Below are 72,089 nucleotides of genomic sequence, written 5' to 3'. Positions count from 1 at the left end.
CATAGGTCGATTGCCTTCTGATACTGCATCGAGGATACTTAACAACCGACTTGGAACCATACCACTTAAGCTTCAGCTGTTTCCATAATATGAGTAAGATTCATAAGAGCAGTGTAAATATAACAAGTTAAGAAGCATATATGAATTGGGGAAGAAAGATACCTCAACTCTATCAAACATGTCATCAACAATCAAAGGCTCTCCTCTGTAATATGCATCTCTTGCCTATTACCAAAGAGCACCATGTTCAAAAAGGAGAAGCAGTGTTATAGAAAAAGTGAAGACTGAAATTACCTGAGGAATCAAAAGAAGGAAATGCGGAGACAACCAAGTGTCAGAAAGAAATCACACAGGAAAGAAAATGGAGGATTCTGGAAAATCCATCAACAACATCGTGAGTAAAAGTAGTAGCAAGCTATTGAATCCATGGATGCTTCACTATCAGAAACTCGCTCTCGAACTCAAATGCCCTCTCTGCCTGAGCTGGTTCAAGCAACCTGTTTTGTCTCCTTGCAACAACTTGGTTTGCAGTTCCTGCATGTCAGATAGTTCGACGATTAGTTCTGAGTATGCTCTCGGTAACACCAAATACGCTCAAATAGATTTAAGGCATGTGATAAATTCAAAGCTTTATGGTGCAAATATATCCTTGTTATATAGACTTGATTGAAGTTGCAGTTGTTCTGCCAAAACAACAACAAATAATGTCAAATTGTTACAAAATCATACACAATGTAGCATTGGAGATTGACATTTCGCCAGATACATTAACTGCAAACATCAATTTGCAGGAAGGTTATATGGCCCCTAATGTGCAACACGAAATAGTCAATTGGCTAAAATCCCATGTGTATACTGGGGCATTTCACAAAGGTTTAAAAGCCAAAATCAAACCAGCCAATGTATCTCTGGATGGAAGTGGAGCTTCAGACGGTTCTGATACTTCACTGTTATCTGATTCAGGCTTGCCGAATCCGGTTGCTGTTAATGTTGAGTCTGTACCACCAAGGAGAAGAACTATCAGTAACATTAGCATTTTGAAGGATAATAAAGTGATATGTTTATCAGAGGGGTTTACTACTAGTGAGAAGGGCGTATCAATTGATAAGTTCCTACACACAACCTACAATAACAGTTCAAACCGTCAAACGCATCAAATCTTCCATTGCCGAACCTATCAAATAAAAAAAGAATACAACAACAACACAAAAATCAGTATGAATTTCGAAGAAAGAAAAAAGAAGAGATAAGTCCTATTTTCGCCTAAACAGGTTCACAATGGTGAAACCTTTCTCACCGGCGGTAAAAATTCCTCAAACAACCCAAAAGAGAATCAAGACGAATTCAAGGAAGAAAGTGTAGGATTCATATTACCGTTTCCAGATCAAACATCAAATAAGGCAGACGAAACTGGAACACCGAAAAGCACTCCCAAGAGCATACCCTTTTGATTACCGTAAGCCAGCTCAAAACCCTAGCAAGCTGAGTATAAAAAGAGGAGCGACCACGATTCAGAGGGAGGTTAGACGACGGAAAAACCCTATAAGAGAATAAGGAGCGGCGACGAAAAAACCCTAAGAATTTGGACGGCCACTGTAGCAAAACCTAGTAATCTTCCACCGAAATATTCGTCTCCTCCTTCCACCGGCGATTGACGAAGCGGAGAGGTGAAGAACAAGTGACAAAGGTGAGTGCTTTTTGTTAATTTGTTTAAAGCCATGATTTTTTTCATTTAGAGTGAGAGTATAGTGCGAGAGTTTGGTTTGGTGTGAGAGATTGAATGAGGTCGAGAGATTGAGAGAATGGAGGATGTCTTCGTGAGGAAGACGAACATATTTTGGAATCTGTTTCACGTTCCTCCGTTTCTTTTTCTTTTTTTTTATTTTAAAGGCATTTAAAACCTGTTTAGAAGTTAATACCGTTTGGGTTTTTCTTGCATTTTTTATTAAATATTGTCTGCTGGTATTAATGGTATTAATGTGTTGTTATTCCCACCCAACAGCCAGGCGGCTAGGGTTGATCTTTGGGATCCCTCTCACCATTTTTGTAGGCTTTGATTAGTCCAACAGACCATCTCGTTTTAGTTTTTTATTTTAATTTTTTATTTTAATCTATTCTTGTTTATATATTCAAGTTGTTATTAAGGTAACAAATGATCATAAGTGGCCGAGTGGAGAGAGAGCGATTTCACTTTCTTTAGTGGGATGGGTTCAATACTTGGGAATTGCATATCTTCATATTTTTATTTTTTATGCTTACTATTTCATTTAATTTTTTTTATAACTTCTTACTATTTATTTTACTTTTATATTTTTATTTGATTAATTTAATTTAATCGTTAATTAGTTGTTTAGATTTTAAATGTTTAGTTTTTTTTAGATTTTCTTAATTATTGACCTTTTTTTTTATATGAGATTTTGTACGGTTAATTGATTTCCATGTGTTAGTTAATTTAATTAGGTTATTGGTATCTATGTTCATACATTTACACATGTAAATAATCACATTCAAATTCACTAAATTTTCGAGTTAAATTTCACTAACTTTCCATAGTTTCAACATTTAATTTCATTTCCTCCCATTGGAATCTAGCATTCTGGTGGGAACTCTCGAATGATTGATTCCGAGCCAGGCGTTTTGGGTTAACCATTCATTCTTTTCTTTCGTCCATAAAACACTTTAATTAACGTGGACAAAATAAGGGCCGTTGGGATCAAGCATTCTGGCGTAACTCTTTGAACAATTGATTCTTATCAAGTGTTTGTTGTCCATTAAATAATTTTCTTAAATAATTCGAATAGGACCATTGAAATCTAGCATTCCGGTGGAACCCTGAATTATTGATCTCGGGGCTTATGTCTCGTTCTTATAAATATTCGTCTTTCAAACTCAAAAAATACTTGATTCCTACCTTAACACTTTTTCAATAAAGATGGAAATGGAACATGGTGTATACCGTGCACTCCTGAGATTAAGATTCAGGGTGGATGCCTTGCCTATCTTAGCTCTCGCCATCGTCTAAAATTATCAATGCGGTTTCTTCAAACCCCTTTCTCAGTCAAACCTAAAAATACTTAATTTTTACTAAACACTTTTGTCAATAAGATGGAAATGGACCATGGTGTATACTGTGCACTCCTGAGACTAGGATTCAAGATGGATATCTCGCTCATCCAAGTTCTCGCCATTACTCAAAATAAATTCAACCAATCAAACTCTTTTTCGTCGTCGTGCGATTAACCTTTAAAACCTTTTCATAAATGAAAGATATATTGTCTTAAGGTGATGCAAAACAATGTTTCGGCCATGATTGTTGAGTCGAGATAAGTGACGTTTTTCCGAATGTTGATTTGTAAATCCATTCGATGTGTGGTATACGTCTGCTCCTCATCTATTTTGGGTAAAACAATATTTTCGTCGGTTAATACAATATAGCTTTCGCTAAAATCGACCAACAAACAAACATTTTCTACCCAGAACTACGTAAGCCTTGATTTCTCTATTGAGATACGTAGGAGCGGGATTTGTAAATCTTGTCAGGCCCATTAATAAAAAACTTAGGTTTAGTCCCCTTTATCGCAAAAATCCAAAAACATCTTCTCTTTTCTTTTGATCCTATTATTCTTTCCCTCATAATAACTTGAGAAGACTAACATAAGCTAACATTCAAAACGAAACTAACTAAACGGTTCCCGTTGAATACAACGAACGTGAGGGGTGCTAATACCTTCCCCTTGCGTAACCGACTCCCGAACCCTGATATTGGTTGCGACGACCATAATCATTGTCGTTCTTTCTTGGGTTTTATCGATATTTCCCCTTTCCTTTTTAGGAATAAATAAAGTTCGGTGGCGACTCTGTTCAGTCCATCATTGCGAGCGTGCGATCGCGCTTCGCTTAGGTCGTGTTCTCATTTTTCGAAGGTGCGACACAACCATTGATGACTTCACATGAAAATAACCCAGTTTCGCCTTGTTAGTTCACAAGACGAGGTTTATGAGCCGTCAATCCAAACTGAAACTCATCCGAACCAGTTCCCAACTGAACTTCACCTTTAATAACGTTTGAGCTAACATGAAATCTTGGAGAGCTTCTCCCTACTTTAGACTGGTTGTTTACTGTGGAAATTGGTAAATAACCGCTGGTCCTCCCTGGTCTTAAAACGAAGGGTTACTTGCAGGATCGGCCAGTTGATCCTAGGACATGTGCTAGTGCAAGTGAGACTTGTTCGAACTTCGACGAAATAACTTTGTGAGGAACGGCTCCCAACGAAGTGTCGAACAAGTGTAGGGTTTTTCCACACGAACGGCTTCAGACAATGTTATCGCTTATAGGTGACTCGTGACCGACAGTGCTATAACATTCAAAAGATGTATACTACGAGCACGCTTTTGGTAAACTCTATGATCGTGATAGAGTCAGTGTCGACAGCGTAAACGATAACGTAAAATGATAACTCAAAAACAAAAGAAATTAAAATAAAATGTTCAACGGGAACAATGGAAAAGTAGGGAAGTTGCATTGAAATAAATGTGGTGATTCACGTACATAGCACTCTCAGAGAAACTCTTGCTTCCTCGCGCTAGGAATGGGAAGTTTTCTTACAAGTGATTTTGTAGTACAAAGTGAACACCCCTAACCCCTTGTGGGATACTCCTATTTATACTAAACTAGAACAAGCTAACTTCTTAGAAACTATCAGATGTTATGACCCACGATCTGTATAACCGTCGCACCCATGTCTTGCTAACTGTTCCACGTTATGGCGCTCTTATTTCTTTTGGAACTGCTATTTTGTTTTTAAATTTCAAATTTCTCCCTGTCATACCCCGATTTTGGTCCTGAAATTTTTTCATCCACTATGCATCATGCATTCATTTTAATATAAACCCTAATTCACGTCTGAGGTCAATCGTTGACTTTCTAGTCATTTAGTTGACCAAAGTCAACCGTCCATTCCCAAATCCATATTGTCTCGATTTTGATAAACATTGGTCATTATCTAAGCCTTTTCGATCATGGTGCTTTTAATTACAAAATGGATTCTAATTTAAGTTATTTGACTTTTTAATTTTCAATTTGATTTTAATTTCAAATTAAGTCTAATTTCAAATTTCAATTTAATATTAATTGTTTTTTTACTAATGATTCAAACTCTAATTGATTTTAATTTTCAAATAAATGTTACAATTGATATCAAAGTAATTTTAACAAATTATAGATTAATTTGATTTTAATTGGTTTTATTGGTTTTTTTTATTTTAAATTGACATTTAGATTAGTCTTGGATTATTTCTAAAATCCATATCCATTTTTATAACCAAATATCCATTTCCATAAACCAAGTTACAACCATTCTTATTCTTTACAATCACTTCAATCAAGTTCAAACTACAACCATAACCATACAATTCATTCAAACTTTCATTCAATATATCCAATTCCATGCAATACAATTCAATAAACATTCATTACATGATCCCATTCATTCAATTAACTTTCAATACACAATCTAACAATTCAATACATTTCCAACCCAATCCCATGAGAATTCCAAAACAGCCCCGCCATCCAATGCGCTTCGTAGCCGCATCCAAGCCGAAATTCCCAAGCTAACCAATAACCTTCAGACTTTCTATTCATTCCTGAAGCAAATATGTCCAAAATTCTGCAGTAATTAACCAATTATGCATCACACCTGCAAGTGCAAACCAAAGGATCCTGCACAAACATCAACGGCCAATGACCTATATCAGTCCCAGGCATATTCACATTAATCCAAGCTGCAGCAGCCAACAAATAATAAGACATCAAGTAATCCCATCCTAAACTTATAACAACTCCAAAACAGTTCTCCAATAAGCTATGACGGCGACGCCTTTCGTTCTATAACAGGAATTGAATGATGAAGCTTCAGAGTTGCCATCATCAAAAGCTACCCCACCATCACGTTCTTCATCAAAGATAAGCAGAGCTGCAGAGTTTCATAATTTATCTGAAAAGAGAAGGAGGAGTAAGATTAATGAGAAATTGAAAGCTTTGCAGAATTTAATTCTGAATTCTAATAAGACAGACAAAGCTTCAATGCTTGATGAGGCTATAGAATATTTAAAGCAGCTTCAACTTCAAGTGCAATGTTTGTAATCATTTCTGCAGATGTTAATGATAAGAAATGGTTATAGCCTGCATCCGGTGTCTCTATCAGGAGGATCGCGACCTACGACGTTTTCTCAAACCGATTTATTCAATCTTGATGAGGGTAATATTGGATTTCACAATTCTGTCAACGCAATTGCCTCATCTGCAAATGATGAATGTTTTGCGCCGCCTAGTTTTAGTTTTCCAGAACAAGGCAGCATCTCGAATCAAACTGTCACGGCAAATATAGCTAATTTCGACCCCTCATCAAGTTTTCAACCCTCTATTAAGGCTTAACTCCTGCAACAGCACACCACAGGGAATTAACAAGCTTCAAAACAATCAATACGACTACACCATAGCGGATAACAACTTCTAACTTACGGTAACTAACCTCTAACCTTTTTCAGAACCAAGGCAACCTGTTTTCTCTTTTTCATTCACTGCTACGGATTTGGCTTCACCATAATGGCCAAAGAGAACCCAACCTGCACTGCCATAACAGTAACATAACGAATTCATCTGCAACGAATTCATAATGGAGTCGCACCATCAAGGCCATGAAAACAGAAGCTACCCATGAATGTTCCAATTTTCACTGCAGTGAAAGCAAGGTAAATCAGCAAGGCAGTAAAATTTCAAGAAATATCCCAAAACGGAATTGAGACAAAGTTACAGCGAGAAAGGCTAAGTTCATATTACCGTTTCCAGATTTAAGTATCAAGCGAGACAGGCAAAGCTGAGCACCTAAAAGTACTTCCAAGAGGTTTCCCATTTTAATCTCCATAGCTAGCTCGAAAACCCTAACGGATTGGGTATAAAAAGAGGCGGATGCTGTAGAAAAAAGGAGAGTTTTTAGGAGCGGCGACGAAAAACCTAATTTCAGTCGGCCACAAAAAAAAACCCTAAAGTTTTCAGAGAGCGAAAACCCTAGAGCTAGAAGAGTTGAGCGGCGACAGGAGGAAGATCCAAGCATCGTCATTACCGCCGGACCACCGCCGAAGGTGAGCTTTACTGCTTGAATCTCTTTAAAGCATTTGTTTTTTGGCATGTAGAGTGAAAGTTTGTGAATGAGGTTGAGATTGAGAGATGACATGAGCGAGAGAGGTGTGAGATAGAGCGATCGAGAGTGACGAGATGGTAAGAGATCGTAATTGAGAGAGAGAAGGATGATTGAGCGTGAAAGAAGAAAGGAAGTGAATGGTGATAGGTACTGATTTTAATTCTCATTGTTTACATTTATTCTATTTTCAATATTATTTAATGCACTTTTCTTCTTCTTCCAAGAATCACGCGAAGATTTACTGTTCATTTGGTCTTTTGAAATCACTAAATATTCAGTTGTCTGTTCATAGGAAAGAATAACATTTATGACTTGATTTTTATTTATTTTATTATTTGGTTTATTTTTTTAGTTAAAAGAGAAAGTAAAAAATAAAAACAAAAACAATTTTATATTATATCTATTTTTAATTATTGGATGCTTAGAAATTTTCTTATTTCCTTCTTTATTTTAAAATATAACCGTTGGTAAAAATATATTAAAATCAGAATAATAAAGGGATTTTTTCATTTTCTTTTTTTTTAATAATTTAGTTACTTGGTCATCATTAATTAATTGTTACTATTATTAATTGGATTATTTAATTAGTTTTGATTTCTAAATTATTTTTATCATTCATTCTATGATTTAATTAAAATATCTACTTTTTTATTTATTTATGGCTTGCTATTTAAATAAATAATTGTATGATGATATTGATCTAATAGATAGAATAAGAGTTTTGGCCCAATAACATGTTTTTTAAAATTCGATTAAATATTTTTTTCCCGATTAAATCATCTTATCATTTAAGTTAAAATATTAAATCTTTTCAAAAATTACTAGAAAGAAGAAGACCATTGGAATCTAGCATTCCGGTGGGAACCCTCGAATACTCGGTCATAAGCCTTGCATTTTCGATTAACTGTTTATTTTATTTTCTTTGTTTCTTAAAACATTTAAATTAACTTTTTCTTTTGTTATTTTTTTAAAAATAAAAATAAATAGATAAATACATATAAGTCATATTAACAAAAATTACAAAAAGAGTTTTCTATTTATTATTTTGTATTTTAGATTATGTTATAAAATATTTAAAAAGTTAATTTAGTTATTTTCATTATTATTATTAGATTATGTCATAAAAATAAAAAATAAATCAAATTTAACATTTATTTTCTTTTAATTTTAGATTATATCATAAAATTTCCAAAAAAGAGTTTACCATTTATTTTATTTTTAATTTTAGATTATGTCATAAAAATATTCCAAAAAGAGCTTACCATTTATTTTCTTTTAATTTTAGATCATCTCGTAGAAACTCCAAAAAAAACCTACCATTTATTTCTCTTTAATTTTAGATCATGTCATAAAATTCCAAAAATAATAAGTTTACCATTTATTTTATTTTAGTTTGAGATCATGTTATAAAAATCATTAAAAATTAATTTAATTATTTTCATCATTAGTTTTAGATCATGTTATAAAAATTATTAAAAAGATTAATTTAGTTGTTTTCATCATTATTTTAGATTGTTATAAGAAATATAAAAAAATTAATTTAGTTATTTTGATTATTATTTTTAGATTGTGTTATAAATTTTTTTTAAAAAAAAAAATAGTTAATTTATTTATTTTCATTATAATTTAAAATTATGTTATAAGAAATATTAAAAAAGGTTAATTTAGTTATGTTTATGTTTAGATTATGTTAGAAAAAAATAAAATAAAAAAGTTATGTTTAATTTATTTTCTTTGGCTATTATTTTAGTTAAATTTTAAAGAGAACAAAAAGCGGTAATAGCAATGCAAACCTTAAATTTTCTTTGGCTATTATTTTAGTTAAATTTTAAAGAAAAGTCGGTGGCGACTCTTGCTATCCGCGACTCTTGCTATCCGAGAATCACACCACAAAAGAAATCACAGCAGTAATAGGATCAGATAAACCATGCATGGCCATGATAAAACATGTCAGATGAGCAAAAAAATCAGAATAGAAAAGTCAGCTACTGTTACGTTCGCTCCTGCTTCGCCTAGCGAAGGCTTAGCGAATACTCGCTGCATGCTCGCTTAGCGATGTGCTAGCGAGCGGCTGCGGATTCCGGTTTTGATAACAGTACAATTTCAGCCAATTTTATGCTTTATGGCTTTCATTACAGCAATTACATGGTTAATCATTTGAGGTATTCAGATACGTACTAAAAATTCACATGCCAGACTTAAGATATTTTCATAAATTTAATCATAATGCCACATGCAAATTAAGAACATAAGGCGGTAATAGCAATGCAAACCTGTTTGCAAATTGAATTGCGACCTGGGATTGACAAATCGGATTGAATTGGGCAGAGGTAACCTTGATGCCGTTGGGTTCCTTTAGGGTTTGCCTCCAGGGTTTGCCGTCTGGGAGCGTTAGGGTTTGCTTGCTAGGGTTCTCCTTTCTCCGTTTTCGTTTTCGTCCATTTTCGTGACTGAAGTGTCGGTATTTATAGTGATTGTGGTGACCTAATGGGCTTAGAATGAAGCCCGAAAATTCTGATATATCGCAAGCTTCGCTAGGCGAAGGAGTTGCTCGCCTAGCGAGCAAGCTAGTTTGGGCCTTTTTCTGGATTGGGTCTGTTGTGAGCTGGGCTTTTGTTCCTTTAAGGTCAGTGCCTTGCAAAATAAGTTGGAGTGCTTCGAGAAATGTTTTGCAAGATTAATGGGCAAATTTTGGGGTATGATAGCTGCCCCTGTTCAATATTCTTGAACCGAGAGAGTTAGGATGGCAAGTATGCCATTCGTGGTCTGGAGGTGGAAGATTATTGAACACTAGAATGCCCCAAAAATTTGCACTTGTCAATTAGTCTTGATGGAGATGGGCTTAAAGATGCCATCCAGGAAGTTTGATGATGAGAGCTTCAGATTATGTCGTACGTTAGACGATATCTGAAGACATGGGTGTCATACCGGGTCATACGCTAGACCGTATAGTGAGTCATCCATTAGGCTGTCGACTTCGCTGGGGAGTCGGAGTGTGTTATACGTTGCTGGGGATAAGGGATCAGAATGGATCATACGCTAGACCGTATCTGAATAGCAGAGTGAGTCGTTCATTAGGCGGATGACCTCGCCGGGGAGGAAAGATCAGAATGGATCATACACTAGATCGTATCTGAGTAGCAGAATGGGTTGTCCATTAGGCTGTATCTGAGATATAAGGGTCAGAATGAATCGTATGCTAGATCGTATCTGAGTAGCAGAATGAGCCGTCCATTGGGCTGCATCCAGAGAAGTAAAGTCAGACCGATCGTACGCTAGATCGTATCTGAGTAGCAGAATGAACCGTCCATTGGGCTGCATCCGGAGAAGTAAAGGTCAGACCGATCATACGCTAGATCGTATCTGAGTAGCAGAAAGGGCCGTCCGTTAGGCTGAATCTGATGATGAAAGGGGTAGTCGTACGCTAGACTACACTTCAGAAATGTACCGTACGCTAGGTAGCATCTGAGGACTTGAAGGTCTAACTGGGTCGTACATTAGACCGTATTTGAGCAGAATGAGTCGTCCGTTAGGCTGAATCTGATGATGAAAGGGGTAGTCGTACGCTAGACTACACTTCAGAAATGTACCGTACGCTAGGTAGCATCTGAGGGAATGAACATCCAAACGGGTCGTACGCTAGACCGTCTCTGAGCAGAATGAGTCGTCCGTTAGGCTGAATCTGATGATGAAAGGGGTAGTCGTACGCTAGACTACACTTCAGAAATGTACCGTACGCTAGGTAGCATCTGAGGGGATGAACGTCCAAATGGGTCGTACGCTAGACCGTCTCTGAGCAGCAGAACGAGCCGTCCGTTAGGCTGTTTCTGATGATGAAGGGGGTAGCCACACGCCAGACTACACTTCAGAATGTACCGTATGCTAGGTAGCATCTGAGGATTTGAAGGTCCAACTGGGTCATACATTAGACCGTATTGGAGTAGTTGAAGGTCAGAATGGATCGTACGCTAGATCGTATCTGAGTTGAAGGAGTCATATGTTGAGCTGAATCAGAATGAACCGTACGCTAGGCTATATCTGATAGTATTTGTATATGTTGTATTTGCAATGAATATTTGGGGTGGGCTTAAAGATGCCACCATTGGGCGGATATCAGAATGAATGTTGACATGGAGTATATCTGAAAGATGTATCTGAACCTTGAATGTAATCGATAGGATGTCCGTCTGAATGGATCTTTGTTTTGACTGTATCAAGAGGATAATTAACCTGAAAAATAAAGTTAGCTTCATGCCGTGTCATGATGCATGAGATGTTTTATGCTTCTGAAAATAAATGCGAACAATGTATGCATGTATATGCTGTGAAATGATGTAATGAATGAATTATGCGTCTGAAATAAATGCGAACATTATATGCATGTATATGATGCGAAATGATGCATGAATGGATTATGTGTCTGAAACTTTTGCCAGGGGAAAATAACTCCCAATATTCTGGTTGGAGATATTTGTATTGATGGCCCTTTCTTAGCCGGGGATACTTGATTTCTGTCTGATGGTGGAAACACTCAACAGAGCCTAGCTGGGGATAGAAGAGATGACTAGTCTGTCTGGTGATGTCGACCTCTTCTAGGAAATAGCTGGTTTTCGTTGGGGAAAGAATTTGTAACCGGATTCATCGGAAAGCATGGTTCGACCTTATCCACGATCCTAAAGTCTTTTAGTAACTGTGGTTGCTATTTTATGCCTGTATTTTCGGTAAACATCAATCATGTTCAAATGCATATATTAATTCAAACTAAATCAATGGACATTTATGCAAACAAAACAGAGGAAGTAAAACAAAAGCATTTCTTTGGACGTAAAATTGTATCGATTTTGAAAGAGGGCCTATAAACAGGCAATTCGTGTACAGGGAGACAGAAATCCTAGTAAGAGGAAATTGTTAAGGAAACAAAGAGAAAGCTATGTAGAAAAAGTCCCATCGATTTTAATTCCACTACTGTCATTATGTCTTCAAGCCTCTCATCTCCTGCTGTCGGATAAAAGCGATTGGCTTGTTCAATCCCTTTGATTTGGGTGAAGTTGACCGAGAACGGGACATAGTCATACGCTTTAATCCCTAATTTTTGCCTGGACCGCCTTTTTAGGTTTTCAGTCCACCAGGATACCCTTTTTTGCCCAAGCCACCTTTTCAGGTTTTCGACTTGCCGGGTGTACATGCGTAGTATTTTTTTAACTATGTCCGTGTTCACGGGATGCGGGGATTCTTCGTCATCCATTGTAGCAAGTATCATGGCTCCACCAGAGAATACCTTCTTAACTACAAATGGCCCTTCGTATGTGGGAGTCCATTTGCCTCTAGAATCACCTTGTGGTAGAATGATACGCTTTATTACCAAGCCGCCGCTTCGGAATTATGGTGTTTTATTTTGAACTGCGTGCAGAGTTCAGTAATCATCTTGTTGTTCAGATTAGCACCATTATCAGTGATAGCTCTTTCAGGAGACAGCAGGTTTCTCAAATGTGTATTTGATAAGATCCATCTTAGAAATCAATAAAGCGGTATGATTCAACATATACTGTCTTAGTCGGCGAGCAGCCCAAGCCAAAGCACAACAAGCTTTCTCGAGCTGTGAGTATCTTGTTTCACAGTCGGTACCTTTTGCTAAGGTAGTATATTGCATGCTCTTTTCGACCAGACTCGTCATGTTGCCCCAGCACACACCCCATTGAATTTTCTAACACGGTCAAGTACATGATTAGAGGTCCTCCTTCAATTGGTGGCATCAGAATTGGAGGTTCTTGGAGATACTTCTTGATTTTGTCTCAGTAATTTGGAGATGGATTTGCAAGTAGCGGTCAAATGGGAGCTAAATCGGGCGACGTGGTCCAGATTCACAATTTCGATCGATGCCTCATGCGGCTGAATAGTCCTTTCTTCTTGCAGTAGTCTGGCAAGTTCTCAGGTACTTCACAATCTTCCTAACTTCCATCCTCGGCTTGGTAGATCGGATTTTCAAAGTCATAATGAACAGTAGCAGAATTACTATCAATAGGATCCAAAGTGGATATGGATCGGTAATTTGTTACGTGAGTGTGTGTAAGAATACATAGCTTTGTTTAAAAGATGACAGGAAGGATAAAGAGCGCAATATTTGAATGCAAAAAGTCCATTGATTCATTGAATGTGAATATGCTTATGAAAATGACAAAACCCTTGAAAAATTAGCTATTGTGCCCCGGGCATAGACACAATGCTTTAAAATGCTAAAATAGCAATAACAATTACTCCTGACTAAAGGAAATCGGGATAGTGTCTTCAGCTTTCCAATTATTGAGTCTGTCACCAATTGTTGGGAAAATCCAACTATCCGGGTCGCAATCGCTATCAGCATCTTCTACAGCATTAACAGTCTCGTCATGATTAGGCAGAGGAGCAGGGATGACATTAGGAGTCCCCGGAGGATCAAATTCAAATTCTCCAACGTCGATCATATCCTGAATCTTATTTTTCAACAACCAACAATCGTTTGTATCATGCCCGGGGCTATCGGAGTGATATGGACACCTGGCATTGGGATTATAACTAGAAGAAGTAGTGTTGGGTTTTGCAGGAGGATCTCTGAGGGTAATTAAATTTGCTTTTAGCATACCCTGCAGTGCTTGTGCTAAAGTCATATTGATCTTTGTAAACTGCCTTCTTCCCGGGTTAATGTGACTCACAGATTTCTTGTCTTTCTTATCGAGCAAGAGAGCCTTCAGTTCCTTCTGCCCCTTGGATAAGTTCAAGACCATCTCTTGGAGTTGAGTATTCTGAGCCTGGAGATCCTTGACAATTTGTTCGAGGGCCATTTTCCTGTTTGGAGGAAAACCGTGAGAACACTGATCCCTTAGAATACCTGTTATGCAATGTTATGCTATGCAATGTATGAAATGTTTTCAATGTTTAAAGTCCTTGAAATGGTTAGTACAATGCCACGATGTCATGATGTTATGATGTTATGATGTTATGATGTTATGATGTTATGATGTTATGATGTTATGATGTTATGATGTTAAGTAAATAACAAGCACAAGCAAGTCACACAACCATCATTCCTAAGTTTAAAGGCTTGCATGAGTTCCATAGGTAAGTACCCTCCCCACTGAAGTTTGGTTGGTTCAACCTGTCCTAGAATAGTAACCGGGTTCTAGAAGGATCTCAAATCATTGACCTTCCTTTAAGTCCACTTCAGTGCAACACCAAGTGGTTGACCGAAGCTTCCCTAAAGTCCAATCTCAAAGAGTGTAGTATCGAGTCTCAACCAACCTCAGTCGGAACCGAAGTCAGTTATCTCACTACTTTCTAATGGCTAGGATGAGTCAATTAGGGTTCTAAAGGTCTGGTTAATGCTTTGATGACACCACGTAGACGCCAAATTTCTCCTCAAGTAAACATGAGGAACATCAGGACATCCAAAGTGTCACATTAACCGTAGCCATCATTTTGACCATTCCAGTATACGCCGGATAGTCGCGATGATCTTTTGCTACTTACCTAAGGTACACTAGATCCGGGCGTAGGATCTTTTACTCAAGCATAAAATACCCAAGCAATCCCTTAAAAGTAAATCAGACAATTTGAATAAGTGATCTTGTTTTTTAAGGTAACCTCTCTTTTTAAGGGTCCCCAGCAGAGTCGCCAGTTCTGTCATACGGCGAACTGACTTTTTGTGTTTTTGCTTTGTAAAGCAAATGTCGCGGATAGCAAGAGTCGCCACCGACTTTTCTTTCATCCAATAAGGAAAGGCGGAAAAGAACAGGAAAGACCTTAATTTAGATTTTGGATTCGGGAGGTACATTATACAAAGGGAAGGTGTTAGCACCCTTTGTATCCATGGTTATCCATGGGCTCTTAATTGCTTGATCACTTATGTTTTTCTTGTCTGAAAAAGTGTGTGAGAGCTGTTTAGAAAATGTTTTGAAAAGAGAGTTTAACTTTGTAATGATTCTTGTACGAATGTATACAAAGTATTTATCTCGTTTAATTTTGAAAGTTGTTTAGAAATATATAACTTGACAATGATTCTAGTACGAATGTATGCCAAGTGGTGATTTTCTAATGGAGGTTTTGAAAAGTGTGAGGTGTGAAAAGTAGTTTTAGTTGTGAGCAAGCATTTAGGAGTTATACCTACCCAAGGTCTTTATGGGCATTTCCTATCCTTATGAGGGTAAAACTGTCCTTACTATTGAGAAGTAAGTAGTTTTATCCTTTGGATGTAAAATGGTCATCGTAGGGTCATCGATTGGTCATTGAAGGCAACATTTGTAAGGATACCTTAGCATTCGAAGGGACGATCATCATTTAACCGTAGGCTATACCGAAGGGTCATCGAGGGACAAAGGCAACATTCGAGGGACTATGATGATTTAACCGAAGGGTCTTTGCTAAGTGCATCCCCACATTCGCGGGACATGACCATAATACCGTAATATCGTAGGGTAACAAAGAGAGATCCAAGATCGCATATTTAAAGGCAAAGTTTTACAATTAATTAGATAGCCGTAATCGATTAAGTAATTAGGTCCACATTAAAATCGATGAAATCAATACATTAAAATCAGCTAGGTAATTTAGGGTGGGTCTCCACATAAAAATTAATACATTAAAATCAGTTAAGTGATGTAAGGTGAATCTCCACAAGGGTATCCCACAAATAAAGTGGAATACCTACCAAGCTATCTTTTCCGGGGATATGTGAACCTTTACAAAACTCAGCAAACATGTCAGAATACCAAATCAGGGTGCAATCGAGAATCACACCACAAAAGAAATCACAGCAGTAATAGGATCAGATAAACCATGCATGGCCATGATAAAACATGTCAGATGAGCAAAAAAATCAGAACAGAAAAGTCAGCTACTGTTACGTTCGCTCCTGCTTCGCCTAGCGAAGGCTTAGCGAATACTCGCTGCATGCTCGCTTAGCGATGTGCTAGCGAGCGGCTGCGGATTCCGGTTTTGATAACAGTACAATTTCAGCCAATTTTATGCTTTATGGCTTTCATTACAGCAATTACATGGTTAATCATTTGAGGTATTCAGATACGTACTAAAAATTCACATGCCAGACTTAAGATATTTTCATAAATTTAATCATAATGCCACATGCAAATTAAGAACATAAGGCGGTAATAGCAATGCAAACCTGTTTGCAAATTGAATTGCGACCTGGGATTGACAAATCGGATTGAATTGGGCAGAGGTAACCTTGATGCCGCTGGGTTCCTTTAGGGTTTGCCTCCAGGGTTTGCCGTCTGGGAGCGTTAGGGTTTGCTTGCTAGGGTTCTCCTTTCTCCGTTTTCGTTTTCGTCCATTTTCGTGACTGAAGTGTCGGTATTTATAGTGATTGTGGTGACCTAATGGGCTCAGAATGAAGCCCGAAAATTCTGATATATCGCAAGCTTCGCTAGGCGAAGGAGTTGCTCGCCTAGCGAGCAAGCTAGTTTGGGCCTTTTTCTGGATTGGGTCTGTTGTGAGCTGGGCTTTTGTTCCTTTAAGGTCAGTGCCTTGTGTAACACCCTTCTAAAATACCCCAATAATTAATTAAAACAACAAAATATGAATCAGAGTAGATATGCAATTTCAGGGTGTCACACTTGAAACTTCACACCATTCACCAAAATAACCTGTCATGCTCATTTATTAATCAAAATAAAACATTGCACAATTCGCAGCGGATAGAAATCTAACAACATACAGACCATGTAACACATTACATGTAAAATTGTTCAACAACCAAAGATGAAAACAAAGTAAAACATCCCGTCCCGATGTTACATATACCAGAGCATGACCCACTAAGGAACTACACTAGACTCCAAGCACTAGCTTCTACTCAATCACTGCTCGTTACCTGAAACATAGTTGTAAGGGTGAGTTCCTCAATCGATATAATAAGCATTATAAAATATCATGTAATGTTAAGTAAATTAACACATTCATCACCCTAATCATATTACACATTCAGCAACGGCAACATCAACTCATAAATCATACTCAACACAAACACAAAACACACGTATAATATTGGAATACATCCATTCATATTATACGCCATACATACATTATGAAATGAGACTCCATGCATGCGGTACCGACTATTCGTGAACACATAGTTCAACCTCACCGATCAAACCCAGATACGGCTATCAAGCTCACTAGTCCCACTCATTTGAGACCTAGTGACTCACTCACTAATTCCTCACCATGGGAATTAGCTACCACCATAAAGGCCATGCTATGCACGCTAAATCACCTAGCATGCAAACATCAACAACAATCCACAATGGACATATGCTCACACTCTAAGCCATAAACAGTCCATCCACAATTGCATACATAATAGATACATTCACAGCATTATGCATACCATCATACATCATCAGCATTTTTATCACAGAATCATATCATGTCATGCCAAATAATAAATCACAGTATTAGCACACTCTACTAATACCTATACGGCTCAAAACAACGGAAAATGATCCCTACTATATCATACATCAGCTAAATTACATCACTCAGCTAAAACTACCAAAACTGCACAACAACAGCTCAGAAAAACCAAACTTCTGCCCATACGCGTATGCCCCATGTCCATACGCGTATGGCACATTTCCTAGCCAAGCCCATACGCGTATGGCCTCTCCCATACGCGTATGCTACGCGTACCACTTCTCCCATACGCGTACCAACAGAGACAAAACTACGTTTAGAACATCATCTTCTCCATTCATACGCGTATGGCCTCACCCCATACGCGTACCAGGCCATCTCATATGCGTATGGCCTAGTGTCATACGCGTATGACCAGAAACCAATTTTCCAGATCTGCTATGGGTTTTCTCTGCTACGAGATTTCTCAGATCCAACCTTCCACAGTCCAATTTTTACACAGCATTCATTCATATTATCTAACACAGATCATACCCATTCAATTTCACAATTTCTAACCTTATTACATCCAATTCCTACGAATTTTCTTCAATTATAAACCCATATTTCATTCATCCATAAGTTCATAATTTGCAGCATTCATCATCCTAATTAGAGTCGATTCAATGGCTTATTACTACCCATTACATGTTAACCCATAATACCCATTAAACGACGATAAACCCCCCTTACCTGAGTTAATCCGGCAAATCCTTTAACTTCAAGCTTTTCCCTTCTGCAACCCTTTTTCTCTTGCTCTTCCTTTTTGCCCTTTTTCCACTTTTTGGTCGCTTCTCTCTTTTCACGTTGTGAAAACCTTTTTACTAAATGGGACTCTTTACTGATTCCAAAAACCGTTCCAATTCCAACTTTATTATTCCAATAATAATAATCCAATAATATTCCAATTATTTAATTAAATTAATAAATATACTAATAATAATATATATGAATGGTTTATCTTTTATTTTGAAAAATAATACCCTCTCATTCATATTATCATCATAATATACTATTAAACTTAAATTAAATAATTATCATATTTTATCGGGGTGTTACAACTCTCCCCCACTAAAAGAGTTTTCGTCCTCGAAAACATACCTCAAGCGAATAACTCTGGATAAGACTCCTTCATCTGACTCTCCAGTTCCCAAGTTACATTGCCACCTGCTGGTCCTCCCCAAACTACCTTTACCAAAGCAATCTCTTTACCCCGCAACTGCTTCAACTCTCGATCCTCGATCCTCATAGGTGATGTCTCAACAGTCAGGTTATCTCTCACCTGTACATCATCTACTTGGACCACATGCGACGGATCAGGAATGTACCTCCTCAACTGAGACACATGAAAAACCTCATGCAAATTCGCAAGTGACGGCGGTAAAGCGATACGATAGGCTACCTCCCCTATCCTCTCCAAAATCTGATAAGGACCAATAAATCGAGGTGTTAACTTCTTCGACTTCAAAGCTCGACTAACCCCAGTTATCGGAGTAACACGAAGAAACATATGATCTCCCTCTTGAAACTCAAGTGACTTCCTCCTCTTGTCGTGATAACTCTTCTGACGACTCTGAGCAATCCTCATCTTCTCCTGAATCATCTTAATCTTTTCCGTAGTTTGTTGAACAATCTCCGATCCAACCACATCACTCTCACCGGACTCATACCAACATAAAGGTGTCCGACACCTCCTACCATACAAAGCTTCAAACGGTGCCATACCAATGCTCGAATGAAAACTATTGTTGTAGGTAAACTCAATCAAAGGTAAATAACAATCCCAAGCACCTCCCGTTTCCAAAACACAAGCCCTCAAAAGATCCTCCAGTGACTGAATCGTCCTCTCAGTCTGACCGTCAGTCTGCGGATGATATGCAGAACTCAATCTCAGCTTAGTTCCCAAAGCCCTCTGCAAACCTTCCCAGAACTTCGATGTAAATCTAGGATCTCTGTCCGAAACAATACTCGACGGAATACCATGCAAACTTACAATTTTCTCAATATACAACTCAGCTAATCTCTCTAACGGATAATCCATTCTGATCGGAATGAAATGAGCCGATTTTGTCAATCTGTCAACAATCACCCAAATAGCTTCAAAATTCTTAATTGTCCTCGGTAAACCAGAAACAAAATCCATACTGATACTATCCCACTTCCACTCTGGAATAGCCAACGGTTGCATTAGCCCAGACGGCTTCTGATGCTCAATCTTCGACTTCTGACAAGTCAAACAAGAATAAACAAAACTCGCAATTTCTCTTTTCATTCCCGGCCACCAAAATAACTTTTTCAAATCATGATACATCTTCGTAGCTCCAGGATGAATACTCAGGCCACTACGATGTCCTTCCTCAAGAATACTCTTCTTAAGTTCGGTAACATCCGGAATACACACCCGATTACCAAATTTCAAAACACCATTCTCATCAACTCTGAATTCACCACCTTGACCTTGATTCACTAGAGTCAACTTATCAACCAAAAGCACATCGGATTTCTGACCCTCTCTAATCTCATCCAGAATACCACTCGTTAACTTCAACATTCCCAATTTAACACTATTGTGAGTACTCTCACACACCAAACTCAAGTCTCTAAACTGCTCAATTAAATCCAATTCCTTAACCATTAACATAGACACGTGCAATGATTTCCGACTCAATGCATCAGCCACTACGTTTGCTTTACCCGGATGGTAATTCAAACCAAAGTCATAATCCTTCAGAGACTCTAACCATCTCCTCTGTCTCATATTCAGCTCTTTCTGATCAAACAAATACTTTAAACTTTTATGGTCACTGAAAACCTCAAATCTTGACCCGTACAAGTAATGCCTCCATAACTTCAGAACAAATACCACAGCTGCCAACTCTAAATCGTGTGTCGGATAGTTCCTCTCATGAACCTTCAGTTGTCTCGAAGCATAGGCTACAACCTGCTTATTCTGCATCAAAACACCACCCAAACCCAACAATGAAGCATCACAGTAAACCTCAAATGGTTCCGACGGACTTGGTAATATCAGAATAGGAGCAGTAGTTAACCTTCTCTTTAACTCTTGGAAACCTTTTTCACATTTTGAGTCCCAAACAAACGCTTGCCCCTTTCTAGTCAACATCGTCAACGGTAACGCCAACTTAGAAAATCCCTCAATGAATTTCCTATAATAACCTGCAAGTCCAAGAAAACTCCTTATCTCAGAAACTGACTTCGGAGCTTCCCACTTAGATACCGCTTCTATCTTAGAAGGATCAACAGCAACACCACCTCTTGAAACCACATGACCAAGAAAACTAACCTCTTCTAACCAAAATTCACACTTGGACAGTTTAGCAAATAACTTCTTTTCTCGTAGAACTCCTAAAACCACTCTCAAATGTTCAGCATGCTCTTCTTCAGATTTCGAATACACCAAGATATCGTCAATAAACACCACAACAAACTTGTCTAGGTACGGATGGAAAATCCTATTCATATACTCCATAAATACCCCAGGCGCATTAGTCACACCAAAAGGCATTACAGAATACTCATAATGTCCATACCTTGTTCTGAAAGCAGTCTTCTGAATATCCTCAGCTTTCACACGTATCTGATGATACCCCGATCTCAAATCTATTTTGCTGAACACACTCGCACCAACCAACTGATCCATCAAATCATCAATCCTCGGCAAAGGATATCGATTCTTGATCGTCACTTTATTCAGTTGCCTGTAGTCCACACACAACCTCATAGTACCTTCTTTCTTCTTAACCAATAACACTGGTGCGCCCCACGGTGACACACTCGGACGAATAAATTTCTTATCCAACAGATCTTCCAGCTGACTCTTCAATTCAGTTAACTCAACAGCAGACATACGGTACGGAGCCATCGATATCGGCCTAGTACCAGGTACCAAATCAATCGAGAACTCAACTTCACGCTCTGGCGGTAATTCATTCACTTCCTCAGGAAACACATCAGGAAAGTCACACACCACGGCTAGATCGCAAATCACCAGTTTATCTTTAGCCTCCACAGTCGCTAACAGCATAAACAACTCTGCCCCATCTGCTACTGCCTCATTCACCTGCCTTGCTGATAGAAACAAACTCTTTCCTTCCCCAATCTCAGGAAAGATCACAGTCTTATCAAAATAGTTGATATAAACTCGGTTAAACACCAACCAGTTCATACCCAGGATAACATCAATCTGCACTAGTGGAAGACACACGAGGTCCATCCCAAAGTTTCTACCAAAAATACTCAAAGGACAATTCAAACAAACTGAAGTAGTAGTCACTGAACCCTTCGCAGGAGTATCAATCACCATACTCCCATGCATCTCAGATATCTCTAATTTAAGTTTCACAGCACAATCCAAAGATATAAAGGAATGAGTCGCACCTGTGTCAATAATAGCTACAAGAGGAAAGCCATTAATATAACACGTACCTCGGATCAAACGATCATCTGCAGAAGTCTCAGAACCCGATAAAGCAAAGACCTTGCCTCCCGACTGGTTCTCTTTCTTCGGCTTAGGACACTGTGGACTGATATGACCCACCTCTCCACAGTTGAAACAAGTCATAGTCTTCAACCGGCACTCTGCAGCCAAGTGACCACCTTTGCCACACTTGAAACACTTCTTCTCAGTACTGGTACACTCATAGATATGATGTCCAGCCTGACCACATCTGTAACACTTAGCAGGGGCACTGGAGTCTCCCCCACTAGGTCTCTTCATCCCACTCTGTCTCTGGAAACCTTTGCCAGCTGCATACGGCTTCCCACGATCATTTTGATTCTTGCCTTTCCTATCAACCCTCTGCTGATAGCTCTCCGCTCTGGCCTTGGTATCCTATTCAAAAATCCTGCAACAGTCAACCAAGTCAGAAAACACTCTAATCCGCTGATACCCAATAGCCTGCTTGATCTCGGGACGTAACCCGTTCTCAAACTTCACACATTTTGAAAATTCCCCAGTAGCCTCATCATAGGGAGTGTAATACTTCGACAGCTCTGTGAACTTAGCAGCATACTCAGTAACAGACCGGTTGCCCTGCTTCAATTCTAAGAACTCTATCTCTTTCTTTCCTCTGACATCCTCTGGAAAGTACTTCCTCAGGAATCTCTCTCTGAACACCGCCCAAGTGATCTCAGCACTCCCAGCAGCTTCCAACTCAGTGCGGGCAGCAACCCACCAATCATCTGCTTCCTCTGACAGCATATGCGTACCGAACCTGACCTTCTGGTTATCGGCACACTCAGTCACTCGGAAGATCCTCTCGATCTCCTTCAACCACTTCTGAGCACCATCTGGATCGTATGCTCCCTTGAACATTGGAGGATTGTTCCTCTGGAACTCACTCAGTTGACGAGCAGCTCCCAATCCCACAACATTCGGATTCCCTCCAAGTACTCCAGCTAGCATACCCAGGGCCTCAGCAATCGCAGCATCGTCTCTACCTCTTCCAGCCATCTCTATTCTGAGTTAATCCAACAAGCTAAAACAATAAGTACTGATAGGGTTACACAACACCTATCACATACAGGGAAACAGAATAATTACGACTCGACTCGACCGACTATGCTCTGATACCACTAATGTAACACCCTTCTAAAATACCCCAATAATTAATTAAAACAACAAAATATGAATCAGAGTAGATATGCAATTTCAGGGTGTCACACTTGAAACTTCACACCATTCACCAAAATAACCTGTCATGCTCATTTATTAATCAAAATAAAACATTGCACAATTCGCAGCGGATAGAAATCTAACAACATACAGACCATGTAACACATTACATGTAAAATTGTTCAACAACCAAAGATGAAAACAAAGTAAAACATCCCGTCCCGATGTTACATATACCAGAGCATGACCCACTAAGGAACTACACTAGACTCCAAGCACTAGCTTCTACTCAATCACTGCTCGTTACCTGAAACATAGTTGTAAAGGTGAGTTCCTCAATCGATATAATAAGTGTCATACCCCGATTTTGGTCCTGAATTTTTTTATTTTGTTTGGCACTTGGCCTAAAAGTTCATTTGCATACATTCATTCCCAAATCCATATTTTTGTTACACATTGGTCATTGTCTAGGTTTTTTTTTTGATCATGGTGCTTTTGATTATAAAATGGATTTTAATTATTTGACTTTTTTTTAATTTTCAATTTGATTTTAATTTCGAATTAAGTTTAATTCCAAATTTCAATTTAATCTTAATTGTTTATTTTACTAATGATTCAAACTCTAATCGATTTTAATTTCCAAATGAATGTTAGAGTTGATATCCAAGTAATTTTAAATGAATTATAGATTAATTTGTTTTTAATTTGGTTTTTGCTGATTTGTTATTATTAATTAAATTGATATTCAAACTAATATTGGATTATTCCTAAAAATCCACATCCATTTTATAATCAAATATCCAATAACCCAACTCTATTTTTAAATCCATATCCAAAATCCATATCCATTTCCATAAGCTACAAAGTCATGCTCCAAATTACATTTCACAACATTTTCTCACAAGTACATCATATTACATAGATCCTACAAGTACAATCCTAATGAACATGAACAATTGAGAAATATATTGTTCATAATATGTGTTAGGAGAAGAGACTTCATCAATTTTGTTTACAAGTGAGTGTTCCAAAAACTTGACACATGCTGCAAAAACGTGAAACCAAGTTCAACGTTACCATTGTTTGCACATGCTGCTATGACGAAATTCCAAGAAATAACATCCTTGTCAATAACATCATAAAATGCCCCTCAACAGAATTCATTGAATAACCACAAGGTTCAAAATCAAAGTCACAAATTTCAGAATTTGGAAGAATTTTCCTAATGCCAAAGTTGACGGTCATCTCGGCAGCCGAACCTGTTTGTTCTTTAAAGAAAACAGAGGCTTTCTCTCGGTCTAAGCCGGTCATACACATCTCGAGTGTGTAGACAGAATCTTCTGAGCTCACGGAATCAGAAGAGGCACAGTAGACATGCCAATTCTGCATTTCTTCTAACCGCCGTCACCCAAAATTCAGAATGAAGCATTTGCAGTTACGGTATCACCTGAAACCAATAAAGAAGCACATCCAGATTCAAGTACTGTGAGAGACACATGCATAGAGGTAAAAACCGTTCAAGAAAGCCTGTGGAAGTTTTGAAAACAACAAACACAGATTCTGTTTCTGCTGTTGCTGTTGCTACTTCATCAATCTTATCAATGACTAAAAATAGCACTAGTCTTGATACTGATATTAACACTACAACACTCACCCCAACCTCTCATCGTGATAGTACTACTTACCATTATCCTCCACAAAACTCTTCTTATGATTCTTCTCATCTTCAACACCCTTTCCTCTACCACAATAACCCCCCATCTTCAAGGCCTAGTCTCTCATTTCAAGACATCAACACTAGTGCTCCCATGTTTCTTGACGGTTCTGGTTCTTCCTCTCACAATAACAACAACACTGAAGCAGGAACACGATGAGCCATCAGTTCACAGAGATTAACACTAATCCATGTTATGTTAATCAACAAGGAAGGGTTAGAATTTCACCTTATCACAACATTCAACAATAAAGCTCACCTCCTGCAACAAGTCAGCTTCCTGTCCAAAACAGATCCAACATCAAATGGTCATACAAAAGCATAAATGACAAACCAAAACCAAAGCATAATAACCTTACAATCAACCTTCAATATTGATCCAACCTTCAACAATTGATAACCGGTTTTTCCGACTGAGTGTCTAACAGAATTCAATTTCAATTCAACCAATTCCTAACCAACAACCTATATATTTCATCATAACTGATTCATTCACTTGGAACTCACTCACATTTCATACCCTGAAAAACCTATCATCCATCATCTCCAACTCTGATTTCATTTTCACCTGCAACCTCGCACCAGAAAAACCAGACTGTCATATGGGTCAAGCCTCTCACAAATGATTGTTACTTAAAAAGAGAGCCTGATACACCGCCTCCACTCTACAGTTCTGTTGATGATACTGATGTTGTTTGGGGAGCTAAAATGAAAGCCTGCATCTCACATTACTCTGACCAGCTGCTTTGAAAGGGCAAAGATGTTTGGGTTATGAATGTAGCACCTGAAAATGGGCCAAACACACTCAAGATCATATATGACATAGGGCTTTTAGGAACAGTTCAAAACTGGTGAAGCATTTCCAACGTATCCTCGTACTTATGATCTATTCCATGCAAAAGGAGGCAGATTTCATACCAGGTTACCCTAATCTTCAATCCCAATTGATTTGCACGCTTCACAAGGTAGCTCGCTCAAACGACCTTAAAACTCCAGCTGAGGTCCATGAACGGACTCATCATTTTCGTAGCAATGATAGGCAATTCATGTTGAGCGGTTTGTTCTAGCACGTGTGTTTCTCAACAAAGCAGAGGTCTCTCTTCGAACCCGCAGGCACGCGACAGAAAAGCCTTTAAGCAAGTCTTTAGCTCCCATAAATTCACAGAAACAGGCAGTGGACATCAAAGAGTTTCCTTCACACCAGCCATAACCTGCAAAAATTAATCACATTGGTCACTATCCAAACCGCACATTCAACAAGTCAGAGTTCAAACTCATCAAATCCATTTTCATGAACCTGCAAACATTAACACGCTGAACCAAGTCTGGACCAAAATGGACATCTGCACAATACACAAGCCTGCTGCAAACGAAGAAAAGATAATCAAAACTTGTAAAATGGCATTACCTTGGGTGGTGGGGCAGGAATTTCAATCCCTGGAACATCCCGAGGCTGCAACATCTTTGTTACCTTTCACGTCTACCTGGTCACTTAGGAGAGTACTTGGCTCTGATAGGGGAGAAGCTCAACGGAGTAGAGATGGCTTCCTGTGGGCTTGCTACGCATTATTCACTAATTGCGAGGCTTTCACTAATTGAAGAACAGTTGGGGAAATTGGTTATTGATGACCCATCTGTCATAGAAAACACTTTAGAACAGTATGTTGGTTTTGCATATCCAGACAACAATAATGTACTATAAAGGCTTGAAATTGTAGATAAATTCATTTACCAATTGGGGGACTTTGTAAGAAAGATCATGCTGCTATTCGTGCGGACCTCTCAATCAAGAATGTCTGAGAATCAGCCACCAAAATAGTGTCCAAAGTCCTTTGGATATCCAGTTTACAGGACCCTGCTAACACCTGCCAGGAATGACTGAATCTGCAAGCAAGAATAGAGGCTGTGTTGAAATCATGTCATGCAAGCAAAAAGGAACACATGGAGATGAAAAGCATACAAAATTGATTACAATAGATAGAAGACGTACCCAAAACTTTAGCAGTTTCTCTCTCTCAAATGATGATTCAACTGCGTCATGAGAAAGAATAAACGGGAATTGCTAAGCCGGTTTGCATTCACCATATTTGCTTGCATTGCTTGGATACTGTTCTGATCATAATCATAAGCTGTTGGTGTATGAATTTATGACGAATGGTGGCTTGCAAGAACATCTTTATCCTGTCAGCAATAACATTTCGAGTGTCACGTCTGTTAATTTAGATTGGGAAACTCGATTGAGAATAGCACTTGAAGCTGCCAAGGGTTTGGAATATCTTCATGAACATGTCAGTCCTCCAGTGACTCATAGAGATTTTAAGAGCAGCAACATCCTCTTGGACAAAAAAATTTCATGCTAAAGTTTCTGATTTTGGATTGGCGAAGCTTGGACCTGATAGAGTCGGTTGACATGTTTCAACTCGCGTCTTAGGCACCCATCCAATGTAGAGACAACCCATCGTGTTGCACCAAATTAGAGTTTCCAAAATCTTGAACCTTCTGGTGAGGCTAAACCGAAGTTACTCATCCACTACCCCAAAGTTTCACTGCAGTAAAACACAGAGGAGTTAGCATTGGCAACAGTAGAATTTCAAATTTCAGAAGGATATCCCAATTTGGCATTAAGACAAAACGATTGGAGAAAGCGTGGTTCAGATTACCTTTTTCAAGTCCAATCATCAAAGAAGGCACTCCAATTCTGAGCATCAAAAAGCTCTTCTGGAAATTTCCCCTTTTTTGAGCTCCATCGTACCAATTGAAAACCCTAATCTGTGAGCATAAAAAGGAGAGGCGAATCGTTTCAGAAAGGGGGGACGAAAAATTTGAGAGAAGAAGAAAACGGCAAAAAATTCCACTAAGAACCTGAATCCGGAAATCAAAAAGAAACCGATTGAGGGAGGCGAAGTGGAAAGGGTCGATCGTTATCCGAGCTGTCGTCGCCGTCGAAGGTCCGAAGGTGAGTTCCCTGTTTTATGTTTCAGCCATGATCTTTGGTATGTGAGAGAGGGTTTTGGTGAGAGGAACGGGAGACGCTGAGAGTTGAGGGAGAGCGATGGAGAGGTGATGAGAGTTGAGGGAGAGAGAGGTCGGAGATGATGAGAGGACGAGGTTGAAGATTTTTTTTTCTTTCTGTCACTGTACATCTCACGATTCCCTTTTTTTATTTATTTCATTTTTAAAAAAAAAAAACAACAAACATTAAAGCCATTAAAAACTTAATATGTTTAATCTTCTTTTGTTTTTTTTTAATAAGTGGATATTAATGCATTGTTTTTTTGTGTTCCCTAGTAATGTACTAGTTATTAGTCCCAAAGATCCAACAGCCAGGCGGCTAGGGTCACCATTTAGGATTTCCTCCTTTATTTTAATGAGTAATCTAACAGACCATTCCATTTTAATTTTATTTTTTTAATTAATTTTGATTTTAACCCATTCTGGTTTATATATCCAAATTAGTATTAAAATAATAACTAGTCATGAGTGGTCTGGTGGAGAGGGGTGGTTTCTAGGTCTTTAGTGTAGTGGGTTCGATACCTCTATGTGTAGCATTTTTATTTTCTTTTAACATTTTCTTTTATGTTTATGCTCTATTACTCATAGTTTTTTATTATTGTTTAATGATGCAAATTTGATTTCTTTTAATTTCATCATACATTCGAAACCATTTGAAAACTATAAAAATCATATTTTTCTCGATTTAATATCGAGCCCATTTTTATACCCTTGTAAGTCGATTGCTTTTAAGCATCGCCATCAACCTCACATAGCTTACTCTTGGGCTTTCTTACAATGAGTCGGTTCTCTTGCACTTACACTCATGCATTATTTGTTGTTTTGGTCCGATTTAATTATTTCATGAGTTTTTTTAATCCCCATTTGACAAAATGTACCCCACTCCCCCGATGTGTAATAATTTGGTACTGTTTTATTTCTTTATTGCTTGACTGTGTATTTAGCTACTAACACAAGAATAAAATCAACAATTTCAAAAAATTACAAAAATATGACTCGATCCAACGTCGAGTGTTTTCTCAATAAACAAATCAATTCATTCCTCCCTCCTATTCTATTCCATTTCTTTCAAACTTTCACCAAACGCTTGATTCAACGTCAAGCCACTTTTTCTTAATAAAAACTCAAAAAATATTAATTCATATTCAAGACCTTTTCAATAAAGATGGAAGTGGAACGTGGTGTATACCACGCACTCCTGAGACTAGGATTCGAGATGTATATCTCGCCAATCCTAGCTCTCGCCATCATCCAAATTTATCCACTTTGTCTTCTCAAACACTCATTCAAATTTCTCTTAAAACATCCATCAACACTTGATCTAGGGTCAAGTCATTTTCACAACAAAACCAAAATACTTAATTCTTACTTAACATTTTTCCAGTAAAGGTGGAAATGGAACATGGTGTATACCATGCACTCCTGAGGTTAAGATTCGAGACGTATGCCTCGCCAATCTTAACTCTCGCCATCGTCTAAAATTGTCAATGTGGTTTCGTCAAACCCTTTCTCAATCAAATCTAAGATACCTAAATCTTATTTAACACTTTTTCAATAAATGTGGAAATGGAACATGGTGTATACCATGCACTCCTGAGGTTAAGATTCGAGACGTATGCCTCGCCAATCTTAGCTCTCGCCATCGTCTAAAATTGTCAATGCGGTTTCTTCAAACCCTTTCTCAATCAAATTCCAAACTACTTAATTCATATCTTAACCTCTTTCAATAAAGATGGAAATGGAACATGGTGTATACCGTGCACTCCTGAGGCTAGGATTCGAGATGTATATCTCGCTCATCCAAGTTCTCGCCATCACTCAAAATACAGCCAACCAATCAAACCCTTTTTCCGCCGTTGTGTGACTAATCAAAGAACCTTTTTCATAAATGAAAGATATATTGTCTTAAGTGATAAAAAACAATGTTTCGTCCACGATTGTTGAGCCGAGATAAGTGACGCTTTTCCGAATGTAGATTTATAAATCCGTTCGATGTGTGGTATGCGTCCACTCCTCATCTGTTTTGGGTAAAATAATGTTTTCGTCGATTAATACAATATAGCTTTCGCTAAAATCAACAAACAAACAAACATTTTTTTACCCAGAACTACGTAAGCCTTGATTTCTCTTTTGAGATACGTAGGAGCAGGATTTATAAATCTTGTCAGGCCCACTAATAAAAAACTTAGGTTTAGTCCTTCGTTAAAAAAATCCAAAAACATTTCTTTTCTCTTATATTCTTTCTTTCCCACCTAATAAATTGAAAAGCCTAACATTTCAAACTAACATTAATGCACACAACTGACCTAATGGTTCCCGTTGAGTACAACGGACGTGAGGGGTGCTAATACCTTCCCCTTGCGTAATCGACTCCCGAACCCTAATTTGGTTGCGACGACCAATAATCATTGTCATTTTGTCTTGGGTTTTATCGATATTTCCCCTTTCCTTTTTAGGAATAAATAAAGTTCGATGGCGACTCTGTTCAGTCCATCATAGCGAGCGTGCGATTGCGCTTCGCTTTGAAGTCGTATCCCCATTTTTCGAGGTGCGACAGATGGCGACTCTGCTGGGGACGACTTTTGTAAATCCTAAGCGAGTCAAGCCTAGTTAGGACGTCTGTGTGCCTTTGTTTGTTTAATTATGTGGCTTTCCATTATTTTTTGCTTTTTAATATCTTTATTGTTATATTGATATTTGTTGTATATTGGTTCCACCATGTTGGGTACTTGGATCTTGATTGCAAACCATGTGGGAAAGACTCTACACCCGAGTCTAGAGTGAAAAAACATAAGATAAGACGATGGTTGAGTAGTACGGACTCCCGAGGTGAATACTTCGTAAGGGTCGGTACGAGAACCTCACTTAGAGTAGATTCTTTTGCAAATATTGTCGCCCGAGGTGTATACCTCGTAAGCGTTGATGTTTCAAAGGGGTCCATGACTCTAAGGACTTTTTTAGAACATTAAACCTTTGGCCAACTAGAAATGATGGTTGCGTAGTATGGATTCCCGAGGTGAATACTTCGTAAGAATCGATACGAGAACCTCGCTCAGAATAGATTCCCTAGATGGAGTTGATGACCGGAAAGTATTTTCCGTAAGCGTCAAACAGTCTTTTGAATCCATGACTCTGAGTACCCTGTCTAGAACCCAGTCGATGGTTGCGTAGTACGGACTCCCGAGGTGAATACTTCGTAAGGGTCGGTACGAGAACCTCACCCAGAATAGATTCCCTTGATGGAGTTGACGACCGGAAAGTATTTCCCGTAAGCGTCAAACATTCTTGTGAATCAATGACTCTGGGGATCCTTTGTAACAAAGCCCTAGACCATATCCGGTGAGAACCCCGTTTTGGAAAAGCAATCAAATTTATCAGTACCTCAGACTTTTGAACCCGTGTATGAAAAAAACAAATGTGCATGGCTTGCATTGCATTCATTCGCATTCCATTGCATTTGCATCGCATCATAATGCATGTCATTTTCCAGACAAAATAAAAAAAACTCATCCATCCTTTGTCCGTGAAGCAAAGTGATTCTCAACACGCGTTTAGAACAAAGAACCATGTCTCAGGAGATGATGGACGAGCTAAGGAAAGGCCAAGAAGTATTGAAGGAGGAACTTAATCTTTTGAAGAGCCAAATGAGATGGGTCTTGGAAACCCTGCAAGTCTTGTTGGGAAAAGAGGGTCACCCAATATACATTGCTGCAACAAAGAGAGCTATTACTCCACATCCATCTGGTGTTACCCCAAGTCAAGGGAAATTCCATGTGGCAACTCCTCATTTACCAGTATATAGACCTCCCTCAAGACGTCATCATCAACATCCTCTGGCTATTCCTCCTCAAAATCACCAAAGTCAGGTTCAGAACAAAAATCAGAATCAGAACAAGAGGAACAAGGATCACAATGACTCGATTCCGGTGCCATATAGCAAGCTCTACCCGCAACTGATCCAAAATGCTTTGGTGACCCCTCGAGCTCTCACACCTGTGTCACCATACTTGCCATGGTACAATCCAAATGCAACATGTGAATTCCATAAAGGGGCATTGGGACATGACCTGGATTCTTGCTTAGCGCTAAAAGCCTTGGTACGGGGACTGTTTAACAAAAAGAGCTTAGTCTTTGAAGAAGATCATCCGAAGATCAAGTGTGGATACCATACTGGGACAATGGGGCACCCCATCGAGGAATGCAAGAGTTTTAAGCTCAAACTACGAGGATTGATTGACATAGGGTCACTAACACTCAAGGAGGAAGGCTCAGGTACATATACCTTGATTTCTGAGCCAGGTAATGAGAAAGGGAAAGGACCCTTGAGACCCCTCAAGGTTTTGTACCACAAGGAAGATGTCAGGGATGTGGCTAATGAGCTATCATTGTTTCCTGGTAAGAGCATTGAGATACCACCTTGGATTTCCAATGTCACGACCCATACCAATGAAAGAAAAGGAGAAGTGAGTAGTGGATTCAAGAGGGTTGCGTTCAACGATGAGAATGAAGGAAAAGAATTTGAAGATCATCATGCCAATGTCAAAAAAGAGTTTACCATTTATTTTATTTTTAATTTTAGATTATGTCATAAAAATATTCCAAAAAGAGCTTACCATTTATTTTCTTTTAATTTTAGATCATCTCGTAGAAACTCCAAAAAAAACCTACCATTTATTTCTCTTTAATTTTAGATCATGTCATAAAATTCCAAAAATAATAAGTTTACCCTTTATTTTATTTTAGTTTGAGATCATGTTACAAAAATCATTAAAAATTAATTTAATTATTTTCATCATTAGTTTTAGATCATGTTATAAAAATTATTAAAAAGATTAATTTAGTTGTTTTCATCATTATTTTAGATTGTTATAAGAAATATAAAAAAATTAATTTAGTTATTTTGATTATCATTTTTAGATTGTGTTATAAATTTTTTTTAAAAAAAAAATAGTTAATTTATTTATTTTCATTATAATTTAAAATTATGTTATAAGAGATATTAAAAAAGGTTAATTTAGTTATGTTTATGTTTAGATTATGTTAGAAAAAAATAAAATAAAAAAGTTATGTTTAATTTATTTTCTTTGGCTATTATTTTAGTTAAATTTTAAAGAGAACAAAAAGCATTTAATTGTTTTATTATCAGACTTTTAAAAAATAAAATATGCATGTTGTCATACGGTGAACTGACTTTTTGTGTTTTTGCTTTGTAAAGCAAATGTCGCGGATAGCAAGAGTCGCCACCGACTTTTCTTTCATCCAATAAGGAAAGGAGGAAAAGAACAGGAAAGACCTTAATTTAGATTTTGGGTTCGGGAGGTACATTATACAAAGGGAAGGTGTTAGCACCCTTTGTATCCATGGTTATCCATGGGCTCTTAATTGCTTGATCACTTATGTTTTTCTTGTCTGAAAAAGTGTGTGAGAGCTGTTTAGAAAATGTTTTGAAAAGAGAGTTTAACTTTGTAATGATTCTTGTACGAATGTATACAAAGTATTTATCTCGTTTAATTTTGAAAGCTGTTTAGAAATATATAACTTGACAATGATTCTAGTACGAATGTATGCCAAGTGGTGATTTTCTAATGGAGGTTTTGAAAAGTGTGAGGTGTGAAAAGTAGTTTTAGTTGTGAGCAAGCATTTAGGAGTTATACCTACCCAAGGTCTTTATGGGCATTTCCTATCCTTATGAGGGTAAAACTGTCCTTACTATTGAGAAGTAAGTAGTTTTATCCTTTCGATGTAAAAGGGTCATCGTAGGGTCATCGATTGGTCATTGAAGGCAACATTTGTAAGGATACCTTAGCATTCGAAGGGACGATCATCATTTAACCGTAGGCTATACCGAAGGGTCATCGAGGGACAAAGGCAACATTCGAGGGACTATGATGATTTAACCGAAGGGTCTTTGCTAAGTGCATCCCCACATTCGCGGGACATGACCATAATACCGTAATATCGTAGGGTAACAAAGAGAGATCCAAGATCGCATATTTAAAGGCAAAGTTTTACAATTAATTAGATAGCCGTAATCGATTAAGTAATTAGGTCCACATTAAAATCGATGAAATCAATACATTAAAATCAGCTAGGTAATTTAGGGTGGGTCTCCACATAAAAATTAATACATTAAAATCAGTTAAGTGATGTAAGGTGAATCTCCACAAGGGTATCCCACAAATAAAGTGGAATACCTACCAAGCTATCTTTTCCGGGGATATGTGAACCTTTACAAAACTCAGCAAACATGTCAGAATACCAAATCAGGGTGCAATCGAGAATCACACCACAAAAGAAATCACAGCAGTAATAGGATCAGATAAACCATGCATGGCCATGATAAAACATGTCAGATGAGCAAAAAAATCAGAACAGAAAAGTCAACTACTGTTACGTTCGCTCCTGCTTCGCCTAGCGAAGGCTTAGCGAATACTCGATGCATGCTCGCTTAGCGATGTGCTAGCGAGCGGCTGCGGATTCCGGTTTTGATAACAATACAATTTCAGCCAAATTTATGCTTTATGGCTTTCATTACAGCAATTACATGGTTAATCATTTGAGGTATTCAGATACGTACTAAAAATTCACATGCCAGACTTAAGATATTTTCATAAATTTAATCATAATGCCACATGCAAATTAAGAACATAAGGCGGTAATAGCAATGCAAACCTGTTTGCAAATTGAATTGCAACCTGGGATTGACAAATCGGATTGAATTGGGCAGAGGTAACCTTGATGCCGTTGGGTTCCTTTAGGGTTTGCCTCCAGGGTTTGCCGTCTGGGAGCGTTAGGGTTTGCTTGCTAGGGTTCTCCTTTCTCCGTTTTCGTTTTCGTCCATTTTCGTGACTGAAGTGTCGGTATTTATAGTGATTGTGGTGACCTAATGGGCTCAGAATGAAGCCCGAAAATTCTGATATATCGCAAGCTTCGCTAGGCGAAGGAGTTGCTCGCCTAGCGAGCAAGCTAGTTTGGGCCTTTTTCTGGATTGGGTCTGTTGTGAGCTGGGCTTTTGTTCCTTTAAGGTCAGTGCCTTGCAAAATAAGTTGGAGTGCTTCGAGAAATGTTTTGCAAGATTAATGGGCAAATTTTGGGGTATGATAGCTGCCCCTGTTCAATATTCTTGAACCGAGAGAGTTAGGATGGCAAGTATGCCATTCGTGGTCTGGAGGTGGAAGATTATTGAACACTAGAATGCCCCAAAAATTTGCACTTGTCAATTAGTCTTGATGGAGATGGGCTTAAAGATGCCATCCAGGAAGTTTGATGATGAGAACTTCAGATTGTGTCGTACGTTAGACGATATCTGAAGACATGGGTGTCATACCGGGTCATACGCTAGACCGTATAGTGAGTCATCCATTAGGCTGTCGACTTCGCTGGGGAGTCGGAGTGTGTTATACGTTGCTGGGGATAAGGGATCAGAATGGATCATACGCTAGACCGTATCTGAATAGCAGAGTGAGTCGTTCATTAGGCGGATGACCTCGCCGGGGAGGAAAGATCAGAATGGATCATACACTAGATCGTATCTGAGTAGTAGAATGGGTTGTCCATTAGGCTGTATCTGAGATATAAGGGTCAGAATGGATCGTATGCTAGATCGTATCTGAGTAGCAGAATGAGCCGTCCATTGGGCTGCATCCGGAGAAGTAAAGGTCAGACCGATTGTACGCTAGATCGTATCTGAGTAGCAGAATGAGCCATCCATTGTGCTGCATCCGGAGAAGTAAAGGTCAGACCGATCGTACGCTAGATCGTATCTGAGTAGCAGAAAGGGTCGTCCGTTAGGCTGAATCTGATGATGAAAGGGGTAGTCGTACGCTAGACTACACTTCAGAAATGTACCGTACGCTAGGTAGCATCTGAGGACTTGAAGGTCTAACTGGGTCGTACATTAGACCGTATTTGAGCAGAATGAGCCGTCCGTTAGGCTGAATCTGATGATGAAATGGGTAGTCGTACGCTAGACTACACTTCAGAAATGTACCGTACGCTAGGTAGCATCTGAGGGAATGAACATCCAAACGGGTCGTACGCTAGACCGTCTCTGAGCAGAATGAGCCGTCCGTTAGGCTGAATCTGATGATGAAAGGGGTAGTCGTACGCTAGACTACACTTCAGAAATGTACCGTACGCTAGGTAGCATCTGAGGGGATGAACGTCCAAATAGGTCGTACGCTAGACCGTCTCTGAGCAGCAGAACGAGTCGTCCGTTAGGCTGTTTCTGATGATGAAGGGGGTAGCCACACGCCAGACTACACTTCAGAATGTACCGTATGCTAGGTAGCATCTGAGGATTTGAAGGTCCAACTGGGTCGTACATTAGACCGTATTGGAGTAGTTGAAGGTCATAATGGATCGTACGCTAGATCGTATCTGAGTTGAAGGAGTCATATGTTGAGCTGAATCAGAATGAACCGTACGCTAGGCTATATCTGATAGTATTTGTATATGTTGTATTTGCAATGAATATCTGGGGTGGGCTTAAAGATGCCACCATTGGGCGGATATCAGAATGAATGTTGACATGGAGTATATCTGAAATATGTATCTGAACCTTGAATGTAATCGATAGGATGTCTGTCTGAATGGATCTTTGTTTTGACTGTATCAAGAGGATAATTAACCTGAAAAATAAAGTTAGCTTCATGCCGTGTCATGATGCATGAGATGTTTTATGCTTCTGAAAATAAATGCGAACAATGTATGCATGTATATGATGTGAAATGATGTAATGAATGAATTATGCGTCTGAAATAAATGCGAACATTATATGCATGTATATGATGCGAAATGATGCATGAATGGATTATGTGTCTGAAACTTTTGCCAGGGGAAAATAACTCCCAATATTCTGGTTGGAGATATTTGTATTGATGGCCCTTTCTTAGCTGGGGATACTTGATTTCTGTCTGATGGTGGAAACACTCAACAGAGCCTAGCTGGGGATAGAAGAGATGACTAGTCTGTCTGGTGATGTCGACCTCTTCTGGGAAATAGCTGGTTTTCGTTGGGGAAAGAATTTGTAACCGGATTCATCGGAAAGCATGGTTCGACCTTATCCACGATCCTAAAGTCTTTTAGTAACTGTGGTTGCTATTTTATGCATGTATTTTCGGTAAACATCAATCATGTTCAAATGCATATATTAATTCAAACTAAATCAATGGACATTTATGCAAACAAAACAGAGGAAGTAAAACAAAAGCATTTCTTTGGACGTAAAATTGTATCGATTTTGAAAGAGGGCCTATAAACAGGCAATTCGTGTACAGGGAGACAGAAATCCTAGTAAGAGGAAATTGTCAAGGAAACAAAGAGAAAGCTATGCAGAAAAAGTCCCATCGATTTTAATTCCACTACTGTCATTATGTCTTCAAGCCTCTCATCTCCTGCTGTTGGATAAAAGCGATTGGCTTGTTCAATCCCTTTGATTTGGGTGAAGCTGACCGAGAACGGGACATAGTCATACGCTTTAATCCCTAATTTTTGCCTGGACCGCCTTTTCAGGTTTTCAGTCCACCAGGATACCCTTTTTTGCCCAAGCCGCCTTTTCAGGTTTTCGACTTGCCGGGTGTACATGCGTAGTATTTTTTTAACTATGTCCGTGTTCACGGGATGCGGGGATTCTTCGTCATCCATTGTAGCAAGTATCATGGCTCCACCAGAGAATACCTTCTTAACTACAAATGGCCCTTCGTATGTGGGAGTCCATTTGCCTCTAGAATCACCTTGTGGTAGAATGATACGCTTTATTACCAAGCCGCCGCTTCGGAATTATGGTGTTTTATTTTGAACTGCGTGCAGAGTTCAGTAATCATCTTATTGTTCAGATTAGCACCATTATCAGTGATAGCTCTTTCAGGAGACAGCAGGTTTCTCAAATGTGTATTTGATAAGATCCATCTTAGAAATCAATAAAGCGGTATGATTCTACATATACTGTCTTAGTCGGCGAGCAGCCCAAGCCAAAACACAACAAGCTTTCTCGAGCTGTGAGTATCTTGTTTCACAGTCGGTACCTTTTGCTAAGGTAGTATATTGCATGCTCTTTTCGACCAGACTCGTCATGTTGCCCCAGCACACACCCCATTGAATTTTCTAACACGGTCAAGTACATGATTAGAGGTCCTCCTTCAATTGGTGGCATCAGAATTGGAGGTTCTTGGAGATACTTCTTGATTTTGTCTCAGTAATTTGGAGATGGATTTGCAAGTAGCGGTCAAATGGGAGCTAAATCGGGCGACGTGGTCCAGATTCACAATTTCGATCGATGCCTCATGCGGCTGAATAGTCCTTTCTTCTTGCAGTAGTCTGGCAAGTTCTCAGGTACTTCACAATCTTCCTAACTTCCATCCTCGGCTTGGTAGATCGGATTTTCAAAGTCATAATGAACAGTAGCAGAATTACTATCAATAGGATCCAGAGTGGATATGGATCGGTAATTTGTTACGTGAGTGTGTGTAAGAATACATAGCTTTGTTTAAAAGATGACAGGAAGGATAAAGAGCGCAATATTTGAATGCAAAAAGTCCATTGATTCATTGAATGTGAATATGCTTATGAAAATGACAAAACCCTTGAAAAATTAGCTATTGTGCCCCGGGCATAGACACAATGCTTTAAAATGCTAAAATAGCAATAACAATTACTCCTGACTAAAGGAAATCGGGATAGTGTCTTCAGCTTTCCAATTATTGAGTCTGTCACCAATTGTTGGGAAAATCCAGCTATCCGGGTCGCAATCGCTATCAGCATCTTCTACAGCATTAACAGTCTCGTCATGATTAGGCAGAGGAGCAGGGATGACATTAGGAGTCCCCGGAGGATCAAATTCAAATTCTCCAACGTCGATCATATCCTGAATCTTATTTTTCAACAACCAACAATCGTTTGTATCATGCCCGGGGCTATCGGAGTGATATGCACACCTGGCATTGGGATTATAACTAGAAGAAGTAGTGTTGGGTTTTGCAGGAGGATCTCTGAGGGTAATTAAATTTGCTTTTAGCATACCCTGCAGTGCTTGTGCTAAAGTCATATTGATCTTCGTAAACTGCCTTCTTCCCGGGTTAATGTGACTCACAGATTTCTTGTCTTTCTTATCGAGCAAGAGAGCCTTCAGTTCCTCCTGCCCCTTGGATAAGTTCAAGACCATCTCTTGGAGTTGAGTATTCTGAGCCTGGAGATCCTTGACAATTTGTTCGAGGGCCATTTTCCTGTTTGGAGGAAAACCGTGAGAACACTGATCCCTTAGAATACCTGTTATGCAATGTTATGCTATGCAATGTATGAAATGTTTTCAATGTTTAAAGTCCTTGAAATGGTTAGTACAATGCCACGATGTCATGATGTTATGATGTTATGATGTTATGATGTTATGATGTTATGATGTTATGATGTTATGATGTTATGATGTTAAGTAAATAACAAGCACAAGCAAGTCACACAACCATCATTCCTAAGTTTAAAGGCTTGCATGAGTTCCATAGGTAAGTACCCTCCCCACTGAAGTTTGGTTGGTTCAACCTGTCCTAGAATAGTAACCGGGTTCTAGAAGGATCTCAAATCATTGACCTTCCTTTAAGTCCACTTCAGTGCAACACCAAGTGGTTGACCGAAGCTTCCCTAAAGTCCAATCTCAAAGAGTGTAGTATCGAGTCTCAACCAACCTCAGTCGGAACCGAAGTCAGTTATCTCACTACTTTCTAATGGCTAGGATGAGTCAATTAGGGTTCTAAAGGTCTGGTTAATGCTTTGATGACACCACGTAGACGCCAAATTTCTCCTCAAGTAAACATGAGGAACATCAGGACATCCAAAGTGTCACATTAACCGTAGCCATCATTTTGACCATTCCAGTATACGCCGGATAGTCGCGATGATCTTTTGCTACTTACCTAAGGTACACTAGATCCGGGCGTAGGATCTTTTAATCAAGCATAAAATACCCAAGCAATCCCTTAAAAGTAAATCAGACAATTTGAATAAGTGATCTTGTTTTTTAAGGTAACCTCTCTTTTTAAGGGTCCCCAGCAGAGTCGCCAGTTCTGTCATACGGTGAACTGACTTTTTGTGTTTTTGCTTTGTAAAGCAAATGTCGCGGATAGCAAGAGTTGCCACCGACTTTTCTTTCATCCAATAAGGAAAGGCGGAAAAGAACAGGAAAGACCTTAATTTAGATTTTGGGTTCGGGAGGTACATTATACAAAGGGAAGGTGTTAGCACCCTTTGTATCCATGGTTATCCATGGGCTCTTAATTGCTTGATCACTTATGTTTTTCTTGTCTGAAAAAGTGTGTGAGAGTTGTTTAGAAAATGTTTTGAAAAGAGAGTTTAACTTTGTAATGATTCTTGTACGAATGCATACAAAGTATTTATCTCGTTTAATTTTGAAAGCTATTTAGAAAAATATAACTTGACAATGATTCTAGTACGAATGTATGCCAAGTGGTGATTTTCTAATGGAGGTTTTGAAAAGTGTGAGGTGTGAAAAGTAGTTTTAGTTGTGAGCAAGCATTTAGGAGTTATACCTACCCAAGGTCTTTATGGGCATTTCCTATCCTTATGAGGGTAAAACTGTCCTTACTATTGAGAAGTAAGTAGTTTTATCCTTTCGATGTAAAAGGGTCATCGTAGGGTCATCGATTGGTCATTGAAGGCAACATTTGTAAGGATACCTTAGCATTCGAAGGGACGATCATCATTTAACCGTAGGCTATACCGAAGGGTCATCGAGGGACAAAGGCAACATTCGAGGGACTATGATGATTTAACCGAAGGGTCTTTGCTAAGTGCATCCCCACATTCGCGGGACATGACCATAATACCGTAATATCGTAGGGTAACAAAGAGAGATCCAAGATCGCATATTTAAAGGCAAAGTTTTACAATTAATTAGATAGCCGTAATCGATTAAGTAATTAGGTCCACATTAAAATCGATGAAATCAATACATTAAAATCAGCTAGGTAATTTAGGGTGGGTCTCCACATAAAAATTAATACATTAAAATCAGTTAAGTGATGTAAGGTGAATCTCCACAAGGGTATCCCACAAATAAAGTGGAATACCTACCAAGCTATCTTTTCCGGGGATATGTGAACCTTTACAAAACTCAGCAAACATGTCAGAATACCAAATCAGGGTGCAATCGAGAATCACACCACAAAAGAAATCACAGCAGTAATAGGATCAGATAAACCATGCATGGCCATGATAAAACATGTCAGATGAGCAAAAAAATCAGAACAGAAAAGTCAACTACTGTTACGTTCGCTCCTGCTTCGCCTAGCGAAGGCTTAGCGAATACTCGATGCATGCTCGCTTAGCGATGTGCTAGCGAGCGGCTGCGGATTCCGGTTTTGATAACAATACAATTTCAGCCAATTTTATGCTTTATGGCTTTCATTACAGCAATTACATGGTTAATCATTTGAGGTATTCAGATACGTACTAAAAATTCACATGCCAGACTTAAGATATTTTCATAAATTTAATCATAATGCCACATGCAAATTAAGAACATAAGGCGGTAATAGCAATGCAAACCTGTTTGCAAATTGAATTGCAACCTGGGATTGACAAATCGGATTGAATTGGGCAGAGGTAACCTTGATGCCGTTGGGTTCCTTTAGGGTTTGCCTCCAGGGTTTGCCGTCTGGGAGCGTTAGGGTTTGCTTGCTAGGGTTCTCCTTTCTCCGTTTTCGTTTTCGTCCATTTTCGTGACTGAAGTGTCGGTATTTATAGTGATTGTGGTGACCTAATGGGCTCAGAATGAAGCCCGAAAATTCTGATATATCGCAAGCTTCGCTAGGCGAAGGAGTTGCTCGCCTAGCGAGCAAGCTAGTTTGGGCCTTTTTCTGGATTGGGTCTGTTGTGAGCTGGGCTTTTGTTCCTTTAAGGTCAGTGCCTTGCAAAATAAGTTGGAGTGCTTCGAGAAATGTTTTGCAAGATTAATGGGCAAATTTTGGGGTATGATAGCTGCCCCTGTTCAATATTCTTGAACCGAGAGAGTTAGGATGGCAAGTATGCCATTCGTGGTTTGGAGGTGGAAGATTATTGAACACTAGAATGCCCCAAAAATTTGCACTTGTCAATTAGTCTTGATGGAGATGGGCTTAAAGATGCCATCCAGGAAGTTTGATGATGAGAACTTCAGATTGTGTCGTACGTTAGACGATATCTGAAGACATGGGTGTCATACCGGGTCATACGCTAGACCGTATAGTGAGTCATCCCTTAGGCTGTCGACTTCGCTGGGGAGTCGGAGTGTGTTATACGTTGCTGGGGATAAGGGATCAAAATGGATCATACGCTAAACCGTATCTGAATAGCAGAGTGAGTCGTTCATTAGGCGGATGACCTCGCCGGGGAGGAAAGATCAGAATGGATCATACACTAGATCGTATCTGAGTAGCAGAATGGGTTGTCCATTAGGCTGTATCTGAGATATAAGGGTCAGAATGGATCGTATGCTAGATCGTATCTGAGTAGCAGAATGAGCCGTCCATTGGGCTGCATCCAGAGAAGTAAAGGTCAGACCGATCATACGCTAGATCGTATCTGAGTAGCAGAATGAGCCGTCCATTGGGCTGCATCCGGAGAAGTAAAGGTCAGACCGATCGTACGCTAGATCGTATCTGAGTAGCAGAAAGGGTCGTCCGTTAGGCTGAATCTGATGATGAAAGGGGTAGTCGTACGCTAGACTACACTTCAGAAATGTACCGTACGCTAGGTAGCATCTGAGGACTTGAAGGTCTAACTGGGTCGTACATTAGACCGTATTTGAGCAGAATGAGCCGTCCGTTAGGCTGAATCTGATGATGAAATGGGTAGTCGTACGCTAGACTACACTTCAGAAATGTACCGTACGCTAGGTAGCATCTGAGGGAATGAACATCCAAACGGGTCGTACGCTAGACCGTCTCTGAGCAGAATGAGCCGTCCGTTAGGCTGAATCTGATGATGAAAGGGGTAGTCGTACGCTAGACTACACTTCAGAATGTACCGTATGCTAGGTAGCATCTGAGGATTTGAAGGTCCAACTGGGTCGTACATTAGACCGTATTGGAGTAGTTGAAGGTCAGAATGGATCGTACGCTAGATCGTATCTGAGTTGAAGGAGTCATATGTTGAGCTGAATCAGAATGAACCGTACGCTAGGCTATATCTGATAGTATTTGTATATGTTGTATTTGCAATGAATATCTGGGGTGGGCTTAAAGATGCCACCATTGGGCGGATATCAGAATGAATGTTGACATGGAGTATATCTGAAAGATGTATCTGAACCTTGAATGTAATCGATAGGATGTCCGTCTGAATGGATCTTTGTTTTGACTGTATCAAGAGGATAATTAACCTGAAAAATAAAGTTAGCTTCATGCCGTGTCATGATGCATGAGATGTTTTATGCTTCTGAAAATAAATGCGAACAATGTATGCATGTATATGCTGTGAAATGATGTAATGAATGAATTATGCGTCTGAAATAAATGCGAACATTATATGCATGTATATGATGCGAAATGATGCATGAATGGATTATGTGTCTGAAACTTTTGCCAGGGGAAAATAACTCCCAATATTCTGGTTGGAGATATTTGTATTGATGGCCCTTTCTTAGCTGGGGATACTTGATTTCTGTCTGATGGTGGAAACACTCAACAGAGCCTAGCTGGGGATAGAAGAGATGACTAGTCTGTCTGGTGATGTCGACCTCTTCTGGGAAATAGCTGGTTTTCGTTGGGGAAAGAATTTGTAACCGGATTCATCGGAAAGCATGGTTCGACCTTATCCACGATCCTAAAGTCTTTTAGTAACTGTGGTTGCTATTTTATGCATGTATTTTCGGTAAACATCAATCATGTTCAAATGCATATATTAATTCAAACTAAATCAATGGACATTTATGCAAACAAAACAGAGGAAGTAAAACAAAAGCATTTCTTTGGACGTAAAATTGTATCGATTTTGAAAGAGGGCCTATAAACAGGCAATTCGTGTACAGGGAGACAGAAATCCTAGTAAGAGGAAATTGTCAAGGAAACAAAGAGAAAGCTATGCAGAAAAAGTCCCATCGATTTTAATTCCACTACTGTCATTATGTCTTCAAGCCTCTCATCTCCTGCTGTTGGATAAAAGCGATTGGCTTATTCAATCCCTTTGATTTGGGTGAAGCTGACCGAGAACGGGACATAGTCATACGCTTTAATCCCTAATTTTTGCCTGGACCGCCTTTTCAGGTTTTCAGTCCACCAGGATACCCTTTTTTGCCCAAGCCGCCTTTTCAGGTTTTCGACTTGCCGGGTGTACATGCGTAGTATTTTTTTAACTATGTCCGTGTTCACGGGATGCGGGGATTCTTCGTCATCCATTGTAGCAAGTATCATGGCTCCACCAGAGAATACCTTCTTAACTACAAATGGCCCTTCGTATGTGGGAGTCCATTTGCCTCTAGAATCACCTTGTGGTAGAATGATACGCTTTATTACCAAGCCGCCGCTTCGGAATTATGGTGTTTTATTTTGAACTGCGTGCAGAGTTCAGTAATCATCTTATTGTTCAGATTAGCACCATTATCAGTGATAGCTCTTTCAGGAGACAGCAGGTTTCTCAAATGTGTATTTGATAAGATCCATCTTAGAAATCAATAAAGCGGTATGATTCAACATATACTGTCTTAGTCGGCGAGCAGCCCAAGCCAAAGCACAACAAGCTTTCTCGAGCTGTGAGTATCTTGTTTCACAGTCGGTACCTTTTGCTAAGGTAGTATATTGCATGCTCTTTTCGACCAGACTCGTCATGTTGCCCCAGCACACACCCCATTGAATTTTCTAACACGGTCAAGTACATGATTAGAGGTCCTCCTTCAATTGGTGGCATCAGAATTGGAGGTTCTTGGAGATACTTCTTGATTTTGTCTCAGTAATTTGGAGATGGATTTGCAAGTAGCGGTCAAATGGGAGCTAAATCGGGCGACGTGGTCCAGATTCACAATTTCGATCGATGCCTCATGCGGCTGAATAGTCCTTTCTTCTTGCAGTAGTCTGGCAAGTTCTCAGGTACTTCACAATCTTCCTAACTTCCATCCTCGGCTTGGTAGATCGGATTTTCAAAGTCATAATGAACAGTAGCAGAATTACTATCAATAGGATCCAGAGTGGATATGGATCGGTAATTTGTTACGTGAGTGTGTGTAAGAATACATAGCTTTGTTTAAAAGATGACAGGAAGGATAAAGAGCGCAATATTTGAATGCAAAAAGTCCATTGATTCATTGAATGTGAATATGCTTATGAAAATGACAAAACCCTTGAAAAATTAGCTATTGTGCCCCGGGCATAGACACAATGCTTTAAAATGCTAAAATAGCAATAACAATTACTCCTGACTAAAGGAAATCGGGATAGTGTCTTCAGCTTTCCAATTATTGAGTCTGTCACCAATTGTTGGGAAAATCCAGCTATCCGGGTCGCAATCGCTATCAGCATCTTCTACAGCATTAACAGTCTCGTCATGATTAGACAGAGGAGCAGGGATGACATTAGGAGTCCCCGGAGGATCAAATTCAAATTCTCCAACGTCGATCATATCCTGAATCTTATTTTTCAACAACCAACAATCGTTTGTATCATGCCCGGGGCTATCGGAGTGATATGCACACCTGGCATTGGGATTATAACTAGAAGAAGTAGTGTTGGGTTTTGCAGGAGGATCTCTGAGGGTAATTAAATTTGCTTTTAGCATACCCTGCAGTGCTTGTGCTAAAGTCATATTGATCTTCGTAAACTGCCTTCTTCCCGGGTTAATGTGACTCACAGATTTCTTGTCTTTCTTATCGAGCAAGAGAGCCTTCAGTTCCTCCTGCCCCTTGGATAAGTTCAAGACCATCTCTTGGAGTTGAGTATTCTGAGCCTGGAGATCCTTGACAATTTGTTCGAGGGCCATTTTCCTGTTTGGAGGAAAACCGTGAGAACACTGATCCCTTAGAATACCTGTTATGCAATGTTATGCTATGCAATGTATGAAATGTTTTCAATGTTTAAAGTCCTTGAAATGGTTAGTACAATGCCACGATGTCATGATGTTATGATGTTATGATGTTATGATGTTATGATGTTATGATGTTATGATGTTATGATGTTATGATGTTAAGTAAATAACAAGCACAAGCAAGTCACACAACCATCATTCCTAAGTTTAAAGGCTTGCATGAGTTCCATAGGTAAGTACCCTCCCCCACTGAAGTTTGGTTGGTTCAACCTGTCCTAGAATAGTAACCAGGTTCTAGAAGGATCTCAAATCATTGACCTTCCTTTAAGTCCACTTAAGTGCAACACCAAGTGGTTGACCGAAGCTTCCCTAAAGTCCAATCTCAAAGAGTGTAGTATCGAGTCTCAACCAACCTCAGTCGGAACCGAAGTCAGTTATCTCACTACTTTCTAATGGCTAGGATGAGTCAATTAGGGTTCTAAAGGTCTGGTTAATGCTTTGATGACACCACGTAGACGCCAAATTTCTCCTCAAGTAAACATGAGGAACATCAGGACATCCAAAGTGTCACATTAACCGTAGCCATCATTTTGACCATTCCAGTATACGCCGGATAGTCGCGATGATCTTTTGCTACTTACCTAAGGTACACTAGATCCGGGCGTAGGATCTTTTAATCAAGCATAAAATACCCAAGCAATCCCTTAAAAGTAAATCAGACAATTTGAATAAGTGATCTTGTTTTTTAAGGTAACCTCTCTTTTTAAGGGTCCCCAGCAGAGTCGCCAGTTCTGTCATAAGGTGAACTGACTTTTTGTGTTTTTGCTTTGTAAAGCAAATGTCGCGGATAGCAAGAGTTGCCACCGACTTTTCTTTCATCCAATAAGGAAAGGCGGAAAAGAACAGGAAAGACCTTAATTTAGATTTTGGGTTCGGGAGGTACATTATACAAAGGGAAGGTGTTAGCACCCTTTGTATCCATGGTTATCCATGGGCTCTTAATTGCTTGATCACTTATGTTTTTCTTGTCTGAAAAAGTGTGTGAGAGCTGTTTAGAAAATGTTTTGAAAAGAGAGTTTAACTTTGTAATGATTCTTGTACGAATGCATACAAAGTATTTATCTCGTTTAATTTTGAAAGCTGTTTAGAAAAATATAACTTGACAATGATTCTAGTACCAATGTATGCCAAGTGGTGATTTTCTAATGGAGGTTTTGAAAAGTGTGAGGTGTGAAAAGTAGTTTTAGTTGTGAGCAAGCATTTAGGAGTTATACCTACCCAAGGTCTTTATGGGCATTTCCTATCCTTATGAGGGTAAAACTGTCCTTACTATTGAGAAGTAAGTAGTTTTATCCTTTCGATGTAAAAGGGTCATCGTAGGGTCATCGATTGGTCATTGAAGGCAACATTTGTAAGGATACCTTAGCATTCGAAGGGACGATCATCATTTAACCGTAGGCTATACCGAAGGGTCATCGAGGGACAAAGGCAACATTCGAGGGACTATGATGATTTAACCGAAGGGTCTTTGCTAAGTGCATCCCCACATTCGCGGGACATGACCATAATACCGTAATATCGTAGGGTAACAAAGAGAGATCCAAGATCGCATATTTAAAGGCAAAGTTTTACAATTAATTAGATAGCCGTAATCGATTAAGTAATTAGGTCCACATTAAAATCGATGAAATCAATACATTAAAATCAGCTAGGTAATTTAGGGTGGGTCTCCACATAAAAATTAATACATTAAAATCAGTTAAGTGATGTAAGGTGAATCTCCACAAGGGTATCCCACAAATAAAGTGGAATACCTACCAAGCTATCTTTTCCGGGGATATGTGAACCTTTACAAAACTCAGCAAACATGTCAGAATACCAAATCAGGGTGCAATCGAGAATCACACCACAAAAGAAATCACAGCAGTAATAGGATCAGATAAACCATGCATGGCCATGATAAAACATGTCAGATGAGCAAAAAAATCAGAACAGAAAAGTCAGCTACTGTTACGTTCGCTCCTGCTTCTCCTAGCGAAGGCTTAGCGAATACTCGCTGCATGCTCGCTTAGCGATGTGCTAGCGAGCGGCTGCGGATTCCGGTTTTGATAACAGTACAATTTCAGCCAATTTTATGCTTTATGGCTTTCATTACAGCAATTACATGGTTAATCATTTGAGGTATTCAGATACGTACTAAAAATTCACATGCCAGACTTAAGATATTTTCATAAATTTAATCATAATGCCACATGCAAATTAAGAACATAAGGCGGTAATAGCAATGCAAACCTGTTTGCAAATTGAATTGCGACCTGGGATTGACAAATCGGATTGAATTGGGCAGAGGTAACCTTGATGCCGCTGGGTTCCTTCAGGGTTTGCCTCTAGGGTTTTCCGTCTGGGAGCGTTAGGGTTTGCTTGCTAGGGTTCTCCTTTCTCTGTTTTCGTTTTCGTCCATTTTCGTGACTGAAGTGTCGGTATTTATAGTGATTGTGGTGACCTAATGGGCTCAGAATGAAGCCCGAAAATTCTGATATATCGCAAGCTTCGCTAGGCGAAGGAGTTGCTCGCCTAGCGAGCAAGCTAGTTTGGGCCTTTTTCTGGATTGGGTCTGTTGTGAGCTGGGCATTTGTTCCTTTAAGGTCAGTGCCTTGCAAAATAAGTTGGAGTGCTTCGAGAAATGTTTTGCAAGATTAATGGGCAAATTTTGGGGTATGACACATGTGTCTAATATTAAGTTGATCTTATTTTCTCACTTTATTTTACTAGACATAAAAAGAATATAATTGTATTTTTCTCCAACTTTATTTCTTGCTATTTTCTCTAAATGTTTGAATAACTATAGAAATATTATTTTTCCAAATAATATCATTTTCTTTGTAATTTTATTTATTATTGTTAGAATGTTATGAATAAATAATTAAATAAATATCTAGTAATGATGTTGACTAATCAATATAATAAAATACTTATGACTATTTTCTTAAACTTTGATCCTACCCCAAGTTATATATTTTAATCTCATTAATTTGTTTCTTATCCCAATTAAAACACTTTACTATTTAAGTTAAAATATTAAAAAAAAAATGAATAACTCAAAAGAAGTGGACTATTGGAATTTAGCATTCCGGTAGGAACCCTTGAATGATCGGTCTTGAACCACGTGTTTTGGATTAACTGTTCATTCTTTTTAAAACACATTAATTAACTTGGACAAAATAAGGGCCGTTGAGATCAAGCATTCTGGCATAACCCTTTGAACATTTGATTCTCATCAAGTGTTCATTGTCCATTAAATAATTTTCTTAAATAATTCGAATAAAAAAGGACCATTGGAATCTAGCATTCCAGGGGAACCCTGAAATTTTAATCTTAGGGCTTATGCCTCATTCTCAAATATCCGTCTTTCCAAACCCAAAAAATATATACTTAATCCTTATTCAACACCTTTTCAATAAAGATGGAAATGGAACATGGTGTATACCGTGCACTCCTGAGACTAGGATTCGAGATGGATATCTCGCTCATCCAAGTTCTCGCCATTACTCAAAATACATCCAACCAATCAAATTCTTTTTCACCGCCGTGCGACTAATCAAAAACCTTTTTCATAAATGAAAGATATATTGTCTTAAGGTGATGCAAAACAATGTTTCGGCCACGATTGTTGAGTCGAGATAAGTGATGCTTTTCCGAATGTAGATTTATAAATCCGTTCGATGTATGGTATGCGTCCACTCCTCATCTGTTTTGGGTAAAACAATGTTTTCGTCGATTAATACAGTATAGCTTTCGCTAAAATCGACCAACAAACAAACATTTTTCTACCCAGAACTACGTAAGCCTTGATTTCTCTTTTGAGATACGTAGGAGCAGGATTTGTAAATCTTGTCAGGCCCATTAATAAAAAACTTAGGTTTAGTCCTTCGTTAAAAATCCAAAAACATTTCTTCTCTCTTCTATTCTTTCTCTCCCTCATTATAACTTGAGAAGACTAACATAAGCTAACATTCAAAACGAAACTAACTAAACGGTTCCCGTTGAATACAACGGACGTGAGGGGTGCTAATACCTTCCCCTTGCGTAACCGACTCCCGAACACTGATATTGATTGCGATGACCATAATCATTGTCGTTCTTTCTTGGGTTTTATCGATATTTCCCCTTTCCTTTTTAGGGATAAATAAAGTTCGGTGGTAACTCTGTTCAGTCCATCATTGCGAGCGTGCGATCGCGCTTCGCTTTAAAGTCGCATCCCCATTTTTTCGAGGTGCGACAGATGGCGACTCTGCTGGGGACAGGAACATCCCTAAGTGAGTCAACCCTAGTTCAGTTAGGTTTTCGTATGTGTGTTAGCTTTGTTTGTTTATTTTTCTTCCTTTGTTATATGCTTTCTTTATCTCTGTTTTATCGCAGTTTTATATAAGTATATATATATATATATATATATATATATATATATATATATATATATATATATATATATATATATATATATATATATAGATATATATATATATATATATATATATATATATATATATATATATATATATATGTGAGTGTTTGGATTTTGATATCATGAATAAAGCTCTACACCCGAGCTTTGGAAAAAGAAGAGAGAACACATAAGTTAGAATTGGAAGTTGTGTAGTGTTAGTCCCCAAGGGCCACTCCTTGCGTGCCTAGCATGAAGACTCCCCTAGAGTAGACCTGTTTGTAGATCTCGTTATAAGACAGCTAGCCTGTTGCATAATGTTGATTCCTGAAGGGTCCATGACTCTAGGAGCCCCTCTTAGAACCAGTTCCTGCTTTGGTGGTTGCGTAATGTTGGACTCTAAGGGCCTCTCCTTTTTGCACCCAGTATGAAAACCCCGCTCTGAAGAGTCCTTTCGTCACTCTTGTCATAAAGCGGCTAGCCTGTTGCATGATATTGATACGATTATGGTCCATGACTCTGGGAACCTTATCAAAAACGTAGAAACTATCCCGTGAGTGGGTTTATGGGTAGAAATCCTAGAACTATCTGTTAAGGAGCCTACCTAGTAAGATGTTTTGAGTTACTCACATTATCCCAGATCCTAACTACCTGGATTGCATTTTATTTGCATACCGAGACATGAAAAATGCATTGCATCCATTCATATAATGTTGCATATGCATTCGTCATCACGCATTTCATATCATTTCTCGAAAATACCAAAAAAACTCATCCATCCTTTGTCCATGAAGCAAAGTGATTCTCAACACGCGTTTAGAACAAAGAACCATGTCTCAGGAGATGATGGACGAGCTAAGGAAAAACCAAGAAGCGCTGAAGGAGGAACTTAATCTTTTGAAGAGCCAAATGAGATGGGTCTTGGAAACCCTGCAAGTCTTGTTGAGAAAAGAGGGTCACCCAATATACGCTGCTGCAACAAAGAGAATTACTACTCCACATCCATCTAGCGTTACCCCAAGTCAAGGGAAATTCTATATGGCAACTCCTCGTCTACCGGCATATGGCCCTACCTCAAGACGTCATCATCAATATCCTCTGGCTATTCCTCCTCAAAATCACCGAAGTCAGGTTCAGAACAAAAATCAGAATCAGAACAAGAGGAACAAAAATCACAATGACCCAATTCCGGTGCCATATAGCAAGCTCTACCCACAACTGATCCAAAATGCTTTGGTGACCCCTCGAGCTCTCACACCTGTGTTACCATACCTGCCATGGTACAATCCAAATGCAACATGTGAATTCCATAAAGGGGCAGTGGGACATAACCTAGATTCTTGCTTAGCGCTGAAAGCCTTGGTACGAGAGCTGATTAACAAAAAGAGCTTAGTCTTTGAAGAAGATCACCCGAAGATCAAGTGCGAATACCATACTGGAACAATGGGGCACTCCATCGAGGAATGCAAGAGTTTTAAGCTCAAGCTGCAAAGATTGATTGACATAGGGTCACCAACACTCAAGGAGGAAGGCTCAGGCACATATACCTTGGTTTCTGGGCCAGGTAATGAGAAAGGGAAAGGACCCTTGAAACCCCTCAAGTTTTTGTTCCACAAGGAAGATGTCAGGGATGTGGCTAATGAGCTATCATTGTTTCCTGGTAAAAGCATTGAGATACCGCCTTGGATTTCCAATGTCACGACCCATACCAATGAAAGAAAAGGAGAAGTGAAAGGAGGAAGCTTTGTGGTAAACGTTAACCCATCGGTCGAATAAGTGCGAAGGTCTCAAGGGGTGTCCCCTTAAGTTAATGGATCAAGTTTGGAGAAGTCATTCCCTAAAGTTGGCAAGCATTTGTTTGTTTCAGCATTCTTTTTGTAGTTTCCTTGCATGTTGATTGTTAATTGCTTTTAAGCATTGTTGTTTTCTTTGAATTGGTAAGATTAATGAAATGTTTATGCATCTTTTGAATTAATCCATTCGTATTCACTCGTTTTTCATTCATGTTAAAAACAAAAATACTCCTCTCATTCACTTTTGTTTATCAAACCGTTGTGTTAACAAAGATTGGAAGGAGGATGATGAAAACGAAACACCTGAAATTGTTGTGGTATGCTTTTGAGTAAAACCTTGTCGATGATGTAAGGCATTGTTTCAAATCCCCAAACACTGAAGAGATAAGGAGTTAATCCCTAGTCAACCACTTTGAGCCTAGAAGTTGGTGTTTATTTCGGATCTAAAACCTTTAATCTTAACCTGGGGCAGGGTAGTTATGTTCAGATAGTTTGATCGTGCATTCGATCTTTCAAAAAAAAAATCGTCCATATGTACACCCTCCAATTAGGTTCAACCACATGTTATCCTTCGCGCACATGTTGAAGTGTCGAAGAAGTTGAGAAAAGCTAAAATTAGTGTTGGTTGATCCTCATCCACCAATAATGTGGCAGTCAAAACGTAAAAAAAACCACAGAAAAAAGTCCGCTAAGTCAAATACCACAAAATGACTTAGGCAAAAGTTAGGGCATCCCGTTGGACCGAAAGCATTAAGGAAGCGGTCCAGGAAAAATTAGGGATAAAATAAATCAATCAAAGGAGGTCATTAAATCCTCAACAAAAACAAAATAAGGTGACTGCCATTTCAAGAAAATTCGTCTTGAATCCTCATCACACCTTCGAACCCTCTTGGAAGTCGAATGCGTGTATCGAATTAACTGAACGTAGGATCTGGAGATCATCAAGAAGAAGGGGTGGGTAAAAAAATAAATTTTGAGCCTTATATCCTTTTGTTTAAAAAACCGTGAACCAGGCCACGTTACAACACTTAAAAGACCTAATTGAGACAGGGTTTATTCTGAAAGCATACTACCACAAGGTTGTGTTAACCTGACTCCAAACGATTTTTATTAATCATTTGATGGCACCAACTTGCATATTGTGAGTGATTAGATCACCATTGTTTTCTTATCAATGACTCGTTCACTGTATTTCACCCATTCATATCAATAAACTTCGAGTTCAAATTTTTGCATAAACATTGCATTAAAATTACCATTTTTTGAATGCACAATCTTATTTGCGAGTCAACACTTAGCATCAAAGAAATTCCAAATACAATTGAGGAACTTGATAAAGTGAAAGAAGTCTAGTCAGAGGCAAATCACTTTGAGCATCAGTTAATTCGAGCTAATCACCCTAAGGGTCATCTAGCCAAGAGTAATTTGTTTCAAGACTCAGACCGGGGCAAGCCACCTCAGAGCTCAACTATCCAAGGAAAGTCAATCAAGAGTCTACCATTCCAACATTTGGTTAGTCAAGTTCGGACCATTGCAAGTTTCAAACACTTGGGGCAAGCCATCTCGAGGTAGTCTCATGGCAAGTTGTTTTCAAACTCACTTTCAAGGTGAACATTTCCAAAGTCCCAACAGACTGGGGCAAGATGAGCCACAGAGGGGCAGACCCCTTCATGCTTTCAAATTACTCAAACAAATTCTGCCATACGTCAACAACTATTGAGTCTAAGATGAGTGCCGGAAATTATGCTAGCATGATTCATTAATCCTCCAAAAGAATCCCATTGGCTAAGTTGTGGTTGTCAAGCTTGATAGAATTCTCCTTTGATAACATTTATCATAAAATATTTGGTTGAGTTCTCGGTGTTGAGGAATCATGAGCTTCCATAAAAAGCCTTTACAAACTCTCGGTCCACTCAAGTGTCAGCATTCTCATAGTCATGATCATTCATATATCATGCATAAAAAAAATCCAAATCATGCATAGCCGAAATGTACTTCGGGCTCATTTTGCATTGACCCGGGTCTTGTTGTTGATCCTATACCCTTTGACCTCTAATTCTAATTTGTATTTGGTGCCCTTAAACCAACATCCGATTTTTGCAGTCATTTTCAAGTCCAATTGTTGTTGGCAAAATCCGTTAAAAGTTGGTTATAATCCATTACTTACGGTCAAGAGTCCAATTGTTGTTGAGCATTATCAGGTCATATATGAACCTGTTGTTCAATACTATTCAGGTCATATATGAACCTGTTGTTGAACTTTATTCCATTACCAGGTCATGTATGAACCTGTTGTTCAATACTATTCAGGTCATATATGAACCTGTTGTTGAACTTTATTCCATTATCAGGTCATATATGAACCTGTTGTTCAGTGCTATTCAGGTCATATATGAACCTGTTGTTGAACTTTATTCCATTATCAGGTCATATATGAACCTGTTGTTCAATACTATTCAGGTCATATATGAACCTATTGTTGAACTTTATTCCATTATCAGGTCATATATAAACCTGTTTGTTCAGTGCTATTCAGGTCATATATGAACTTGTTGTTGAACTTTATTCCATTATCAGGTCATATATGAACCTGTTGTTCAATACTATTCAGGTCATATATGAACCTGTTGTTGAACTTTATTCCATTATCAGGTCATATATGAACCTGTTGTTCAGTGCTATTCAGGTCATATATGAACCTATTGTTGAACTTTATTCCATTATCAGGTCATATATGAACCTGTTGTTCAATACTATTCAGGTCATATATGAACCTGTTGTTGAACTTTATTCCATTATCAGGTCATATATGAACCTGGTGTTCAGTGCTATTCAGGTCATATACGAACCTGTTGTTGAACTTTATTCCATTGTCAGGTCATATATGAACCTATTGTTGAGCCTTATTCAGGTCATATATGAACCTGTTGTTGAGCTTTATTCCAGTATTACCAGATTCTTGATATTCCCCAACATTGTCAGGTCATATATGAACCTGTTGTTGAGCTTTATTCCAGTATTACCAGATTCTTGATATTCCCCAACATTGTCAGGTCATATATGAACCTGTTGTTGAGCTTTATTCCAGCATTGCCAGGTCATATATGAACCTGTTTTGAAGAATCTTTCTCTATGATTGTTTCAGTGTTATCAGGTCATATATGAACCTGTTGTAGAAATTTTCATATTCGGGTTTAGTAAGTAATATGTGAACTTACTACCGAAATCTCTTGTATTCTAAGTATCGTTTATCAAATTTCACTTTGAGTACTCCCCGGTGTGTGTCTGACTCTCCAGCAGGATTTGTTTTCCCCCGCAAGTTTGTTTTTTTACCATTTATCTGTCTCCCTGTGGACCATCAGCATTCCCCACAAATTGGTTTGCCTAGTAGCATCTCCTGTTAAGGGTTCACCATATCCCTAGCAGATAAAGATTACAAAAAAAAGTCTTGTATCCATGCATATCATATCATAGCATTTGCATTTTTCAGAATCAAAATCTGGGCCTCCATGGTATTTAACCATCCCCCACTGCGATCCAATGAAAAATGTTGTTTCATTTTCCTCTGGTGGAAGATGTTTAAATAGGGGCAACTGTCATACCCCGATTTTGGTCCTGAAATTTTTTCATCCACTATGCATCATGCATTCATTTTAATATAAACCCTAATTCACGTCTGAGGTCAATCATTGACTTTCTAGTCATTTAGTTGACCAAAGTCAACCGTCCATTCCCAAATCCATATTGTCTCGATTTTGATAAACATTGGTCATTATCTAAGCCTTTTCGATCATGGTGCTTTTAATTACAAAATGGATTCTAATTTAAGTTATTTGACTTTTTAATTTTCAATTTGATTTTAATTTCAAATTAAGAGTAATTTCAAATTTCAATTTAATCTTAATTGTTTTTTTACTAATGGTTCAAACTCTAATTGATTTTAATTTTCAAATAAATGTTAGAATTGATATCAAAGTAATTTTAACAAATTATAGATTAATTTGATTTTAATTGGTTTTATTGGTTTTTTTTATTTTAAATTGACATTTAGATTAGTCTTGGATTATTTCTAAAATCCATATCCATTTTTATAACCAAATATCCATTTCCATAAACCAAGTTACAACCATTCTTATTCTTTACAATCACTTCAATCAAGTTCAAACTACAACCATAACCATACAATTCATTCAAACTTTCATTCAATATATCCAATTCCATTCAATACAATTCAATAAACATTCATTACATGATCCCATTCATTCAATTAACTTTCAATACACAATCTAACAATTCAATACGTTTCCAACCCAATCCCATGAGAATTCCAAAACAGCCCCGCCATCCAATGCGCTTCGTAGCCGCATCCAAGCCGAAATTCCCAAGCTAACCAATAACCTTTAGACTTTCTATTCATTCCTGAAGCAAATATGTCCAAAATTCTGCAGTAATTAACCAATTATGCATCACACCTGCAAGTGCAAACCAAAGGATCCTGCACAAACATCAACGGCCAATGACCTGTATCAGTCCCAGGCATATTCACATTAATCCAAGCTGCAGCAGCCAACAAATAATAAGACATCAAGTAATCCCATCCTAAACTTATAACAACTCCAAAACAATTCTCTAATAAGCTATGACGGCGACGCCTTTCGTTCTATAACAGGAATTGAATGATGAAGCTTCAGAGTTGCCATCATCAAAAGCTACCCCACCATCAGGTTCTTCATCAAAGAGAAGCAGAGCTGCAGAGTTTCATAATTTATCTAAAAAGAGAAGGAGGAGTAAGATTAATGAGAAATTGAAAGCTTTGCAGAATTTAATTCTGAATTCTAATAAGACAGACAAAGCTTCAATGCTTGATGAGGCTATAGAATATTTAAAGCAGCTTCAACTTCAAGTGCAATGTTTGTAATCATTTCTGCAGATGTTAATGATAAGAAATGGTTATAGCCTGCATCCGGTGTCTCTATCAGGAGGATCGCGACCTACGATGTTTTCTCAAACCAATTTATTCAATCTTGATGAGGGTAATATTGGATTTCACAATTCTGTCAATGCAATTGCCTCATCTGCAAATGATGAATGTTTTGTGCCGCCTAGTTTTAGTTTTCCAGAACAAGGCAGCATCTCGAATCAAACTGTCACGGCAAATATAGCTAATTTCGACCCCTCATCAAGTTTTCAACCCTCTATTAAGGCTTAACTCCTGCAACAGCACACCACAGGGAATTAACAAGCTTCAAAACAATCAATACGACTACACCATAGCGGATAACAACTTCTAACTTACGGTAACTAACCTCTAACCTTTTTCAGAATCAAGGCAACCTGTTTTCTCTTTTTCATTCAATGCTACGGATTTGGCTTCACCATAATGGCCAAAGAGAACCCAACCTGCACTGCCATAACAGCAACATAACGAATTCATCTGCAACGAATTCATAATGGAGTCGCACCATCAAGGCCATGAAAACAGAAGCTACCCATGAATGTTCCAATTTTCACTGCAGTGAAAGCATGGTAAATCAACAAGGCAGTAAAATTTCAAGAAATACCCCCAAAACGGAATTGAGACAAAGTTAGAGCGAGAAAGGCTAAGTTCATATTACCGTTTCCAGATTTAAGTATCAAGCGAGACAGGCAAAGCTGAGCACCTAAAAGTACTTCCAAGAGGTTTCCCATTTTAATCTCCATAGCTAGCTCGAAAACCCTAACGGATTGGGTATAAAAAGAGGCGGATGCGGTAGAAAAAAGGAGAGTTTTTAGGAGCGGCGACGAAAAACCTAATTTCAGTCGGCCACAAAAAAAAACCCTAAAGTTTTCAGAGAGCGAAAACCCTAGAGCTAGAAGAGTTGAGCGGCGACAGGAGGAAGATCCAAGCATCGTCATTACCGCCGGACCACCGCCGAAGGTGAGCTTTACTGCTTGAATCTCTTTAAAGCATTTGTTTTTTGGCATGTAGAGTGAAAGTTTGTGAATGAGGTTGAGATTGAGAGATGACATGAGCGAGAGAGGTGTGAGATAGAGCGATCGAGAGTGACGAGATGGTAAGAGATCGTAATTGAGAGAGAGAAGGATGATTGAGCGTGAAAGAAGAAAGGAAGTGAATGGTGATAGGTACTGATTTTAATTCTCATTGTTTACATTTATTCTATTTTCAATATTATTTAATGCACTTTTCTTCTTCTTCCAAGAATCACGCGAAGATTTACTGTTCATTTGGTCTTTTGAAATCACTAAATATTCAGTTGTCTGTTCATAGGAAAGAATAACATTTATGACTTGATTTTTATTTATTTTATTATTTGGTTTATTTTTTTAGTTAAAAGGGAAAGTAAAAAATAAAAACAAAAACAATTTTATATTATATTTATTTTTAATTAATGGATGCTTAGAAATTTTCTTATTTCCTTCTTTATTTTAAAATATAACCGTTGGTAAAAATATATTAAAATCAGAATAATAAAGGGATTTTTTCATTATTTTTTAATTGTTTTTTAATAATTTAGATATTTGGTCATCATTAATTAATTGTTACTATTATTAATTGGATTATTTAATTAGTTTTGATTTCTAAATTATTTTTATCATTCATTCTATGATTTAATTAAAATATCTACTTTTTTATTTATTTATGGGTTGCTATTTAAATAAATAATTGTATGATGATATTGATCGAATAGATAGAATAAGAATTTTGGCCCAATAACATGTTTTTTAAAATTCTATTAAATATTTTTTTTCCTGATTAAATCATCTTATCATTTAAGTTAAAATATTAAATCTTTTCAAAAATTACTAAAAAGAATAGGACCATTGGAATCTAGCATTCCGGTGGGAACCCTCGAATACTCGGTCATAAACCTTGCATTTTCGATTAACTGTTTATTTTATTTTCTTTGTTTCTTAAAACATTTAAATTAACTTATTCTTTTGTTATTTTTTTAAAAATAAAAATAAATAGATAAATACATATAAGTCATATTAACAAAAATTACAAAAAGAGTTTTCTATTTATTATTTTGTATTTTAGATTATGTTATAAAATATTTAAAAAGTTAATTTAGTTATTTTCATTATTATTATTAGATTATGTCATAAAAATAAAAAATAAATCAAATTTAACATTTATTTTCTTTTAATTTTAGATTATATCATAAAATTTCCAAAAAAGAGTTTACCATTTATTTTATTTTTAATTTTAGATTATGTCATAAAAATATTCCAAAAAGAGCTTACCATTTATTTTCTTTTAATTTTAGATCATCTCGTAGAAACTCCAAAAAAAATCTACCATTTATTTCTCTTTAATTTTAGATCATGTCATAAAATTCCAAAAATAATAAGTTTACCATTTATTTTATTTTAGTTTGAGATCATGTTATAAAAATCATTAAAAATTAATTTAATTATTTTCATCATTAGTTTTAGATCATGTTATAAAAATTATTAAAAAGATTAATTTAGTTGTTTTCATCATTATTTTAGATTGTAATAAGAAATATAAAAAAAAATTAGTTATTTTGATTATTATTTTTAGATTGTGTTATAATTTATTTATTTTAAAATAGTTAATTTATTTATTTTCTTTATAATTTAAAATTATGTTATAAGAAATATTAAAAAAGGTTAATTTAGTTATGTTTATGTTTAGATTATGTTAGAAAAAAAAAAAAAGTTATGCTTAATTTATTTTCTTTGACTATTATTTTAGTTAAATTTTAAAGAGAACAAAAAGCATTTAATTGTTTTATTATCAGACTTTTAAAAAAAAAAATATGCATGTGTCTAATATTAAGTTGATCTTATTTTCTCACTTTATTTTACTAGACATAAAAAGAATATAATTGTATTTTTCTCCAACTTTATTTCTTGCTATTTTCTCTAAATGTTTGAATAACTATAGAATTATTATTTTTCCAAATAATATCATTTTCTTTGTAATTTTATTTATTATTGTTAGAATGTTATGAATAAATAATTAAATAAATATCTAGTAATGATGTTGACTAATTAATATAATAAAATACTTATGACTATTTTCTTAAACTTTGATCCTACCCCAAGTTATATATTTTAATCTGATTAATTTGTTTCTTATCCCAATTAAAACACTTTACTATTTAAGTTAAAATATTAAAACTTTTTTGAATAACTCAAAAGAAGTGGACTATTGGAATCTAGCATTCCGGTAGGAACCCTTGAATGATCGGTCTTGAACCACGCGTTTTGGATTAACTGTTCATTCTTTTTAAAACACATTAATTAACTTGGACAAAATAAGGGCCGTTGAGATCAAGCATTCTGGCGTAACCCTTTGAACATTTGATTCTCATCAAGTGTTTGTTGTCCATTAAATAATTTCCTTAAATAATTCGAATAAAAAAGGACCATTGGAATCTAGCATTCCAGTGGAACCCTGAAATTTTGATCTTAGGGCTTATGCCTCATTCTCAAATATCCGTCTTTCCAAACCCAAAAATATATACTTAATCCTTATTCAACACCTTTTCAATAAAGATGGAAATGGAACATGGTGTATACCGTGCACTCCTGAGACTAGGATTTGAGATGGATATCTCGCTCATCCAAGTTCTCGCCATTACTCAAAATACATCCAACCAATCAAATTCGTTTTCACCGCCGTGCAACTAATCAAAAACCTTTTTCATAAATGAAAGATATATTGTCTTAAGGTGATGCAAAACAATGTTTCGGCCACGATTGTTGAGTCGAGATAAGTGACGCTTTTTCGAATGTAGATTTATAAATCTGTTCGATGTGTGGTATGCGTCCACTCCTTATTTATTTTGGGTAAAACAATGTTTTCGTCGATTAATACAGTATAGCTTTCGCTAAAATCGACCAACAAACAAACATTTTTCTACCCAGAACTACGTAAGCCTTGATTTCTCTTTTGAGATACGTAGGAGCAGGATTTGTAAATCTTGTCAGGCCCATTAATAAAAAACTTAGGTTTAGTCCTTCGTTAAAAATCCAAAAACATTTCTTCTCTCTTCTATTCTTTCTCTCCCTCATTATAACTTGAGAAGACTAACATAAGCTAACATTCAAAACGAAACTAACTAAACGGTTCCCGTTGAATACAACGGACGTGAGGGGTGCTAATACCTTCCCCTTGCGTAACCGACTCCCGAACCCTGATATTGGTTGCGACGACCATAATCATTGTCGTTCTTTCTTGGGTTTTATCGATATTTCCCCTTTCCATTTTAGGAATAAATAAAGTTCGGTGGTGACTCTGTTCAGTTCATCATTGAGAGCGTGCGATCGCGCTTCGCTTTAAAGTCGTATCCCCATTTTTTCGAGGTGCGACAGATGGCGACTCTGCTGGGGACAGGAACATCCCTAAGTGAGTCAACCCTAGTTCAACTAGGTTTTCGTATGTGTGTTAGCTTTGTTTGTTTATTTTTCTTCCTTTGTTATATGCTTTCTTTATCTCTGTTTTATCGCATTTTTATATAAGTATATATATATATATATATATATATATATATATATATATATATATATATATATATATATATATATATTATATATATATATATGTGTGTGAGTGTTGGGATTTTGATATCATGAATAAAGCTCTACACCCGAGCTTTGGAAAAAGAAGAGAGAACACATAAGTTAGAATTGGAAGTTGTGTAGTGTTAGTCCCCAAGGGCCACTCCTTGCGTGCCTAGCATGAAGACTCCCCTAGAGTAGACCTCTTTGTAGATCTCGTTATAAGACAGCTAGCCTGTTGCATAATGTTGATTCATGAAGGGTCCATGACTCTAGGAGCCCCTCTTAGAACCAGTTCCTGCTTTGGTGGTTACGTAATGTTGGACTCCAAGGGCCTCTCCTTTTTGCACCCAGTATGAAAACTCCGCTCAGAAGAGACCTTTCGTCACTCTTGTCATAAAGCGGCTAGCCTGTTGCATGATGTTGATACGATTATGGTCCATGACTCTGGGAACCTTATCAAAAACGTAGAAACTATCCCGTGAGTGGGTTTAAGGATAGAAATCCTAGAACTATCTGTTAAGGAGCCTACCTAGTAAGATGTTATGAGTTACTCACATTATCCCAGATCCTAACTACCTGAATTGCATTTTATTTGCATACTGAGACATAAAAAATGCATTGCATCCATTCATATATTGTTGCATATGCATTCGTCATCATGCATTTCATATCATTTCTCGAAAATACCAAAAAAAAAACTCATTCATCCTTTGTCCATGAAGCAAAGTGATTCTCAACACGCGTTTAGAACAAAGAACCATGTCTCAGGAGATGATGGACGAGCTAAGGAAAAGCCAAGAAGCGCTAAAGGAGGAACTTAATCTTTTGAAGAGCCAAATGAGATGGGTCTTGGAAACCCTGCAAGTCTTGTTGAGAAAAGAGGGTCACCCAATATACGTTGCTGCAACAAAGAGAGTTACTACTCCACATCCATCTAGCGTTACCCCAAGTCAAGGGAAATTCTATATGGCAACTCCTCGTCTACCGACATATGGCCCTCCATCAAGACGTCATCATCAATATCCTCTGGCTATTCCTCCTCAAAATCACCGAAGTCAGGTTCAGAACAAAAATCAGAATCAGAACAAGAGGAACAAAAATCACAATGACCCAATTCCGGTGCCATATAGCAAGCTCTACCCACAACTGATCCAAAATGCTTTGGTGACCCCTCGAGCTCTCACACTTGTGTCACCATACCTGCCATGGTACAATCCAAATGCAACATGTGAATTCCATAAAGGGGCAGTGGGACATGACCTAGATTCTTGCTTAGCGCTGAAAGCCTTGGTACGAGAGCTGATTAACAAAAAGAGCTTAGTCTTTGAAGAAGATCACCCGAAGATCAAGTGCGAATACCATACTGGAACAATGGGGCACTCCATCGAGGAATGCAAGAGTTTTAAGCTCAAGCTGCAAAGATTGATTGACATAGGGTCACCAACACTCAAGGAGGAAGGCTCAGGCACATATACCTTGGTTTCTGGGCCAGGTAATGAGAAAGGGAAAGGGCCCTTGAAACCCCTCAAGTTTTTGTTCCACAAGGAAGTGTCAGGGATGTGGCTAATGAGCTATCATTGTTTCCTGGTAAGAGCATTGAGATACCGCCTTGGATTTCCAATGTCACGACCCATACCAATGAAAGAAAAGGAGAAGTGAAAGGAGGAAGCTTAGTGGTAAATGTTAACCCATCGGTCGAATAAGTGCGAAGGTCTCAAGGGGTGTCCCCCTAAGTTAATGGATCAAGTTTGGAGAAGTCATTCCCTAAAGTTGGCAAGCATTTGTTTGTTTCAGCATTCTTTTTGTAGTTTCCTTGCATGTTGATTGTTAATTGCTTTTAAGCATTGTTGTTTTCTTTGAATTGGTAAGATTAATGAAATGTTTATGCATATTTTGAATTAATCCATTCGTATTCACTCGTTTTTCATTCATGTTAAAAACAAAAATACTCCTCTCATTCACTTTTGTTTATCAAACCGTTGTGTTAACAAAGATTGGAAGGAGGATGATGAAAATGAAACACCTGAAATTGTTGTGGTATGCTTTTGAGTAAAACCTTGTCGATGATGTAAGGCATTGTTTCAAATCCCCAAACACTGAAGAGATAAGGAGTTAATCCCTAGTCAACCACTTTGAGCCTAGAAGTTGGTATTTATTTCGGATCTAAAACCTTTAATCTTAACCTGGGGCAGGGTAGTTATGTTCAGATAGTTTGATCGTGCATTCGATCTTTCAAAAAAAAAATCGTCCATATGTACACCCTCCAATTAGGTTCAACCACATGTTATCCTTCGCGCACATGTTGAAGTGTCGAAGAAGTTGAGAAAAGCTAAAATTAGTGTTGGTTGATCCTCATCCACCAATAATGTGGCAGTTAAAATGTAAAAAAAAACACAGAAAAAAGTCGGCTAAGTCAAATACCACAAAATGACTTAGGCAAAAGTTAGGGCATCCCGGTGGACCGAAAGCATTAAGGAAGCGGTCCAGGAAAAATTAGGGATAAAATAAATCAATCAAAGGAGGTCATTAAATCCTCAACAAAAACAAAATAAGGTGACTGCCATTTCAAGAAAATTCGTCTTGAATCCTCATCACACCTTCGAACCCTCTTGGAAGTCGAATGCGTGTATCGAATTAACTGAACGTAGGATCTGGAGATCATCAAGAAGAAGGGGTGGGTAAAAAAATAAATTTTGAGCCTTATATCCTTTTGTTTAAAAAACCGTGAACCAGGCCACGTTACAACACTTAAAAGACCTAATTGAGACAGGGTTTATTCTGAAAGCATACTACCACAAGGTTGTGTTAACCTGACTCCAAACGATTTTTATTAATCATTTGATGGCACCAACTTGCATATTGTGAGTGATTAGATCACCATTGTTTTCTTATCAATGACTCGTTCACTGTATTTCACCCATTCATATCAATAAACTTCGAGTTCAAATTTTTGCATAAACATTGCATTAAAATTACCATTTTTTGAATGCACAATCTTATTTGCGAGTCAACACTTAGCATCAAAGAAATTCCAAATACAATTGAGGAACTTGATAAAGTGAAAGAAGTCTAGTCAGAGGCAAATCACTTTGAGCATCAGTTAATTCGAGCTAATCACCCTAAGGGTCATCTAGCCAAGAGTAATTTGTTTCAAGACTCAGACCGGGGCAAGCCACCTCAGAGCTCAACTATCCAAGGAAAGTCAATCAAGAGTCTACCATTCCAACATTTGGTTAGTCAAGTTCGGACCATTGCAAGTTTCAAACACTTGGGGCAAGCCATCTCGAGGTAGTCTCATGGCAAGTTGTTTTCAAACTCACTTTCAAGGTGAACATTTCCAAAGTCCCAACAGACTGGGGCAAGATGAGCCACAGAGGGGCAGACCCCTTCATGCTTTCAAATTACTCAAACAAATTCTGCCATACGTCAACAACTATTGAGTCTAAGATGAGTGCCGGAAATTATGCTAGCATGATTCATTAATCCTCCAAAAGAATCCCATTGGCTAAGTTGTGGTTGTCAAGCTTGATAGAATTCTCCTTTGATAACATTTATCATAAAATATTTGGTTGAGTTCTCGGTGTTGAGGAATCATGAGCTTCCATAAAAAGCCTTTACAAACTCTCGGTCCACTCAAGTGTCAGCATTCTCATAGTCATGATCATTCATATATCATGCATAAAAAAAATCCAAATCATGCATAGCCGAAATGTACTTCGGGCTCATTTTGCATTGACCCGGGTCTTGTTGTTGATCCTATACCCTTTGACCTCTAATTCTAATTTGTATTTGGTGCCCTTAAACCAACATCCGATTTTTGCAGTCATTTTCAAGTCCAATTGTTGTTGGCAAAATCCGTTAAAAGTTGGTTATAATCCATTACTTACGGTCAAGAGTCCAATTGTTGTTGAGCATTATCAGGTCATATATGAACCTGTTGTTCAATACTATTCAGGTCATATATGAACCTGTTGTTGAACTTTATTCCATTACCAGGTCATGTATGAACCTGTTGTTCAATACTATTCAGGTCATATATGAACCTGTTGTTGAACTTTATTCCATTATCAGGTCATATATGAACCTGTTGTTCAGTGCTATTCAGGTCATATATGAACCTGTTGTTGAACTTTATTCCATTATCAGGTCATATATGAACCTGTTGTTCAATACTATTCAGGTCATATATGAACCTATTGTTGAACTTTATTCCATTATCAGGTCATATATAAACCTGTTTGTTCAGTGCTATTCAGGTCATATATGAACTTGTTGTTGAACTTTATTCCATTATCAGGTCATATATGAACCTGTTGTTCAATACTATTCAGGTCATATATGAACCTGTTGTTGAACTTTATTCCATTATCAGGTCATATATGAACCTGTTGTTCAGTGCTATTCAGGTCATATATGAACCTGTTGTTGAACTTTATTCCATTATCAGGTCATATATGAACCTGTTGTTCAATACTATTCAGGTCATATATGAACCTGTTGTTGAACTTTATTCCATTATCAGGTCATATATGAACCTGGTGTTCAGTGCTATTCAGGTCATATACGAACCTGTTGTTGAACTTTATTCCATTGTCAGGTCATATATGAACCTATTGTTGAGCCTTATTCAGGTCATATATGAACCTGTTGTTGAGCTTTATTCCAGTATTACCAGATTCTTGATATTCCCCAACATTGTCAGGTCATATATGAACCTGTTGTTGAGCTTTATTCCAGTATTACCAGATTCTTGATATTCCCCAACATTGTCAGGTCATATATGAACCTGTTGTTGAGCTTTATTCCAGCATTGCCAGGTCATATATGAACCTGTTTTGAAGAATCTTTCTCTATGATTGTTTCAGTGTTATCAGGTCATATATGAACCTGTTGTAGAAATTTTCATATTCGGGTTTAGTAAGTCATATGTGAACTTACTACCGAAATCTCTTGTATTCTAAGTATCGTTTATCAAATTTCACTTTGAGTACTCCCCGGTGTGTGTCTGACTCTCCAGCAGGATTTGTTTTCCCCCACAAGTTTGTTTTTTTACCATTTGTCTGTCTCCCTGTGGACCATCAGCATTCCCCACAGATTGGTCTGCCTAGTAGCATCTTCTGTTAAGGGTTCACCGTATCCCTAGCAGATAAAGATTACAAAAAAAAGTCTTGTATCCATGCATATCATATCATAGCATTTGCATTTTTCAGGATCAAAATTTGGGTCTCCATGGTATTTAACCATCCCCCACTGCAATCCAATGAAAAATGTTGTTTCATTTTCCTCTGGTGGAAGATGTTTAAATAGGGGCAACTGTCATACCCCGATTTTGGTCCTGGAATTTTTTCATCCACTATGCATCATGCATTCATTTTAATATAAACCCTAATTCACGTCTGAGGTCAATCGTTGACTTTCTAGTCATTTAGTTGACCAAAGTCAACCGTCCATTCCCAAATCCATATTGTCTCGATTTTGATAAACATTGGTCATTATCTAAGCCTTTTCGATCATGGTGCTTTTAATTACAAAATGGATTCTAATTTAAGTTATTTGAAATTTTAATTTTCAATTTGATTTTAATTTCAAATTAAGTCTAATTTCAAATTTCAATTTAATCTTAATTGTTTTTTTACTAATGGTTCAAACTCTAATTGATTTTAATTTTCAAATAAATGTTAGAATTGATATCAAAGTAATTTTAACAAATTATAGATTAATTTGATTTTAATTGGTTTTATTATTTTTATTTTATTTTAAATTGACATTTAGATTAGTCTTAGATTATTTCTAAAATCCATATCCATTTTTATAACCAAATATCCATTTCCATAAACCAAGTTACAACCATTCTTATTCTTTACAATCACTTCAATCAAGTTCAAACTACAACCATAACCATACAATTCATTCAAACTTTCATTCAATATATCCAATTCCATTCAATACAATTCAATAAACATTCATTACATGATCCCATTCATTCAATTAACTTTTAATACACAATCTAACAATTCAATACGTTTCCAACCCAATCCCATGAGAATTCCAAAACAACCCCGCCATCCAATGCGCTTCGTAGCCGCATCCAAGCCGAAATTCCCAAGCTAACCAATAACCTTCAGACTTTCTATTCATTCCTGAAGCAAATATGTCCAAAATTCTGCAGTAATTAACCAATTATGCATCACACCTGCAAGTGCAAACCAAAGGATCCTGCACAAACATCAACGGTCAATGACCTGTATCAGTCCCAAGCATATTCACATTAATCCAAGTTGCAGCAGCCAACAAATAATAAGACATCAAGTAATCCCATCCTAAACTTATAACAACTCCAAAACAGTTCTTCAATAAGCTATGATGGCGACGCCTTTCGTTCTATAACAGGAATTGAATGATGAAGCTTCAGAGTTGCCATCATCAAAAGCTACCCCACCATCACGTTCTTCATCAAAGAGAAGCAGAGCTGCAGAGTTTCATAATTTATCTGAAAAGAGAAGGAGGAGTAAGATTAATGAGAAATTGAAAGCTTTGCAGAATTTAATTCTGAATTCTAATAAGACAGACAAAGCTTCAATGCTTGATGAGGCTATAGAATATTTAAAGCAGCTTCAACTTCAAGTGCAATGTTTGTAATCATTTCTGCAGATGTTAATGATAAGAAATGGTTATAGCCTGCATCCGGTGTCTCTATCAAGAGGATCGCGACCTACGACGTTTTCTCAAACCGATTTATTCAATCTTGATGAGGGTAATATTGGATTTCACAATTCTGTCAACGCAATTGCCTCATCTGCAAATGATGAATGTTTTGCGCCGCCTAGTTTTAGTTTTCCAAAACAAGGCAGCATCTCGAATCAAACTGTCACGGCAAATATAGCTAATTTCGACCCCTCAGCAAGTTTTCAACCCTCTATTAAGGCTTAACTCCTGCAACAGCACACCACAGGGAATTAACAAGCTTCAAAACAATCAATACGACTACACCATAGAGGATAACAAGTTCTAACTTACGGTAACTAACCTATAACCTTTTTCAGAACCAAGGCAACCTGTTTTCTCTTTTCATTCACTGCTACGGATTTGGCTTCACCATAATGGCTAAAGAGAACCCAACCTGCACTGCCATAACAGCAACATAACGAATTCATCTGCAACGAATTCATAATGGAGTCGCACCATCAAGGCCATGAAAACTGAAGCTACCCATGAATGTTCCAATTTTCACTGCAGTGAAAGCAAGGTAAATCAGCAAGGCAGTAAAATTTCAAGAAATATCCCAAAACGGAATTGAGACAAAGTTAGAGCGAGAAAGGCTAAGTTCATATTACCGTTTCCAGATTTAAGTATCAAGCGAGACAGGCAAAGCTGAGCACCTAAAAGCACTTCCAAGAGGTTTCCCTTTTTAATCTCCATAGCTAGCTCGAAAACCCTAACGGATTAGGTATAAAAAGAGGCGGATGCTGTAGAAAAAAGGAGAGTTTTTAGGAGCGGCGATGAAAAACCTAATTTCAATCGGCCACAAAAAAAACCCTAAAGTTTTCAGAGAGCGAAAACCCTATAGCTAGAAGAGTTGAGCGGCGACGGGAGGAAGATCCAAGCATTGTCGTTACCGTCGGACCACCGTCGAAGGTGAGCTTTACTGCTTTAATCTCTTTAAAGCATATGTTTTTTGGCATGTAGAGTGAAAGTTTGTGAATGAGGTTGAGATTGAGAGATGACATGAGCGAGAGAGGTGTGAGATAGAGCGATCGAGAGTGACGAGATGGTAAGAGATCGAAATTGAGAGAGAGAAGGATGATTGAGTGTGAAAGAAGAAAGGAAGTGAATGGTGATTAGGCATGGCAACGGGGCGGGTCGGAGACGGTTTTTACCTCCCCCAAACCCAAACCCGAATCCCAAAACAATCCCCGTTCCCCGCCCCAAACCCAAACGGGGATGGAGAATCAAAACCCGAACCTGTCCCAAATGGGTTTGGGTTGGGTTCGGGTATCCCCGCCCCGCCACCATTCATTTAATGAAATCAATTTTTTTAATAGAAATATTTATTTTTTCCAAAATAAAATTACATTACAAATAATAAAATAAAACAATCTAAAAAAATTTCATACATACATTTCAAATATTTTAAATAATAAATTTAAATTAAAATATCAAAACTTTAACCACATATTTAATATTCTAAATTATCAAAAAATAATAATAATGTACATAATAAAATAAACGGGGCGGGTTCGGGGTGGGTACTAGTGTCCCCATTACCCGACCCGTCCCCATATTTTATAATCGGGGAAAACCCAAACCCAAACCCAGTCAAAGCGGATTTTCCCCGTCAACTTCAGGGCGGGTTCGGGTGGGTACCCACGGTTATGGGTTATGTTGTCATGCCTAATGGTGATAGGTACTGATTTTAATTCTCATTGTTTACATTTATTCTATTTTCAATATTATTTAATGCACTTTTCTTCTTCTTCCAAGAATCACGCGAAGATTTATTGTTCATTTGGTCTTTTGAAATCACTAAATATTCAGTTGTTTGTTCATAGGAAAGAATAACATTTATGACTTGATTTTTATTTATTTTATTATTTGGTTTATTTTTTTAGTTAAAAGGGAAAGTAAAAAATAAAAACAAAAACAATTTTATATTATATCTATTTTTAATTAATGGATGCTTAGAAATTTTCTTATTTCCTTCTTTATTTTAAAATATAACCGTTGGTAAAAATATATTAAAATCAGAATAATAAAGGGATTTTTTCATTATTTTTTAATTGTTTTTTAATAATTTAGTTATTTGGTCATCATTAATTAATTGTTACTATTATTAATTGGATTATTTAATTAGTTTTGATTTCTAAATTATTTTTATCATTCATTCTATGATTTAATTAAAATATCTACTTTTTTATTTATTTATGGGTTGCTATTTAAATAAATAATTGTATGATGATATTGATCGAATAGATAGAATAAGAATTTTGGCCCAATAACATGTTTTTTAAAATTTGATTAAATATTTTTTTCCTGATTAAATCATCTTATCATTTAAGTTAAAATATTAAATCTTTTCAAAAATTACTAGAAAGAAGAGGGCCATTGGAATCTAGCATTCCGGTGGGAACCCTCGAATACTCGGTCATAAGCCTTGCATTTTCGATTAACCGTTTATTTTATTTTCTTTGTTTCTTAAAACATTTAAATTAACTTATTCTTTTGTTATTTTTTTAAAAATAAAAATAAATAGATAAATACATATAAGTCATATTAACAAAAATTACAAAAAGAGTTTTCTATTTATTATTTTGTATTTTAGATTATGTTATAAAATATTTTAAAATGTTAATTTAGTTATTTTCATTATTATTATTAGATTATGTCATAAAAATAAAAAATAAATCAAATTTAACATTTATTTTATTTTAATTTTAGATTATATCATAAAATTTCCAAAAAAGAGTTTACCATTTATTTTATTTTTAATTTTAGATTATGTCATAAAAATATTCCAAAAAGAGCTTACCGTTTATTTTCTTTTAATTTTAGATCATCTCGTAGAAACTCCAAAAAAAACCTACCATTTATTTCTCTTTAATTTTAGATCATGTCATAAAATTCCAAAAATAATAAGTTTACCATTTATTTTATTTTAGTTTGAGATCATGTTATAAAAATCATTAAAAATTAATTTAATTATTTTCGTCATTAGGTTTAGATCATGTTATAAAAATTATTAAAAAGATTAATTTAGTTGTTTTCATCATTATTTTAGATTGTTATAAGAAATATAAAAAAATTAATTTAGTTATTTTGATTATTATTTTTAAATTGTGTTATAAATTTTTTTTTAAATAGTTAATTTATTTATTTTCATTATAATTTAAAATTATGTTATAAGAAATATTAAAAAAGGTTAATTTAGTTATGTTTATGTTTAGATTATGTTAGAAAAAAATAAAATAAAAAAGTTATGTTTAATTTATTTTCTTTGGCTATTATTTTAGTTAAATTTTAAAGAGAACAAAAAGCATTTAATTGTTTTATTATCAGACTTTTAAAAAAAAATGCATGTGTCTAATATTAAGTTGATCTTATTTTCTCACTTTATTTTACTAGACATAAAAAGAATATAATTGTATTTTTCTCCAAGTTTATTTCTTGCTATTTTCTTTAAATGTTTGAATAACAATAGAATTATTATTTTTCCAAATAATATCATTTTCTTTGTAATTTTATTTATTATTGTTAGAATGTTATGAATAAATAATTAAATAAATATCTAGTAATGATGTTGACTAATTAATATAATAAAA

General features: G+C 37.4%; 1 protein-coding gene and 1 pseudogene across 1 annotated transcript; one reads left to right on the top strand and one right to left on the bottom strand.

Annotated features, from left to right (window-relative positions):
• Positions 1-6,561: 6,561 nt before the first annotated feature.
• On the bottom strand, positions 6,562-7,334 carry LOC127074384 (uncharacterized). Its single transcript, XM_051015696.1, has 2 exons — positions 6,841-7,334; positions 6,562-6,736 (listed from the first exon to the last, which is right to left on the bottom strand). The coding sequence occupies exons 1-2, from the start codon at positions 7,232-7,234 to the stop codon at positions 6,672-6,674; spliced, it is 459 nt and encodes a 152-aa protein (XP_050871653.1). The 5' UTR covers positions 7,235-7,334; the 3' UTR covers positions 6,562-6,671.
• Positions 7,335-26,533: 19,199 nt separating this feature from the next.
• On the top strand, positions 26,534-57,448 carry LOC127136567 (transcription factor SPATULA-like; annotated as a pseudogene).
• Positions 57,449-72,089: the final 14,641 nt, after the last annotated feature.

This window comes from Lathyrus oleraceus, chromosome 4 (assembly GCF_024323335.1).
Source record: "Lathyrus oleraceus cultivar Zhongwan6 chromosome 4, CAAS_Psat_ZW6_1.0, whole genome shotgun sequence".
Classification (NCBI taxonomy): Eukaryota; Viridiplantae; Streptophyta; class Magnoliopsida; order Fabales; family Fabaceae; genus Lathyrus; species Lathyrus oleraceus.
The sequence above is the reverse complement of the archived record's forward strand: the minus strand, read 5'-3'. Positions and strand labels throughout refer to the sequence as shown.

Bases quoted from the DNA above. Each gene is read 5' to 3' on its own strand.
- LOC127074384 (XM_051015696.1), bottom strand. From the start codon at position 7,234: ATGTCATCTCTCAATCTCAACCTCATTCACAAACTTTCACTCTACATG. The intron at 6,737-6,840 runs GTAATATGAACT...CTTTCACTGCAG, and splicing joins GATACTTAAATCTGGAAACG to TGAAAATTGGAACATTCATG.